A 72,089-nucleotide genomic window follows, 5' to 3' on the forward strand; every position below is an offset into this window, starting at 1 on the left:
GTGGCACACCTCATCACTAAGGGCATTTCATCCAGAAAAAAGGAGGTCATTGTCCCACTGTACTCATCCCTCATTAGACCCATTATAGAGTAGAATGCCCCATTTGGTATGTACCTCACAAGACATACGCAACAGCTGTAAAGGCTGCAGAAATACCTCACTAAAAGAAACACTGGCCTAAAGCAGATGCCCTATACTGACCGTCTAAAAAAACTCCAGCTATACTCTGTGGCATATCGTCTACTCAGAGGTGATCTCTGCTTAACAAACAAGGCCATGTCAAACCCTGAGCTGTTGGACATGCTCCACTTAAAGAAATCCCAGTCCCTCAGAGCCACATGCTCCAGGGATCTAAACTTTGTCATCTCAATGAACAAAACATGCTGGAGGGATAGGTTCCTGACCCAGAGACTCCCCATACTCTGGAATAGACTGCCCATACTTGTCAAGCTGAGCGCCTCCTTGGCACTCTTTAAAAGGAACCTTGACAATTGGATGGGAGATAGGAAATTCACCCCAGGGATCCCGTCCGTCACCCTGCTAGACAGGGGTCCAGGGAAGTAAATACTGTGGGATGAAATATCCAGGGAATTGTTATGGCTAGGCTTGTATAGGCCCTAGGGCCGAAATTCTAGTGCCAACCTATACATTTATGAACTCCACCTCCTCTTGCTTTGCTGCCCACAGTTTGGGGTCTGAGTGTATGATAGGATGAGTAACCTGGTATGGCTGGGGTACTCTCCACACTTTTGAACCAGGTTTCTGTGACTGCACAAATATCAGCATCTTCCAGGGTTAAGAATGTTTGCAATGTGTGCAGTTTCATGTTTAGACTCCTAGCGTTTAGCAGCATGACCTTTAATTTGCATTTTGATGAAATTTTCATGTTGGCAGTTTTGACCTCATGGCATTGCCTAAAAAAGCCACTATGGGGAAGGCAAGAGCCTTTGCCAGAAGCCTGAACCCTAAGGGAGACAGATGCAGGCCATCTCTAGCAAAGCATCGTGGTCTGTCAATCATGTCTTTCCAGGCTCTCAGGTACTGGATCCCCTCCTTGGAATGACACCAGAAACTAAGCCAATTGTTAAAGTCAGTCATTTTCTATTTGTATTAAGGCATCATTCTGGGTGATGGGAAAATGCTGCTTAAGGCTAGGAACATACTTGGCTGGGACACATACTCAGTGAGCTCTATCATGTCTCTCTTCTTATAGTCCATGGAGGTGCATCTCAAGTCATTCACACCAACACAGACTATGACAGAGTCATAATAGTACCTGTTGTTGAGAGATTACAGTGCATGGGTGATACGGCAGATTCTGGCACCTGACAACTAACTATCATCATTGTTTTACTTGTATTCTGCTTTTAACCGCATACTAAAACTTGAAAAGAGACCACAGCTCTGTCTCTTGTGAGTCTAAAATTAGAAGAGTTCAGTTAAGGAGTCACACATAAGTTACAACATGTCAGCTAAGGTTAATCATCTGTGAACTGAGGGGGTTGAGCTAGGAACTAAACCTTATATTTAAGGGGTAAAATAAAACATTTCAGAGCTTTACTGGAAAGGCTCACCCACTGTCTTTCTAGTTGCCTGCCCCTTATGTTAATTTGACCATATATCTAACTTTCCTCTCTGCTTTTACTGGCTGTTGTGAGTAAACACAAAATTATCATTTTGTGAAATCAGTCCCCTTTAACTATTTAAATGTATTGGCCATCCTACTGTATTCCATAGTACCTGAATACAAAAGTGGCCACCCCTTTCAATCTATCTTGCTGTTTTTAAAATAGTGACTCTCCACTAAAACAACTTTTAGACAGGCAAAACGTAAGTTACCTACTTTCATATCTAACTCTGCTAGTGCTCACTGCAGTGTTTAGGTTAAACCATTTTTTTCATCTTACCTTTAAACATCTATTGCAAGACCACCAGTTATTGAAGAGCCTACATTCTGCCTCTCAGTAGTCATCTTGGGATTAGTGCTTCTGTTTTCTCCTTGTGAGAGAAGGAGTGCAGTTACATTATTTCCTGGAAACTGCTGATCGCCAGAAAGCTTAATAACTGCTTTATAGGTGACAGCTTAGAATCTGTGCTTATATTCTGATCCTGGTGAGAGTAGGAGCAGAGTGCATTGATTCCTGACACTTTCTGGTTGGAGAGTGAGTGTCTGTGCTTAACATACCTGATTGGTCTGGTTGCTATTCGAGGCATCTACCAGAAAAAGGCTACAAGCCTGCAGACCCTTGCATCACCTGGGACAAGACTGTGGGTCACCAAACCGGTCATGGCCTGCTTCTCTTCTTGAGATTGGTGCTAAAACTAGCAAGTTTTAGCTAGAACTAGCCAGTTTTTTAGTTTCAGCACTCAAAACTGTTTCCTTGTGCTCAGCACTTGCTCAGAACTCATTGTAAGCACTAAATAAACTACAAATTACTACAGCACTTGACTTTCCTCACTTGTCAAGAGGAAAACAGTTCTTAGTACTTAAATTAATAAGCACCTATCCAGGCATGTCCATGGATCAGCTCCCGGTGTTTTCTCCTCTTCACCTGATGAATCTGGGCATCTTGGGGCAATGTAGCAATTGCCTTATGTACACTGACAACCCTCTCCTCCTACCACCCAACACTACAATCTGTGAGAGATGCAATTATATAGCCAAACTGGAAACCAAGCTCTCTCCAGCCAAGACTGGACTAGACAGTCAAGAGGAGAAGGTTAACACCTGCACCACACCACACTCAACACATAGTCCTTCAAAGCCCACACTACCCAAACCCAAACATATAAATATAAAGCACACACCCACATTCATGGAGGGTCTCAATAAAAATCTGCCCAAGCAACAGAGACCGCCCAAGCTGAAACGCAGGTAACCACCCCCCCCCCAACACTACCCAAATGAACATATACCACAAAATCAGTGTGCCACTCAACCTCAGCCCATAAGGCAAAACAATGTACCAAACACACTAGTCATAGGTGACTCTATAGTTAGGCACACTGATGTCCCACTCATCAGGCTAAACAAGGAGAAAGTTACTGTCGGCTGCCTGTCAGGTGCCAGGATCTGCCACATAACAAACACACTCCGGTCACTCCACAACAAGTACAAATACAACTCTGTCATTGTCCATGTTGGTGTGAATGACCTGAGATGTACCTCCCTGGACTATATGAAAAGAGACATGGAGGAGCTCTCGGATCTTGTAGCCCAGTCAAGTGTGACCCTAGCCCTGAGCAGCATCCTGCCATCACCCAGTACAAGGACAAAATGATTGACTTCAACAATTGGCTAAGCTTCTGGTGTCATTCTAAGGGGATCCGGTATCTGTCTGCCTGGGACGACATGGTCGATATACCAAGATGCTTTGCCAGAGATGGCCTGCACCTGTAACCCCTGGGATTCCGGTTACTGGGTATGGCTCTTGCTACTCCTATAGTGCCTTTTTTAGGCAAGATTCAAATGCTAAATTCACCACTGTAACAGGTACAAGCAGGTAACATGAAGTTGGCTTTGGATTGGCTTTGGAGTAGTTTTTGATGGTGGTTTTCTTAATGGGGGGTGGGAGTGGGATATGGATATCTAGGGTGATTAGCTTGTGGTTGGATCGGAACAGCGAGGAGTTGACCTATTTTGTGTGTAACACTGGTTACCCATATTGGTAATGACCAGGTCCAGGATATTGCTGCCCCTGGTGGGGATGTGGACAAGCTGATCCAAGGCATTGGAATTTATAAATTCCAGAAAACATTGAGCAAATTAATTGGTGCATTAGTAGTTTTCCCAGTTGATGGTGGGGTAGTTGAAATCACCCATAATTAAGGTATTGGGTTGTACCTTAATATTTTCCAGTATCTTAAGAAATAGTATATTCTGGATTCTTTAGTTAAATGCATTCATTTTTGTCAGTACCTCACAATTTTTCAATATATTGTGCAATAAGTTATACCTAATGATCCAGCATTCACTACCACTTAAATGAGATGCTGAACATTATGCATTTCTGCAAGATAACATGGTGGATGAGCCTTCTAAAGAAGGACATAGTTATTATAACAATCCCCAACAGTTTCTTTTTATTATTACATCCTTAGTCTTTTTCTAGTAAGTTACTTTATTTGGTCAACTTTCATTCTCCAGTTGCCATTATTCTGGTAATGACCCAGTGCAGAGTGCACTTCATGTCCAGTAAAGAGCTAACAGGATTGCAAACATTTCATGTTTATTTTGTTTTTGCATGACAGGACATGCCCTCAATGACAGATTTCTACCAGACTGTCAGTATTGTTTATTAACATTTTTATTTAAGGACTCATTCAGTTTTGCAGAGCAAGGTTGTAATGTAAAGCTTTGGATATAGGCAAAATGCAGCTAATGAAAAAAAAAAACAAGATTTACACCTTCCTACCTATGAACAGTGAACACTGTCAGCCTGTGGTCCACACCAGCCCACAACACAAAGGGTTATCCTGTTTACTGTCACTGAAACTTTAAATCTAAGTTTCTTTCCTATACAGAAAGAACATACTGGGTGTTACCTAGGACAATACAGTGTAGAAGTTTAACAAAAATCTGTTCATTGCTTTATTTCTGCAAGCAGGAACTTCAAGAAAAACTTCCTAGATAAAAACTAGAACTTCCACTGATTGACCTCCCAAACCTCTTGTATCAGAGGCACATGGGATATATGCAAATGAACCTTATGAGCATCAGGTGTTTCAGCTCAATGGCAATTCTGAATGCTCATGGCTTGTTTTGTCATTTTAATGGACAATTTCACGCCAATAAAGCCAAACCCCACTAGCTGTGGATATGCATATTTCGGCCTTGTTATGACTTCGTCAGCACAGCACAAACACTCTATGCTTGTGCTGTGCTGATGAGGTCATAACAAGGCCAAAATATGCATATCCACAGCTAGTGGGATTTGGCTTTATTGGCCTGAAATTGTCCATTAAAACGATGAAACAAGTCATGGGCATTAAGAATTGCCATTGAGCTGAAACACCTGATGTTCATAAGGTTCATTTGCATATATCCCATGTGCCTCTGATACAAGATGTTTGGGAGGTCACTCAGTGGAAGTTCTCGCTTTGTTGGAGTTTTTATTTTTGTTTTTACAGGAACTTCAAAACAGTTTCACATTTTTTTTTACATCTGGGAGGGGACCTAGAGACAAGAAAAGAACGGACAGCAATCTGTGTAAATGAGAACACAGACTCTAACATGTGTTTTAGCATGGGCAACTTTAATTTTAAATTAGGTTATGCCTGTTGGTGCAGTAGCCAATTTAGAGCAAATGTACCTATCTGAAGGGTTAAACTTCATTTGCTAAGAACACACACATTGCTTTGTATGTTTGTTCTAAGTTAATAAGGAATGGGGTGTTCTAAAATGTATTTAATGGGTGGCACAGTGGTGAAGATGATAGCACTGTCATTTCACAGCAAGAGGTTCACTAGTTCGATTCTCGGCTTTGGTGTCTTTTGCACTGAGTCTGCATATCCTACTTGTGTTTGCATGTATTTCCTCCAGGAGTTCTGGGTTCCTCCCACATTCCAATGACATGCAGTAGGTAGATTGGACACTTTAAAGTGGCAATAGTTGTGACTGTGCATGTGAAAGTGTGGTATGAACCAATAGTCACAGCAAGGCTAGCCACCCTTCAGTGAGAACCCTGGCTCTAAATAATTGTCACTGTTGGAGTGACACCCCAACTCCACATGAAAAAGTGGGAAAAGATGATGTGGATGGATGGATGGATAGTAAAAAGTATTGAAAAATGTGAAAAAAGTTCAAAGGAGATGAGAAAAAACAATTATATAAAAGATCAGCCTGTCAAACATTAGTGTGCACATGTAAGACAAAAGTTGGAAAGTCGTGTATAATAAACAGGAACAATGGCTTTATATCATAATGTCTACTCTACACACAGTATCTTAGAATGTGAATGACCTTACAAGTATAGGCAAAGAGAAATGAGTATTGAGTTATATTAAGAAAAGCAGAGTGCAGATAGCAATGCTGCAGGAGATTCATTTGGAAAGAAATGAGCACATGAATTTGATAAAAAAAGGATTTCAAGAAGTATATTCAGCAAAATATCAGTGACAAAGGAAAGGTGGTAACAATATTGATTGCTACAGGGCCTCCAATAGTGATAGAAGAGGAAAAAAGCCAATAATGGGTTATTTTAGTGGAAGCAAGGTCACTGGCAAGGGAGGAGGCTTATATTGGAATGTGTTTTTATGCTACCAAAACCTGCTATTTAAGAGCTTAAGAAAATGTTGGGAGAAATAATAAGCTTTCAACAGGGAATATTGCTTATAGGTATGGATTGGAACTTGATTTGCAATAGTGAGGATATATCAAGGGGGCATAGAAGGGGAAATATAACAAAAAGGGTAGATTTCTAGAGAAATTTATGAATATATTTGGTATAGAAGATGTAAATTCAGTAGTAGGAACTTGGACAGAATTTACATATTATTCCCCAAAGTACAATAACTAGGCTAGACTGGATAGAAATTATATTTCACAGGAACAGGTGCATTTAGTTGAAAGCTTTGACACACATCCAATAAATATTTCAGATCATGCACCAATAAAAACTAAGATAAAAATGCAGGGTAATGAAGTAAAAATGAGGCACAGGCATTTCCCCACCTATCTGTTAAAACAGACAAATTTAATGAATGGGTAGAGGAATTATTTGAGAGTTATTATGGAAGATAGAAATTTCTTCAGAAGGAATAGCTAGTGAGTGGAATAAAATGAAAACTGAGTTTAAAATAGGGTAGAAATAAAAGCGAAAAATATATGGTTAAGAAGTACTAGGAATTAGTGGGGCTGAGAAAGGTTACATTATTGCATAGTAAGGGGAATCTCACAGAACAAGAAGAGGAGCAACTGCAGAGTGCTAAAGAGAAAATAAGGGAACATTTGAATATTATTCATGAGTTTAGAAAGATTGCTGTTAAGCAGCTGTTTTCTGGTAACAACTTCAGTGCATGATAACTTATGCAACAGAAAAAAGAAAGTGTTGTCACCAGAATCGGGGAGCCTGTGACAATAAAAATAACCAGAGATATTAGACATATTTTGGAAATTTTATGAAAATTTCTATAAAGCATAGGAATGTGGAAACCAAGAAAGAGCACAAATGGAAATATTCATGGAAGACTTAATTATGCCAAGATTAGGGGAAGACGAGGCTTAGCATTTTATAGCTAATATAGGAAGAGATAAGCTAAAAATGGTGATATATAATCAGTCTACACAGAAGTCTCTTGGAGCAGATAGTATTCCTGTGGAAGTTTGGAGGTCAGGAGAGAGGAAAGTGATAATATCTGGAAGATTTTGTTTGATAGCATTTTAAAAGGAGGGGAAACACCAGTATCTTGTAAGAAAGCTGTGGTGGCTGTATTACCCAAGGAGGGCAATGCCTCATATAGACCCATTTCTGTTTTATGCTATGATTATCAAGGGCTTTTGTCTATACTAGCTAAAGGAATGGCAAAGGTGTTGCCAAAATTGATATATAAGCAACAATGTGGTTTTGTGTGTGTGTGTGTGGGGAGGGGGGGGGTGGCAAACATTTGACAACATTAATAATACAATGATTATCCAGAAAGAAGCAGAATGTAAGAATATATGTCTGTTGTTGGAGGGTCTTGATACAGAAAAAGCATTTGATAGGGTAAGCTGGGATTTTATGAGTAGGATAATAGAAGTATTTGTATTCCCTGATACAGTAATAAAGATAATTAGGAGGATATATGAAGGATTAGAGGCAAGAATTAAAGTGGGCGTCTACTGCTCTGATAAGTTGTGTTTGAACAAAAGAACCAAGCAGGGGTATTCCCTTTCATCTTTATCATTTGCTTTATATGTAGAGCCACTGGCATAGAAAATAAGGTATTCAGAAATTCAAGGATGTCATTGAATTGGTAAGGTAATCAAGAAAAGATGGCTTAATTTGCATATAATATTTTCAACTATTCTAAAGCCAGAAAAGGACTTCTCGTTGATGGGGAACATTTTGAGAAAGTTTCAGGTTATTGAAGATAAAACAAAGGCTATACCCATAAATTATGTACCCACACATGACTTGATCCAGTAATACCCATATTTATAGGGACATGATAACATGAAATATTTAAGAGTATGGATTAAAAAAAGCTACTGTAATGGCAATTACTAATATGGGAGAAGAGACTCAACAAAAAATAATACAAACTGAAGCAGTGGAAGTTATTTATGGATCTGGATAGTAAGATGCAATCTGTGCAAATGTTGTTAGCCCCGGTAGTTTTATATACAGGTCAGGTATATTTTATCAATCAGAGGAGATGTTGTGGACAATAATCAAGAAAAGTTGCCTTTATTTACAGATTATATTATTTTGGACTTGATATAACCAGAAAAGGACATCTCATTGTTGTGGAACATTTTCAGACAGTTTCAAATCTTTTCAGGATATAAAATTAATGAAGATAAAACAAAGCCTATAACTACAAAGTATGCAATTTTACATACATTGGTTCAGCAGTACCCATATTTATGTGGACAAGATAAAATAAATTATTTAGTAGTGTGGATTAAAAAGGATTTTGTTGTGGCAGCTAAGGATATGTGGAAATAGACTAAAAAGATAATACAAAAACTAAGAAACAGGAAGCTTTTGTTTATCAATATGGATAGCAAGATACAAACAGTGAAAATGTTTTTAGTCTCTTTAGTTTTATTTGCAAATCAGACATAGTTTAATCAACCAGAGGAGATGTTCTTGACAATAATTAGCAAAGAGTTGAAGGAATTTATCTGGAAGGGGAAGAGAACAAGGGTCAAGTGGGATACGCTGATCCTTCCAATAGAACTAGGTGGTTTAGGAGTCCCTGAATTGAATTGATATTTTAAAGCTACACAGTTAAGGTTCATATACATAATGCAAGCAGAAGGTTATAATTCAAAGTGAAAAGTGATGATGATGAAGCCAGGGGGAATTCAATAACTAAGAAGAGAGTGGAATTTTGGATGTAGATCCTTAAGGAGAATAAGAACAAAGTAATCATACAGAATATTATAAAGCTGCATAAAGAATTCTACAAACTAAGTCAACACATGAATGGGGAAAGGAAATTTTACCACTGGGGATGAGTACAAGTTGGGATACAGAAAATAGGCAAGAGGGGGCAGAAATTTACTGTTGAAGATGAGCAAAGGAATCAAGGCATTGGAGCAAATAACTAGAGAGGGAAAGGTAATAGAGTGGGATGAGGCCATGATGATGTTTGGACTGCAGGTTAGCGACTGCCTTCCCTATTAGGGATTGATATCAGAGTATAGTTAAAGAAAAAGGGACTGGGGAGTCCAAAGTGAAAAACCTGCTGTGGTAGAATTTTTAGTTGAGTCTAGAACAGACACTGTTGTTAAAAAGAGGATAATTAGTAGCAATATAAAATATTGCATGATAACTATAAGAATCAATCTGAAGAGGTTAGAAAAAACTGGGAAGAAATAGACTAGAAAAGCAATTTACAAGGGAATGGTGGGAAGACATATGTATGGCTCCCAAGTATGCAACAAAGTCTGGAAGGTTTAGGATTTTTGCATGGGTATCTTTATTGTCCAAGCAGACATCAAAGAATTTTTTTTCAGTAGATAGGAAATGTTGGAGGTGTAATGTGGGAGAAAGAGGTAACTGGGAATGTGTTTTTTGGGAGTGTAATGAATTGGCATATTTAAACAATTCTGTAGAGGACTGTGTTAGAAATATTGGGGGATCAAATGGCTGTACCTAAGGAAAATATTCTTTTGAGCTGGGACACAGGATCTGAATTGCCTAGACATAGAACAGTCTTATTCTATTTGTTGCCAAAAAACAATTACTAAAATATGAAAATCAACATATAAACCAAATCTATTTGAAGCTTTGAATATTATGGAAAGAGATGTAAGAAATAGAAGGGGATCTTTAGAAAAGGGTATGAACAAATTACATAGAAATAAATGGAATATGTGGGAAAATATATGCAGAATAATGTTCAAGAGGAACTGCGCAATTTATGTAATGTTGCAATGAAAAACAGTTGTTATGAAGAAAGAAAATATGAACTGTACAATACATTGCAAGTGGCAAAAAATGGTTTCCTTTCTTTTTCATGTCTTAAGTGACACTTTAATAAAGGTGTTTAAAAACACAGTGTCACATTCAAACTATGATCAGTTTGCTGAGCAGTGTGTAGCATGGTACTGTATACCCACATATTATATTAACATGTAACTATGGCAACAAACAAACATATACACAGTGCCCCAACACACACATCACACATGCACACACACACACACACACACACACACACACACACACACACACACACACACACACACACACACACACACACACACACACACACACACACACACACACACACACACACTCATGCACAGAAACACACGCACATACAAATATACCATTTCATTTAAAAAAATGCATACTAACTGGTTTTGTTGTATTTTCCAACATCTGCCTCTGTCAGCTTATCTTATCTTCTATTAATCTCCCAGTCCATAATCAATGAGTGTTATCTGTGCCAATACCTGGAGTAGTCAGGTAAAATACATGCAATGAGAGGATGCAAGCACACGTATTACAATGTTTACCAAGTAAGGTCATGCATGTCATGAGAGGTACCAAACAAGTATGTTATCAAATATGCTGTATCCACCACTTCTACCATACAGACATCCATATGGGCACACATCACTAACCACCACTTCTACAAAACACACATCCATATGGGCACACATCACTAACCATCACTTCTACCAAATACACATCCATATGGGCACACAACACTAACCATCACATCTACCAAACACAAATCGATTTGGGCACGTATCACTAACTACCACTTCTACCAAACACACATCCATATGTGCACATATCACTAACCACCACTTCTACCAAACACACATCCATATGGGCACACATCACTAACCATCTATCCCCACTCTTAAATAAGCTTACCCAAAACACCTTCTTCTCTACTGAGCAGTAGATGCTAGACAACCATCTGGGTCTTAATGCAACCAAAGCTAAACTTATGTTATTCACCTCCTCCAAAACCTCCTCCCTAGATAAACACTCATTCATAATCACCAGCAAAAACAATACTCCCCTAGAAATAGTCTCTGACACTAAACTGCTAGGAGTGCTCATAGATGATCAACTAAAATTCGACAAACATTTACAAGTAAATATAAAAAAAAACCCACAAAAAAACTTGGTATGCTATACTGCCATAATCATTATATCTCTCCTTCCACCAGGCTCATACTAGCCAATACTTATCTCATCCCATCCCTCCTGTATGGTGCATCTATCCTCACCAACCTGTAATCCTGCCTCAAAAAAAAAACCTCTCCTCTTGCTATAACAAAATATCAAACTTTGTGACAGTCATATAGCCGTTTATCACCACTGTAATTCTCTTCACCAACTAAATGGGCTTGAGTTACCTAACCTCCTCACGTATACCCAACTCATCCAAGCACACAAACTTATTTACAACCCCTCTCTTTGTCCCTCCCTAGCTACTACTTTTGAAATGCATGAAACAGCATGACTCTTAAGATCTAATTCCCAAAAAACTAATTAAATTGCACAAACCCACACATCCAGCTGGGAATCATCTAATGTCTTTTCTCTTGCACACCTCTGGAAATCTCTACCATATCCTATCCACATCACCAGTAGTTTCTCCGCATTCAAAACCTTGTTGCACTCACACCTAAGTTCACAATGGAAGTGCTCCTGTTCCCATCCTACCTAATCCTTCTAATACCACTTCCTACTCTCCTATAACCAAATATGTCATCGCTGCCTTCTATAGTTCCCCAGCTCTATTGAACTATTTGACCAACTACTTAATAGTTACCCTATGCTGCTACTTTTGTAAAAAAAAAAGTGTTTTTTATTGCTGTTTAATGAACTATACTGATGTATTCTATAGGTTCATAGGCTGGTACTAGGCTATCGGCCCTAGGGCCTGTACAAGACTAGCCATAACAATTCCCTGGCTATTTCTTCCCACAGTATTTACTTCCCTGGATCCCTGTCTATCATGGTTAACATTTTCTTATCATATTTACTTTGTATTCCTATGAGATAATCTGTAATGTATATGTGCAGTGTGTACTATGTATTTGTATTTTTCTGGAGCTTTTCTCCCCAAGACTCCATTGAAAATGGGCTCTTTGTGGCCCAATGGACTATCCTGGCAAACAAACTGCAAATAAATAAATAAAATATCTAAATAAATAAATAAATAATAAATCACATCTACCAAACACAAATCCATATGGGCACATATCACTAACCATCACTTCTACCAAGCACACATCCATATGGGCACATATCACTAACTACCACTTCTACAAAGCACACATCCATATGGGCACACATCACTAACCATCACTTCTACCAAACACACATCCATATGGGCACACATCACTAACCGCCACTTCTATCAAACATATATCCATATGGACACACATCACTAACCACCATTTCTACCAAACACGCATCCATATGGGCACACATCACTTAGCTTTTCTGAAGGTCATGTTATTAAGGACTTTTTCCCCATTAACCATGAACAAATTGTATGACACATGCCTAATCTCCACATGCCTTCTAGTCTACCAATAAGTTTGGTGATCTGGCCTTCATCCTAAACCCATTTTCCTAGCACAGAATAATATGAGGTAATACTACATATTTTAGAAGCTGAGCACATCTGAGTACATTTAAATCTGATACTAGATTTAAAATCTCCTATTACATTTATAAAATGCTTTTACCATATTCTTAAACAACTTACTTCTCCATCGCTTCTGTTGCCTGCTTACAAAGCAGGCAGTTTTTCAGTCTTATCTTAAAGATAATTTATTCCAATACACTTGGAGATTTCATCCTTTTTTCTCAATTTTTTTTTATTTTTCAAATACATTTGAATGAATGCCATAGTATTTATAGATAACATCTTAAATAACTATGTACACTATTTACATTAGCCTGGCACTATATATATATATATATATATATATATATATATATATATATATATATATATATATATATATGTATACATACTGTATACAGTCACTTTATAAGTATGTCCAATCCATTATCAGAATGTCTGATCAGTTATTGTATAGTGTCAATCAATAAGACTTTTCCCCAAGGGTTGTTGATAAATGGCTCCGGATAAATTTTGAGTTCTTTAATTTTAATTTCCAATAATGCTGTGGTCTTCAGTAGGCTGTAGAAGTCTTCCAAAGTTGGTGTTGTATTTGTATTCCATCTTCTTGTTACACACTTCCTTGAAATTGCAACTATAGTCCATACTAGATGCATGTTTGACCTAATCAAATGAGGACCTTCATTCACATTTAATAATACAAGAGCTTTAGTTAAATACAATGATTCATTAAATAAAGTTTGTAGAAAGTTATTAATATCATTCCAAAATGGCTTAATTTTAACACAATAAAAGAAAATGTGGTTCCAAGCTGCATTGTGTATATGCTCACATCTCCAACATTAAGAATTAATTTTACTGATTCTGTCTGGGGTTAAGAATGCTCTGTGCAAGCATTTCCAAATAAAAAACTTTCCAGTATTTTGTAAAGGATGTATATTTTATCGATAATAAGATATTTGTTTTAATCTCTTTAGTTAACTATATTGAGTATCCTTTTGTTATATATTTCCAATATGAGATTTTGGGTGTTGTTTTATAGTTTATCAATATTTTGTAAAATTTTGAAATACTGTTTCCCATGTCAAAGTCATTATATATGATTTCATATATGTATTTCGGAAATTTAACTATTTCTTTAAATGAAGAATTGTTAATTATTCTACTTAAATCTTGCGAATATGACAGAATACTCTGTAAAGTTAGCCAGTCCTGTTGTGAAATTTTGTTTGTTGTTTTTATTACTTGCATAGCTAAAACGTTTAGTTCTTTGATACAATGGAGCTAACAAACAAATCATTTCTGTTCCCAGGAATTAATAATTTCGATATATATTTTATGTGGAAAGTTCTTTGTGACTATAAATGGTGTTAAAAGATCAAACCAGATTTTTAAATCTATATTTGCATTAATAATTTTCCTAAATTTGTCAATGTAATAATTAATAATCGAGTTTTAGTGAGTTTAGTTATGCTATATTGCATACTAATACATAATATGTGCCATGGCAAATTGTTTTTATCTGTTATTTGAATTTTTTTTGTGAATCAAATTAATTTATTGATATTACAGTTAATATTTTTTTCCAGTTTGCAGAGTAATTTGGACTTGTCCAGTCTGAGATTGTTTTAGATATTGATGCTTTTATATATGTTTCTATATCAGGAAAGTTTAATCCTCCCTGTTTCCAAGGTCTGATATGATGTATTAAAGCTATTCTGTTTCTTTTGGGAAACCAGAAAAAATTTATTAGGCATGGATTTTGTTTCTTTAAGTATATTCCTTTCTGGTAACAGTTGTATTGCCAAGGGTATATACAGGATCTTGGGCAGTAAACCCATTTTTATTAACTGTAGTCTATCTTCAAATGTTAATATTATTGTGTTCTATTTTTCCACAGAGATTTTACTTGTATTAATGATATTATTGTAATTTTTGAGTCTAATTAATTATTATCCTTGCTTAACTCAGTTCCTAGATATTTTAAGGTAGATTCTTGTTTCTGTATGATGCGATCCCCCTTAGTCTGCAGTTCTTTTTTTGTATTTAAAAATAAAAATTTTGATTTTGATTTATTGAAATAGAGTCCTGAAGTCATGTGAAATTTGTCAATTAATATATCTAATTCTTCTAATGTCTCTTTTGTATTAGATACTATTAGTAATATGTCATCAGCAAATAGCATTACTTTAGAATTGTATTGTTCATAAACATCTATTCCTTTGATTTTTATATTGTTACAAATTGAATCTGCCAATATTTCAATAGCCAGAGCAAATAGAATCGGTGACATGGGACATTCTTGTTTAGTGCCTTTTGTTATATGTATAGATTCAGAGGTAAAATCTTGACATATGCTAAATTATTTGTATATATATTCTTTAGGAGATGAACAAAGGATGCAGGAAATTCAAATAGCATTAGGATTTTGAATAAATAGACCCAATTTAGGGAATCAAAGGCTTATTCTATATCTAAGCCAATTATGACTGTTTCTTTATTTTCTTTATTAACATAATTTATAAGAGAAATTATCCTTTTAATATTGTCATGTGTGTGTCTTTGACATATAAATCCATTCTGATAATTATATATTGTTTTGAACAGTGGTATTTTCATTCTGTTAGTTAATATTATCCTAAATAACTTAGAGTTATTATTTAATAATGATATAGGTCTTTATGAGGTACAGAGGTTTGGGGATTTGTTTTCCTTTAGGATGTGTATATTTAAGGAATATCTCCAAGAGGGTGGTATTAAAGCTTGTGACTGAATTTCTAATAGAGTTTTATGGAAGAGGGATAGTATCTTTGAAGGAAAAAGTTTATATATTTCCATAACTATGCCATCTATACCTGGAGCTTTATTATTTTTACCCTCTTTTATTGTATCCACAGTTTCTTTGTAGGATATGGGTGCTTGCAGATCTAGTTTTAATTTTTCTGTTTTTTTATATTAGAACATTTTTCATCTAGATTTAATTGATTAATATGTATATTTTCTTTCTGGAAATGTTCCATATAGTGATTTCCATAGGCATCAAGAATGTCACCTATATCAGAGACATTTTTCCCTTTCTTTTCATGGAAGATGCTTTTAATGTTAGCATCTTTAGATTGTATTTTGATTCTTGTGGATAAATTATGTAGATATTTGGGAGAAGTGGCCAAGTATTAATTTTTAGTTTTTCTAAAGCTAAACTAATTTTATGTGTTAGAATTTCATTGTATTTATTGCTTAATACTTATACTTTCTTTTTCATCTCCATATGATTTAGATTTTTTTCAGCTTTTACTGACAAACCTTTGCATTGTAGATCTAATAATTCAGAATCCCATTCTCTGATTTTTTATACCAATTTAGTGTTTTACCATATATATAAGCTTTTAAAGAGCCCTATATCATTATTTTATTTATCTCTGATGTAATTAATATCTAAGAAGAACTGTAATTCAGATAATAACCACGGTTTAAAATATTTAATTTAAGTTATATATGCTGGAATTCTGGAGTTAAAGAGTAATGGTCGGTATCCATTTCGAAGTTTTAGTATTAATGAATTGTGGTCTGAAAAGGGGCAGGGGGTGATTGAGAAATTAATGATTTTAGAGTTTAAGTCATGGGCAGCAAATATTTTACCTATTCTAGTTTGAGTACCAAATCTGTGATCTTGATGGGAAAACAACAAAGATTTATCTTCTTTAAATTTGAAAGTATCTACAAGATGAAATGATTCTACCCACTTGTTTAAAGCTTTCAATACAGCACATGTACACTGTGGTCTTTTATTTGTAGTTTCAGAAATATCAAATATAAAACAGTTAAAATCTTCTCCTAATATTAAGTTACCTTTATAATTACTGGAAATGAAATCTAAGTGTTTTTTAACAGTTCCTGTTCCAATGCCTGGGAACCAGTATAGATTGGCTAGGGTCCATATTCTGTTATTATATTTAACTATTACTAATGCCATAAGGCCTTCTTTATCTTCATACTTATAAATGATTTCTGGGTTAATCACATTTGTTTTCCATAAAATTGTTTCCCCTTTTGTCTTTGTCTTATAAGTGGATTGCACCAATATCATATATTCCTTAGGATTCCATTTGTAATTGTCATTTGTTTTGAAACAAGTTTCTTGAAGGAAGAGGATTTGTGCTTTGCTCAGTTTTAAATATTTCAGTAGATTTGATCTCTTGCTAGGATTGTTTAAGCCATTGGTATTTAAAAATAAAGTTACATCCATCTTAGGTTAGACTATGTATTTTTTGTTTTAGTGTGACTATTAAACATTTTCCTCTAATAACTATAAAGTATATTTTTGAGCTTTTGAAGGAAATTATCAGTTTTATACTTTGAGTGTTTACCAATAAAGTAATGTTTTGGTCAGACATATTAAAATGTTTTTGTGAAATAAATTTAAATTAATAAATGTTAACAAAACTAAGTTCGGCACTAGCCATGGGATGAAAATCACTCCTAATCTGATGGATAAACCTAAGTCCATAAGATTATCACTCAAACCTTGAAAATCCAGAACGTCTGAGCCCCATAAATTGAATTATCATATGGAGAATATTTGTAATAGGAATAAGCAATATTTATATTATTTTGAACAGATACAGTACTATTGTAGATTAGACAGAATTCTAATACAATATAAATGTCTACATATTGTATAAGCAATTAATAGTTACATGAAAGATACATGACAAGCAATTCAATCGTAGTAAAGTAGGATGTATCATATATAAAACCTCAGTAAAAGATTATAGCACACAGTTATTTAACATATTCACCCTTATTGATAAAGTCTTTCAAAACATATTACTTATTATAAATAGATGGTAATAATATTTATACCTAATGTTTATAATACAATGTATTTTACTGGATATATCAGCAGTTATATTTCATTGTTTGCCAGCATTTAAGTAATCACTTTGTTTGTTGCTGACTTACTTAAAGCATTGTTTGTTTTATGTGGACATTGATGAAAGTTAGTGCATTTTAATTACCAGTGCATCTCTCTTCCCCCCCCCCCATTTCCTACACATAAGGATTTTCATATCTGTCATTTCTTATTATAAAATGAGTGAAATTATAAGTTAAAAACAACAAATTCATGTATTATGATTTATGATTACAAGTTCCCTTTCCATATTCATAAATTGCCATTTTATGGCATATACTGAAAGTTTTTAGATTTAAATGACAACATTCTATTTTGTATAATCAGCAAAGGTTAAAATGAGTGATTAGTGTCAATTTAATACTATTTGTTAAGAATGAAATTGTTACATTCTGTGACATTCCTAGTTCAGGCTGCTGTTGTTTCCCTTGAACAACTTTGTCCATTTTATGTCATGTATAAAACATTAGTTACCTTGGTAACAGCTTAAGTATTATGTATGGTCAAGATGGGTTACAACCACAATTCAAGTTAAAGCAATTATATGACTTGTTATGCACATTTACTTATATGAGAAAATCATCATGCTTCCCATTGATGTTCAATATAGTGTATGTCATTTATGACAAGTTAAAACAGTAGTGTTATTTATACACAAGCCCATGTTATTAAACTGAGTGTCTATTGTCAATTTAATACTATTTGTTCAGAATATGATTGTTACATTCTGTGAGATTTCAGGTTCAGGCTTCTGCTGTTTCTCTTGAACAATTTTGTCAGTTTGATATCATGTATAAAACATAGATTACCTTGGTAACCACTTAGGTATTATATATGGTCAAGATGGGTTACAAAAACTACAATTCAAGCTAAAGCAATTACATGACTTGTTATGCATATTTACTTATATGAGAAAATCATCATGCTTCCCCTTGATGTTCAATATAATGTATGTCATTTATGACAAGTTAAGACAGTAGTGTTACACACAAGCCCATATTATTAAATCATGTCTTTAATATCTAAATTCAGCAGACTGCTTCATCTTATATGACGGTTATATATTTTATATCTAGATTTACAAAAATCATACATTACATAACTAATGTGTTTTTTTTTTTTATTTAGCTGTTGCTTAGTTATTTGAGAGACCACAAGCTGTAATGCTTATTCTTATTATTAGCTCCTTCCAAGCATGTTTATACAGTCCATAGACTTAAAATTATGAGACCTTTCTGGTTTCTTATTTGTTATATTTCCATCCTTACATACACACATATCAGTACTTCAAGCACAGACAACAATGCCCATCCAGTTTTGCCAGAATACCATTCACTAGTTCATGTGGTGTGTTTCCAGGCTGTTCTTAAAATATGCAAACCAATATTTGTCCTTTTACATTTTACCACCCTGTTCCATGCAGTGGCCACTCTGCTAGTGAACCACTCAACACACCTTCCATTACCACAGATATTTCCATGAAGGAAATCTGATGACTCTCTAGCACTTCCTGGCAACCCTAAACACCCCTAGAATCAACTATCCTCATATGCCCAACACGTCCGAGTAAGCTCACCTCCCAGACCACTGCTAAGGTACTGCACAAGGCCAAGTGCTCTTACTCTTTCACAATAACTCAAGACTTCCACTTATGTAAGTCCTTAATGTGTTTGGACCAAAATACATTTTAAATATAAAATTGCACTTATTTTTATTTTTTTTAATCAAGAATCAAGAATCGAAGTCTTGGGAGACCATCAATACGTGTACATGTGGTTTAAAACAGCCTATATATATATATATATATATTTTTTTTTTTTTAAAAACCAAAAACTTCATTCCCGAGAATCATCTCGGAGGCTCCTCAGAGCCATTAAGCATTATTGTCACTCTGTCTCCGTTACCATAGCAACCTGGGAGTGTCTGTTTCTGTTAGTGTGTCTGTCTCCAGCATACCAGAGGCTCGAGATGCACTTGAAGTAAAGCTTCACTTCACTGCAGCTTCAACCCTAAATTCCCTCCCTTTCAGCGAGGCAGCAGCCAGGAAAAGATCGGAGAGCAAACTGATAAAAAAAAAAAAAAACCCTCCCAACAAGCCGCCACAACAAGAGATAACATAGTCTTCCAGCCTTCCCACCTCTCACTCAGCAGATGTATAAACAAACTATTCTCTGCCAAAATATCCCAAATCACAGTTTTATCCACCACCTTCCCCTGGATCCAGGCTAAAACAACAAATGTCTCTTCCTAATACACAAACATCAGTAAACCTCGATCACAAGCTGAAACCACAGCTTCCCGGCAAAAAAACGACAACATACAACAGCTGCCAGTCACAGCTGCATCCACACACACCATGTCAGGCTTAATCAAACAGCACTCAATGCTATGATACCTGCCATAATTAATATTAACTATGTTTAGACAGAATAATAATGACATTTGTATTAGCTGCCAGACACGGCTGCATCCACACACACCATATCAGGATTGATCAAACAATACTCAAAGCTGTGATACCTGCCATAACTGATATTAACTATGTTTAGACAGTCTACTAATGACATTTGTACTAGCTGCCAGACACAGCTGCATCCACGCACACCATATCAGGATTGATCAAACAGCACTCATAGCTGTGATACCTGCCATAATTGATATTAACTATGTTTAGATCGAATAATGACAACATTTGTACTAAGAGCTTGCTACTATTATTTAACCAGGGTATACATGACATTTCTAAATCATACTTTAACTGAAGAAGGCATTAGTCTCCATGACAGCATTTTTTTCCAAAATACTCTACTGTTACTACTATTATATATGATGTTAATTTCTTACATTTGAGTCTGAACTCTGATGAATGGTACCTTGTTGAATTAATTAATTAATTACTTAAATTATTATAAGTAAAATCAATAAAAATGAACAAGATAAGTATTCATTGAGTTCAAGTAGGGGAATAGAAACTTCTATGTTTGTATTATATGTTGCTTTGTTTGGCTTATATATAATGTAAATAGTAACCCATCTTGACCTACCTTTGTTTGTGAAGAATTATTGGACTCTTTGAACATTCTGAATAAATCATTACTGTTTCTCAGTTGTTTAAGATACCCTCCTTTTTTAAATAAAAACAGATGACAAATGATGTACCATATCAGTTGATACTTTGAGAGATGTAGTTGTAAGAGTTATTTTTTGGGACAGCTATCTTGGAATCAGTTTTTTGTTTCTTCTTTAAAGCATCAGTCCAAGGATTTGTTTCTTTTATTCTTTTAAGAGTAGGGGCCATCCATTCCATTTCTTCTGGGATAGACACTATGTTGTTGTTTTTGATGAATATAGTAGCTTGGTAGCCACAGTGGTGCAGCGGTTAGCATTGTCGGCTCACAGCAAGAGGTTCTCTGCTTCGATCCTTGGCTGGGGTGCCTTCTGTGCGGAGTCTGCATGTCCTCCCTGTGGTTGTGTGGGTTTCCTCCGGGTGCTCTGTTTTCCTCCCATATCCCAAAGACATGCTGTAGGTGGATTGGACACTCAAAATTGGCCCTAGGAGTGAGTGCATGCATGTGTATGCCTTCTGTGGAAAGTTGGGCACTGGGCTGGCAACTCGACACCGTAAAACTCTACTGCCAGTCATGAGGGGACAGGTGATCTGCTGTGGCGAGCCCTAACTGGGAAAAGCCGAAAGAAGAAGAAGAAGTAGCTTCTTCTAAGTCATTAAAGGTTCTCATCTCATTGGCAAAAAGTATTTTTGTCTTGGCTGGAAAGGCCAGCTGTGCTTTAATGTTGTTTTGTTTCAACAGTTTTATCATTGGTCAGACTTTTTTCCTTTGTTCTAGTATTCTGGAAGAATAATCATTGTCAAACCTTATCAGGCTTTGATTATATTTTAAGAGTGATTTTCTCCAAGCAGATTTTAATATTAGTTCCTTGCCCAGAAATGAAAGAAATTTTATAACTATGGATCTAGGTGGAATATTTGTTGAGTTAGAAGCAGGTTTCCTCAGTGCTCTATGTGCCCTTTGAATTCCAAATGAAAGTCCCTCTTTCAAGTTTAAAAATTCAGGAATCCAGGTTGTTAAGAATTAAATAATTTCTTCTCCTTCAGTGTTTTCAGATCAAAGATCCTTATGTTGTTTCTCCTTTCCCTGTTTTCTAAGTCATTTATTATGTTAAGCAGCCATGTATTCTGTTTTAAGCAGGAATTCTTTTTGGAATTCTTCCTCTTTGAGTCTCCCTTCAGTGTCATTTAGAGAAGTCTATATTTGTCATTTTGTATGGTGTTCTTGTAATAGTTCCTTAAGAGTATCAGTCTGTTTTTGAGATTTTAATTTGAGGTTTTCTAAGTCATTTTTTAAAGCCATCCATCTTCTAAGATAGTTCCTGTAAGGTAGATGTCATCAATTGCAGTTCTTTTTTCAAAGCAGCATCTAGATGAAAATTCCTTGAGTTGTTCATATTCAGTGACTCAATATATCTCCAAGTTACTTGGACTGGAAAGGTTTTGTATATCTCCACCAAAATTGATATTTATGTAGTTTAGTAGTTTATTTATAGATTTGTGATGTTTTAAAAGTGAAAATAATAAAATTTTCCTATATTATTATACTAGTTTATGGAGCTCTCAAAATTCACTGCTCTCAGTTGGCCATCTAGGCTCCGCCCCCAGATGTCATCCTTTTAAATGAATTGGATCATTCTTTTATCCAGAACACTTAACATATTTGGCTGTTCTTATAAAAGACTACTAAAATTTTTTTGTCTCTGTAATACATGTTAATACTTGTGTACATGGAATAGTAAAACCATGCCCCTATTGCAGATGACTTTTAATAAATTTAATACATACATACATATACATGGAACAGTAAGAACATGTTTCTATTACCAACATATTTTAATAAATTTAATACATGTGTACACAGATAATCCCCCTTTCGCACACACACACACACACACACACACACACACACACACACACACACACACACACACACATACACGCACGTATGCACGTGCGCGCACACACACACAAACACACACACACACGCACACACACACACACACACACACACACACACACACACACACACACACACCCCACCACCACTGTCTGCTAAACTCTTCAGCACTTATCTTTTATGGGATTTCTCTAATTGAAAGTAGTGAGTAAATGAAAACGTGTGGCCATGTTAATAGCTGGCTGTAGTGATTTACACAGCTGACCAGTTCTATGAATCACTTGGCTGCATAAGTCTCTTACCACAGACATTTCCAAGTGAAAGCATATGATTCATTATCATATGCCACTCTCCCAGAATATTTCATTTACATTTACGGTAAGCCAGAGGGACAGTCCACCATGGTGCTGCACCTAATTTTGTAAACGCACTGCAATAGGGCTCTCTCTAAATCAGAAATGGCTACTATTAGCAGAAAATAGGGCTTCCCACTGACAGTAACATTTTAATCCCAAGGCTAGTTCAAAAAAAAAAATCTTACCTTGTCTATAGCTGTCTGCAGGTTAATACATATCTGCAATCCACTGGAAAAATACAGCTTTTGTATAGCAGAAAAGTTAAGAAGTACTTAAGCTTTTTATGATGGAACTCTTTAATAATGCCAGTAAGCTGTGACCTTTGTATAAGGGTGCTCTCAGAAAAAAATCATGATCGTCATATACTGCTGTGCTTCCATGGTACATGTTTGCCTGGTTACCATATCTGCAGAAGCATTTGTTCCTTTTCAAACAAAACACAAACTCTACCAGGATTTGAATCCACAACAGAAAAGGTTAATACACCTTTTCAATACCTAATGACCTTTAAAATATAATGATCTCGTCCATTGTTTTGTCTTTTACAAAGTCAAGGCAATCCATTCTTCCTTCCCCTACTGTATCTCCAATTACTGTCAAATTTCATAAGAGACTTTAACCTCTAAGCTCACTAGCATCTCCTCAAAATACATTATCTGCCCATGGGCTTCATCTGATGTATCCATAATTTCATGGCTTCACTGTTGCATACACACAATGCCAACATAGTGCTCTTGGCCAAATTCATAGTCATTGTTTTTCTCTTCACCCTTCTTCCAGCGGGCTGGTGTACAGAGTAAACTTTGTGTAAAGCTGTTACAGTTCATGCAGAATAACATCCAGTATAATTTCTACATCTTTAAACCAAGTTTTCAAAACATCTCCCATTCAGCTGATATTGAGGCCAGTAAGGCAAACATACTGATGACCTCTTCATCCAAAATTACCATATTCACAGTCATGTTCAAGGGCAACTGTGCTATTGACCATTTCATCCAAAATTATCTTATCCTCAATCATTTCTGCCATGCCATAGCTAATATAAATGAAATAGACTTTCTGCAAATATTGTAACTTTAAAGCTACATGATTATCAAATAAATTAACAATAGAACACCTGCAAACCACGCTCTGGTGAAGATAACTAATTTTATGAAATATTATGAGATCTATTGATACTGGTCATAACCCCAATTCTTGATCTCCCCCTAAGTGGTAAAACTGTCTTGTAGTAATCAATAAATGAAAACTGTATTTCTGTAACATCCTTCCATCAGTGGAGCGCAGTGGAATCAGGAAAAAACTGAAGACATTAAAACAAATCAGATTATTATAATACAATACAGATTATTTCTAAATAAACTGTACTTGTCAAGATATCTATAGTCTGTATAAGTCAGCATACTACAAAATTCTTGACATAAAAGGTTCTTCAATTTTTTTAAGCCGGGTATTACTGCATTGTGCTTAAGCTGTCAGAATTCCCCAGGGTAACAGCAAAGGTCATTAATGCTAACTATGTTAATCATCCCCTTGATTTCAGCAGTAGACAGTAACTACCTGTGCAAAGATTTCTTGTGCATGTATAATGCTTCACAAGCTCTTTGGACATAAGAAGGCTTGTGGTTATGAAAGGCCACAAAAGTAAGGTTACAAAGGTAATACATTCATTTGTTGCACTGGTGATCCTTGTAAATCATGCAGAAAAGGTAAAATAAAAATGATCATGATGTCTCTATCAGTAATCTGGCTTCAGCATTTTGAACTAATTGAAATCAATGAAGGCCAACAAATCCTACTGCTATATACTTCATGCAATTTGGATAAACTCATGGGAGACATTACAGTTTTTATGTTACATCTTGGTAGCAGGTTCTTAATTTGGAGAATGTCATTGAAATATAGCTGCAAAGTCTGTACAATCTATATACAGATATTTAAGTGCCAAACTGCTGTCAAGTATGCTCCCTAAATGACAAGCCTTAAGTATGACCCAAATTCCATATTACTCAGTAGGACTGAAAGGAAATATTAAGGGAGCAGCAGATGTTTTAATTGCAGGCAAATTAACCAGGTCACTAGATTTTCTTGGACTGGAATGCATTTAATTTTTAGATGCCCACAGTTGGAACTCAGCTAAATAATTCTGTTTCTCACCCCCCGCATCTAATAACTGTGGATCACAAGTAATGTAGATCTAGGTATCATCAGCCTGCCAGAGCTTCTTCAGACTATATTTCTTAATGATATTCTGTAACAGCAGCATGTACACATAATACAGATTTTGATTTAAGATAACATTTTGTAGCTCCATGTGGCAGATCATGTCTGTCAAAGGTAGTCAGTGGCTACTGCCCTAAATTATCTTCCTAACAGGAAAGATCACAGTCATTTAGAACTGTTCCAAACATAGCTCTAATCTTCTTACCTCCAGCAACAGGGACAAATCCAGAAATAATCTTGGACAGTCAGGGACACTTTAGTACTGCTAACTTGGGAAGTTGACAAATAAGAGAATATGAATTGTCATTCATTTTTGAAGTAAAAGAAGACTATAACTCTGTTTTTTTTTAATTTAATAAGCATCAAAAGGCAGAATTTATTTTTACTTATCAATTCCATGCTCAGTAATATATATTTCACCCATTCCCTCTGCTTATCAGGTTTAGACCATTTCAAACTTACTGTCCTCACCCCATCTGAGGAATGCTTCATCGAAACATTTCCCTTCTGAAATCCTACACTGAGAAGCTCACTTCCACATCAGGATTTTGCAAACTTCCATCAGTTTAGAATTAAAGAATGCCATCTGTTGTTGTGAAAACAAATGATCTAATCTCAATGTTTCTTAATTAAATAAATTTTCTGTCTACTGCTCTAACTTTCACAGAACATATGCACACCATGCACTGTAGTCATTACCAGTCAGACTTGTTCTCACATCTGTTCTACATCTGTCCTGGTATTGTGACCTCAACCTTCTGTTTACCATATACGTGTGTTATCGATGGACTATGCATCACTTTATTTCCCTGTCTTCTGTCTTCTACGTATACTATTGTTAATTACATAGTATTTTAAATCTGATGCCCTGTAATCATCATTTTGCTTTGATCTGTTATGTGAAAGGATTGCAGCAGAAAAGGAACCCCAAGATTCTGCCTTCCTGCCATACATATATAATTATCAAAATAAATAATTAAATGCACTTCTTAACAATCTAATGTTTTTTTTTCTGGCTTTTCACTGAGATCTTTACAGATTTTGATTTTTGATGTTGAGATGCCACAGGTCTGGTTGCTGGACTTTTTTTTTTTTGAGTTTCTAGTTCAGGCTAGCTGAACTACTTTATCAGGAAATCCCTATTCTCCAAAGACCAACATTTAAGCTGATCATTGCTGAAAGACTTTGAACAGTACTACCATTGCAGCTTGAAAATCATTGTCACACATGATACATATAATACTGAGGACCATGCCATGTTCAGGGAAAGTCCAAAGCAACATGTTTGAAGAAAACTTTGCACCTGCTATATAAAAAAGGGATAATGTAAATATATCTGATGCACAGACACGGGATAACGTGTTCTGCAATGAATGCAAAGGTTTCTTCTGCTTATCTCAATTCACTGCATATAGTGCTTCTCTGTAAATAACCTGCTTTCATGACGTAATGTACAGTGTAAATGTGTAATGTCCTATTATAATATTGTTGTTTTTTGTAATGAAAGTGTGATGCTGAATTCAGTGTCAGGTAAATGTGACTATCTCTGAGTCAAGACACGGCTGTAAAGTCTCCATGTGTCAGTCCATTAAGCTGTTTAATAAATCATCAAAATCATCATCAACAATCTCCTTTTTCCCATTTTCTACAAGGGGCTGAGGAGTTGCATCAACTGCCACCATCCATCTTGACTCAATGCCACTCCCCTGCCTTCATCAGCAATCATGCCTGACTGCAAAAGTAGGCCACAGGGAGATTTTAGGGTAAAAAAGTTTGAGTACCAGTTGTTGTTACTGAGATGTTGCTGCATGACAAGATAAATGATAGTGCAGTAAACCTAGAGAACTTTACGCTGTTTCGTGCAGACAGTAAACATACACTGTGTGGAAAGGCCAGAGGAGGTGGAGTCTGCATCTGTGTTAACAAAAGATGGAGCAGCACCTGTGAAATCACACTATCACACTGCTGTGAGAACCAAGAGTTCCTGTCCATTAAATGTAGGCCATTTTAATTGCCCAGGGAGCTGAATGGGGTCAGTAACAGTGGTGTATATCCCACCTAGTGCTAATACCACTGAGGCTCTAAATAAACTATGCAATCACATGGGTGAGCTGCAGAGCAAGTATCCTCACTTTGTACATGTGGTAGCTGGTGACTTTAATAAATCAGATTTGAAAGAAGTGCTCCCATGCTACCATCATTATGTAGACGTTCCTGCAAGGGGTGATAATATCCAGGACAAGGTGTACATAAACTTAAAAAAAGCTTATAAGGCAGTGCAACTTCCACAAATGGCAAACTCTGACCATTATACCATCTTGTTATCACCAGCTTACAAACTTGCACTGGTAGAGAAAAACCCACAAAGAAACAAATCAGGGTATGGCCCAAGGGGGCTATGGAGGCCCTCCAAGACTGCTTCGAAAGAACCAACTGGGATATGTTCAAGGAGGCAGCCACAGTGAATCAGTGTCTGAGTATTGATGAATACACTGAGGTAGTGATGGCATACATTTCAAACTGTGTTGATGGGATAACAAATACCAAGAGTATCACTGTTAGAGTTAACCAGAAGCCATGGCTCACCCCTAAAGTGTATGAGCTTCTGAAGGAGAGAAACACAGCTTACAGGGTTAAGGACTAAACAGCCCTAAATGTAGCAAGAGGTAATCTGAGGAGGGGTACAAAGGAGGCTAAGAGGGAGTATGGCAGAAAGGTACAGAGCCACTTTGAAAACATGAAGGATGCAAGGAGACTATGGCAAGGCATACAGGAGATCACTGACTGCAAAATCAGGTCAGCGCAGTGTGAGGATAGCATTGAATTCCTGGACAGTTTGAACATCTTCTTTGGTAGAGTTGAGGAAAGAAACAACAGGTTGGCACTAAAGCTACCCACTGATGAGAAGGATGCAATACTCAGCCTCAGCACAGAGGAGTTAAGAAGAGAGCTAAAGAGAGTGAACCCCAGGAAAGCTGCTGGCACAGACAACATACTGGGCAAGGTCTTAAAAGGCTGTGTTGATCAACTATCCAAAGTGTTCAAGGAGATATTTAATACCTGTCTTGCCATGGCAATAGTACCCTCATGCTGCAAGGAAACTAACATCATCCCACTACCTAGGAAATCCACTCCCTCCAGCCCTAACAACTACAGACCGGTCGCTCTGACATCTACTGTTATGAAATGTTTTGAGCAGTTGATCAAAAAGCATCTTTCATCATGCCTACCTCCTGATTTTGACCCTCTGCAATTTGCGTACAGAGCTGACCAATCCACGGCTGATGCTATGCCAACTGCACATCTCCCTTGAGCATTTAGAGGGCAAAAACAAATATGTGAGGATGCTGTTCATAGATTTCAGCTCTGCATTTAATACAGTGGTACCAATGCAGCTGATAGAAAAACTGGCACATTTAGGAATCAGTAAACATCTCTGTAACTGGATCCTGGACTTCCTGATTGAGAGACTGCAGAGGGTGTGTTCAGGTAAGAACACATCAAAGTGCATCACAATTAACACTGTTATTCACCATCCTGACCAATGACTGCTATGCTAAGCACAAGTCCAACCATATCATCAAGTTTGCTGATCACGCCACAGTTGTGGGGTTCATCACAAAGGAGGATGAAAGGGCATACAGAGAGGAGATGGCATCTCTGATCAGTTGGTGCGAGGGGAACAACCTTGATTAGAATGCAAGCAAGATGAAAGAGATTATCATCAATGTCAGGAAAAGGAAAACAAACAACCCAGTGCTCAGGATCAATGGTGAGAGTGTGGAGAGGGTTAAGAATACAAAATCCCTGGGTTTACACATATCAGAGGATCTCTCATGGTTGGGAAACACCAGCCAAATGGTCAAGAAAGTGCACCAATGCCTCCACTTTTTAAGAAGGCTGAAAATAGCTAAGCTTCCTCCTCATATTCACTTCACCTTCTATAGAGGTGCAATAGAGAGCATCCTCACCTACAATTTCACACTGTAGTTTGGAAGCTGCACAGTTACAGAAAGAAAGGTACTACAAAGAGTGGTGAGGGTTGCAGAGAAGGCTTCCATCAATACAACATCTTTATTCTGCAAGAAGCATCCAAAACTCCACCAGAATAATACAGGACAACACACATCATGCACATGGACTGTTTAAGCATCTAGCATCTGGCAGGAGATATTGCAGCATCTGCTGCAGAACTACAGGATTCAGTAACAGTTTCTACCTTACAGTGATTAGACTTCAGAACTCGGGCACTAGCCCCAGAGATCTGGACACATAATAAGTCAATTTTTTTATTTATTTGTGCAATATATACTTACATATATTGCAAGTTCAATATTTATTTGTTATATCCAAAGTAAGTATTATTTAACTCACTCAGGTGCAATATTAAACAAATAACCTAGGCATTTCAGTCTGTAGTGTGTTTTGTATTACTTTAAATAGGGTAGTTAATTTAACTCAGGGGAGGGTATTCTTTTCGTATACGAGTGTTGGTAAATGTCTCTGCTCTTTGTTGCATGTATTAGGAGTAGCATTGTATTTGTTAGTTATGTTTATTCCTCTACTTGTATGTGTTGTTTCACTTTCCTTTGTAATATCAAGAATTGAGCTGATGCACAAAATTTAATTTAGGCTACACGTGTGTAGTTCTAAATGACAATAAAGTTTACTTTGACTTAAGGCAAGAAATCTTTAGCTGACCACTGCAACCACCAGATATGGAATTTTCAAGCAGCAAGGTATGTATTTAGATACACGCATACACACACACACACACACACACACACACGCACACACACACACACACACACACACACATATATATATATATATATATATATATATATATATATATATATATATAATATACACACACACACACACACACACACATGCACACTTACTTGCATACATATGTGTTGCACCAAATACTGGTCTTATATACGTGTGTGTGTGTGTGTATATGTATATATATATATATATATATATATATATATATATATATATATATATACATATATATATATATACACACACACACACACACACACACACACACACACACACACACACATATCCACATAAGGAAAGAGAGACAGATATACAGGTATAGACAGTCCCAGTAATTCAGAAAGAACCCCACCTCTGACAGTAAGAGCTGTGGCAAAAAGGGATTGTTTACATGTTCCAGGAATTTGAGATTCAGAGATATTTTAGCTGCAGAGAAATAGCTCCTTATTGGCTAATTTGCAATTCACTAAATGGCCCTTAACTACTGCAAGGGCAAATCAATACTTTCCTGTAGTAGTTAACACTGGCAGCCCATGCATCTTATTGTTACAGGCACCTCTCATTCACCCTCTGCCACACATACACACATTTAAACACACACACACCAATATACGGTGAATATAAAAAGTTTACACACCCCTGTTAAAATGTCAGGTTTTTGTGATATAAAAGAGACTACAATAAATCATTTAAAAACTTTTCCCACCTTTAATGACCTATAACCTGTACAATTCAGTTGAAAAACAAACAAATCTGTTAGGGGAAAAAATAGAAACAATAAAAAATTACAATATGCTGGTTGTGTAAGTCTGCACACCATTAAACTAATACTTTGTTGTGTATGCACACCCTTAAACTAATACTTTGTTGAACCACCATTTGCTTTGCAGCATTCAGTCTTTATGGGCAGACACCTGCCATCAATTAAAGAGACGTTGATTAACCCCAAATAAAGCTCAGCTGTCCTAATAGGATTTTCCTGACATTTACTCAGTTACCTGCTACAGCAAAAGCAGTGGTTTGCAGAGAGTTTACAAAGCATCAAAGGGATCTCATTGTTGAATGGTATCAGTCAGGAGAAGTTTACAAAAAAATTTCCACAGCATTGGATATACCATGGAACACAGTCATCAAAAAGTGGAGAAAATATGGGACAACAGTGATGTTGTAAAGACCTGGACGTCCCTCCAAAATTGATGAAAAGACAAGACAAAAACTGGTAAGGGAGGCTGCGAAGAGACCTACAGCAACACTGAAGGAGCTGCAGGAATTTCTGGTAAGTACAGGTTATGTACTACATGTGACAACAATCTCCCATATTTTCCATATGTCTGACCTATGGGGTAGGGTTGCAAGACGGAAGCATTTTCTTACACAGATAAACATCTAGGCCTGACTAAAATTTGCAAAACAATACATCAAGTCTCCCAAAAGCATGTGGGAAAATGTGTTATGGTCTGATGAGGCCATGGCTGAATCTTTTGGCCAAAATCCAAAAGGTACGTTCGGCACCAAAACAATACTTCACATCACCAAAAGAACACCATCCCCATGGTGAAGCATGGTGGTTGCAATATCATGCTTTGTGTTTGTTTTCCTTCAGCTGGAACAGGGGCTTTAGTCAAGCTGGAGGGAATTATGAACAGTTCCAAATACCATTCACTTTTGGCCCAAAACCTTCAGGCATCTGCTAGAAAGCTGAAGATGAAGAGGAATTTCACCTTCCAGCATGACAATGACCCCAAGCATACATCCAAATCAACAAAAGAATGACTTCACCAGAAGAAAATTAAGTTTTGGAATGGCCCAGCCAGAGCCCAGACATAAATCTAATTGAAAATTTGTGGGGTGACCTGAAGAGGGCTGTGCACAAGAGATGCCCTCACAATCTGACAGATTTGGAGCACTTTTCCAAGGAAGAGTGGACAAATATTGCCAATTCAAGATGTGCTATGCTGACAGACTCCTACCCAAGGAGACTGAATGCTGTAATTAAAGCAAAAGGTGCTTCAACAAAGTATTAGTTTAAGGGTGTGCACACTTATGCAACCAGCTTATGGTACGTTCTTTATTTTTATATTTTTTCCACAAAACAGATTTCTTTGTTTTTCAATTGAATTGTACAGGTTATAGGTCACATTAAAGGTGGGAAAAGTTTTGAAATGATTTATTGTGGTCTCATTTTTTTTATATCACAAAAAAGCTGGCATTTTAACAGGGGTGTGTACACTTTTTATATCCACTGTACCTCATCGTTTTACTGAGTTGATTGAATGTCCCCAGTGTTTTTTTGATTTTTGTCCCTGCCCTCATAAACCACAGACACTAACAGTCTTTTAATAATACCAGGTGTTAGAGCCTCAATCTTCTTAGTGTTCATAATGTGCATCTTGATGCTACAACTGTTGCTCTATCTTTTTATTGAGTTCATGTACTCCTTTAAAAATTTTCCATAGTGTCATCTGGTGTTTCAAACAGCTTTGTCTTCTTTCCCTGACATGGACACAAACCCAGCCCTCTTAAATGTCTGTCCCTGATTCTGTAAGATGTTCCTGCTGTTTTATCTCTTTTTTTTTTTTTTTTTTTTTTTTTTTTTTTGCTTTGTTCCTTGTAGCTCACATACTGTTGCAGTCATTGAATAATGCCAGAGATTAGAGTTTCATAGTTCTTATTATGGAACAAAAAAAAAACATTTCTGTGCTAGCTGATCAGTTAGTGTAATGGGTTAAAGATGCTGCTATCTATGTTACTGTTCTAGGGGTGCAGGGTTGGAGACTTTCCCCCCATTTTACTTTACATATTTTTTATAAATGATTTAGGCAATATGTTTCAAAGTATCTCTGGTTTCTAGTTGTGCTGAAGAGAATTACTATCCATGTTGTGAGGCTATAGGGTATGAATCTTTTTTAGTGACTTTATTTCTTTTATTTTTATTTTGTTTTTGTTTTCCTGGGTTTGTCAGACTGGATTTAGTCCAAAAAAAAACTTTTCAGCAGAGACCCAGGGAGGAAGATTTATATCACATACATTTTAAAGCATTTAGTGGTATACATGAACAGACATTAAATAATCCACATTAACAATTACATATGCTAATTATATTACATTCACAAGAAACACCACACCTGTAGCAAAAATCCCACAGCAGCTACAAAACAATTCAGCAGTCCTGTATTCCAATGAAGATAAAATGTTTAATGACAGGCAAAAATCCAAGCAGTAAATAATCCAGTAGGTAGATAAAAAGTTTAAGGACAAGGATTTTTGCTTGTCCTTGCTGTGGGATTTTGGCTTCAGGTGTGGTGTTTGTTTTTCCAGTTGCTTTTGCTCACCACTCTACGCACATTTTGGCTGTTGGACATTCACAAGAAAGTAATAGCAACTATTACAGTATAAAAATACTTGTGCATTAGTTAATGCTGAACACTGAGCATATGAAAAGGTGCATTAGTGGGTTTGTCATATGGATAATAGATCATGTGATTAGTGCACAGACATTCAAAGAAATGTATGTGAGAGAAGGAACTAGGTAAGGCAGAAATTATTAATATTGCCGTCAAGAGACGGGGTGTAAAGGAGGTTCAGAAACAATTGCATGCATGGCTATTATAAGGTTTAATAATTATAGAGGTGGGGTGTGAGTAGTGTCACAAAAATGTGTGCGTGTATACATATATATATATATATATATATATATATATATATATATATATATGGATATACTGTTTTTGGTCAAATTTCATTTGGCCGAAAATGATTTCAGGCAGCCCACTTCACCGAAAATGCATTTCACTGAAAACTCATTTGGTCGAATGTCATTTGGTCGAAAATGAAATATAGCCCCTGCCCCACTGCAGTGTGACTCTGGAGTGAGAATATAAAGTAAGGGGGGGTGTGAGGGGCACAGCCCACCACATTGGGGGGCATAGCCCCCCCCCACGTAATTGCAGTGTATTCACTATTATATAAACGTGTATCCATTAAAAATACATTGAAACATATATCTTCAGTAAAAACTAGTTGCAAAACATGGGGATTTGCTTTTTAGTCTAGAGTAGTTTGGAGGTATGACAGCCCTTCCCCCCGATGCAGTCATTCACACATTCAAGTATACACACACAAACTCACAGCCCCCGATTATACTCATGGACACATAAACCTGTACACCAATATACACACACACAAACTTACCTTACCCTTTAACTACCCCCCCCAGTGACCTCCCTTTAACTACCCCCCCCCACTGACCTCCCAGGTAGACACACACTCACACGTATACTCACACATCCAGAGTTTGGCCGTGTTCATTAATATCAGTGGCTCTGTGACTTTACACAGCCTAGTGATTGTCTGAATTACTCGCCTGCAGAAATGCCTTACAACTGGCATTTCCAGAGGAGAGCACATGCCTAATTAACATATGCCACTCCTTCAGAATGCCTCATTAGCATTAAGCATTGCTGGATTATCAGCCCACAGTGGGGATGTCCGTCTCTGTGATAAAGCACTATGGTAGGGGTCTATATTATAACTTCGAAGATGTAAAAATTCGAAAGTTATAATATTGAACCCACTACATCAAAGGATGAAAATAGCGAAGCCCCAGAACACTGAAATCTTACCTAGGGCAAGATTTCGATGGGCCATTCCATGGCTTCACTATTTCCTCCACTGTGGTGCGAGAGTTACGGTCCTTAGGGTTAGGGTGCGGGTTAAGGTATGTGGATAGTTAGTAATGTATGTATGGTGTAGTGTAGGGTTGGGTTTTGTTAACTGTATGTGTGTGTATTAATTAGTTTGTTTGTGTATAGTTTCATAGGGTATGTGTGTGATAGTTATGGACCTTAGGTTTAGGGTACGGGTTAAGGTAAGTGGATAGTTAGTAATGTATGTATGGTTTAGTGTAGGGTTGGGATTTTTTAACTGTATGTGTGTGGTTTATTTATTTTGGTTTGCTTGTGTTGTGTGTATGTTTCTCGGAACAGCAAATTTTTTGCCTGGGAAAAAATTTGCTATTCTGAGCGTTCGATGTTATCAATATTCAAAATTCCAAGTTCAAACTTATGGTGTTCGATATTTTGGAATTTCAAGTATATGATATAGACCCCTGTGGTAGGGCTGGTCTCAGAACTGGAATTGTTACTGTGAGGTATACAGCCTGTATGCACCTCATGGTAACTTTTCTAAATCCAGGTGTGTGTGTGTGTGTGTGTGTGTGTGTGTGTGTGTGTGTGTGTGTGTGTGTGTGTGTGTGTGTGTTAGATTTAAATATGAATTGTAGTACCCAGACTACAGCAATAAAACTTTTACTTATAGTTCAGTTCTTCAGAGATGAGAATCACATATAATAGTAGGTAACTGCCTAATAACTTATAAAAGAAAGTTTATATTATGATACTTATCATAATTTAATTTATTATTCTTACAAATTTCTTTTGTCATTATGAAGAATGGGGAGCTTTATTCAGTAAGTTACATTTTAACTGTTAAGGAAGCAAGGCATAAAGAACTGTTAACCACAGAGGAAGAGATGTTTTCTTTACATTATTTTGATGTCAAGCATTATCATCTCTCTGTCTTGTGAAGCATTTCTCATCACTCTGTCCTAGTCATCGTTTAATAAAACATCACAGTGCACTGCACAAAATATACAAACACAACTCTCCTCCAAAAGTAAGACTGCCCATGTAAATCAAGCCCATAAAAATGAAATTTAACATTGTTTTATTTTATGTTTTTATTTTAGTATACATTTTTACAAATAATCAGTAATGGAGACAAGACATGCCACTGATGGAATTCTGTGCCTCCCTTAGACTTAATTTTTCTATGTTATTGTTTGCCCCCATGCCTGTAGATCATCAGACTTATCCACAGTTAGACGTGGCCCATTCTTTTATTTACCCAGGAATTTCACCAAGATGAGGGCAATAGCTATCTGGAGGGGGCAATCATTCAGGCAACCATGAGTATGCTTTATACCCTTGCCAGCATCCTAGCAATAGGGACATTTGCAATGGCCTAAAGTCACCTCTAGCAGTGAGACATGTACTCTGCACCACTAAGAAAGGCAACAGTAACTTCTCCATGTGAGTACCAAGTTAAGGACACCTGCATTAATGGCTGACACAAACTGGTGGCTTGATGAGCCTAACACATTTGTATCACCACCACTCTTTAAGAGATAGTGGCAGTGCATGGCTTAATCATCCTAGCCTTCTACCAAAGATGGACACACCCATTCCTTCCTGAAGGGGCTGTTAGGCTCCAGAGCCACTGAGTGAACTTGGGATGCCCAGGCCATAGACAAGACTTTATCCCTCTAGACCACCAGAACTGGCTCTTACCTTGAACATATTTAACTGAATGCTGACAACTTCTTGCTGTGTTAGATCTAGGACTGACTGGCATACAGTAGCAGACCTGGGACCCTACACTGCTACAGCACTTAACACAATTCTTTTCAAGGTACACAGTCATATGTTTTCTCCATGTCAACAAAACACTCATGGACAGCACTGCCAAACTTCAATGAACTCTCCAGTATCTGTGAAAAGACAAAATAGTTGTGCTGATCTATTGTTCCACAACTAGGATAGACACCACATTGATCTTCCTGAATCAGAGGCTCAGCTACTGGATAAAGTCATCTTTGTAGCACCATGTTAAATGTTTTCTAGGGATTGGAATACTCTCTCCTGACCCATTTTGAAAACAGAGACAGGATGCCAATCCAGAAGTACAATCATAGCCATCCACACAATATTGAAAAATGTGCGTCAACTGTGAAACCCAGTATCTTTGGCATTGCTTGTGTGATCACGTTCACTCCTGCAGATTTGCCACAGAACAGCTATTTAATTGCTGACATGACCCTATCTAGTTTTCCATTGGAATACCTGGGAATCTTACAGAAGGAGACAAAAGCTGTCAAAGCAATTGGAAAGCTGGGCCTTCATCTTAGTGGTCCTAGCCAAGAGACATGGTTTAGAAAATGGATAAATGGAAATAAAAGACAAACTGCAACTAACCAACTGGAAAATAGCCTTAACAGCAAAACTGACCCAAATGTAAAAATTTTCCTTAAGATAAAATTAACTAAAATAATAACTAATCTACAAAACTAACATATCTCTATATAACCTGCTCTTAACTACTAAAATACTACCTAGAAATAACTCAGACTATTAAAACAATGCTTAAAACTTTACTTAAGCAAAAATAAATAAATACACAACAAGATAGTCCATTCATAAAAACCTGTATGAACGAACAGCTATGCAGGTACCACATCCCACTACTGAATATCAGTATGTATTGTCTGTATGTGAACTGGTCAAGCTGCTGTTCACTGATATGTGGATCAGCAAACCTCAAGTGATTGATTCACAATGCAGTGAAACTTGGGAACTAACTTTAAAGGTGGTCCTCCAGTGGGCAGTTTCGACACTTTGACACTCTCCTATTCCGATGCTCTTAATTGAGTTTAGCTAGATCAGGAATTCATCAGATCAATATGAAGATTTGTGGTTTGCTGAATAGTGGCTTGACAAAATGCAGTATTCATACATACATGCAATACATAAAATATGTAGAATTTAGTGCGTGCGTGTGTGTGTGTGTGTGTGTCTGTGTGTGTTTGTGTGTGTGTAAGTTTTTTCTGGTTTATTTGTATCGGTTGGTACTCTGATGTGGTGGGTACTTATGTACAAGCGGTGTGACTGGTGATATACAGACATAAAAGGCAGTCTATTATGTTTCTTTTTGCAACGAGTAGTTATTTGGTATTTCAGATTCTCGACAGGTTCCTTTGTTGTCACGTACTTCCAGTCAGTATTTTGTATATGATACGCACACGCACACCACATGAATGTGTGTATGTGTGTATATATATATATATATATATATATATATATATATATATATATGGGTTCACTACATAATCTCGAACTTTTGAAATACCGAATTTCAAAAGCTCAAGACCATGTAGTCAAAACCCTGGAATACTGTAAGACCAAAAGCGCGAAATTCAAAATCCCGATGTTCGGAAATATTGAATTAGCGCTTCTGGTGTTGTGGTTCAGGTAAGTATGTGTGTGTGTAAGTGTGTTTGTGACGGGATTTAGTGTGTGTAAGTGTATGTTGTGACTGAGATATGTGTGTGTGTGTGTGTGTGTGTGTGTGTGTGGGTGTGAGTTTGCCTTGTGTGTCTGTGTGATTTCAGAGTTAGAATATTTAAATAGGGGGGTGTGGGGGGCTTGCTCCCCTTGCTTATCTGTAGTGTAGTGTGATATGTTAGATTGTGGGGGGAAGCTGTGTGTGTGTATGTGTGTGCTGCATGTGTGTTAGAAGTTTGGGATTTTAAATTTTGCGCTTGTGTAGTTTTGGTATTTAGGGGTTTCAGGTTTATAGTTTCGAGCTTTTGAAATTCGGTATTTCAAAAGTTCGGGATTATGTAGTGAACCCATATATAGATATATATATATATATATATATATATATATATATATATATATATGGATTCCCTTCACAAGCTCGAAATTTCAAAACTTCAAACTGCAAATGGTCGAGAAGATAAGATCGAAGTTTTGAAACTTCGAATGTTTGAATGGAGATTGCTATATGGCATATACGTTTTCCTCACTGTAGTGTGATCTCGGAGTTGGTATATTTATTTAGCAGAGGGTATGGGGGGTGCAGGGAGGATCCCCCCCGCAAAAACGTAAAAAAAAAATATATATATTTTTGCTTTTATTTATTTTTTTATTAATTTTCGAAGTTTCAAAACTTTGAGCTTATGGTCTTGACTATTTGCAGTTCAAAGTTTTGAAACTTTGAGCTTGTAAAGTACATCTCTGTATGTGTATGTGTATACATACACATGCATATATATAGAGAGCGATAGATATGGAATGGAAACAGTTCACTTTTTCGAATGCTCATTTGCTCAGCCAAGTGAAACTGGTACTGCTTTTACCAAACATTCATATTGTAAAATTCACATTTAAGGTAAGCTGGTAAGTATTTGGGCAAGATCATGTGCGAGCACATGCATGTGTGTGTGCGTGTATGTTTGCTGGTTGGGGCTAAAGTAAGGGCTATGTTAGGGGATAGATTTAGCTGTGAGCCTAAATGGATTTGTGTGTTTAGTGTCTGTGATTGTTTGTGCAGTGATACTGTAAGGAAAAGTGTTTTTCGTAAGGTAAGCTAAATGGTTAGTGTAAGGGCTAGGAACAGAATTAGAGATAGCACACATCAGTAAAGTGATATGCTGGGGGGGGTACTAAACTATCAAAATTACTTGTAGTCAGCCAGTGCTAATCTTAAACTTATTTTGGTCACTATATATAAATATATATATGTGTGTGTATATATATATATATATATATATATATATATATATATATATATATATATATATATATGTACATATACTCACACACACACACACACACACACACACACACACACACACACACACACACACACACACACACACACACAGACACACACACATCCTGGCTTACTTAGGGTTAATAGAGATGAGCTGCCTAATAAGCTACACCTGACTCTTTTCTGATGACTCTGATAATAGAAAACAAGCAGATGAGCTCTGTGTGACCTCAAAGAAGCATAAACAGAGGAAAGGCTCTGTGGAATGTCTTTGTTGTCTTAGCTCATGGGAAGACAGGTAAACTACCTCCTATGTGCTCTTTAAAAAACTTTTAATTCAAAAAGGCTGAAATGTATCTGTATTTTTAACGTTGTAGAATGTGATAAGTCTGAAGAAGCTGAAACATTATGAATTAATTCATGAACTGGCAAAATCAGCAATTTCAAAAATAATGAAGCATTTTGGGTTTTGTTTACAACTTCACTCTTCTGAGCAAAAGTAAATCTTAATTTCAATTCTCCTTTTGAGGAAAATTAGATTGCAGAGTTGACACCGAAAATTATTTGACAAAATGTAATTTTGATTAAACCAAAGGCTTATTATAAAATATGTACATATGGAAGATAGAGACATAGGCATATTGCTAGAACTAGTTATTAACTGTATACATTACATACAGACACACTGACATGAATGTATTACGTACATCTCAGTGCTGTTCATTAGCTTATGGAATGATTGCTCATCTGAAGTATTACATTTGCTTTTATTTATTAATTATTTTCTGGTATAATTTAGAGGAAATATGCCTGAGGAACTGAAATACAAATTGAGTTGTACACAGATGCAGCCAAAATAATTGTTCACCTCATACTATGTTTATTCTGTTACTGAAGAAGTTACAGGCAGACGTACTAGGTAGTATCATAACAAATGCATTCATAGTGTGGATAAGCTATAGAATATCCACCATTGCTGTACACAAGTGAATCCAAGAGCTCTTAGAAGTAAATCAACAATGAAATACAGTAGCTACGTCTCTTAGAAATTTTGGTTATCTAACACAAATGCAATAAGGGAGAGCTGATGCTCAATGTCACAGTGGCTGTTGAAGTTCAAAGCAAACAGCACGTAGTGCATTGCTTTCTGTCAGTGCTGTATGCTTAATTGGTTAAAGAGTGCAATGCCCCAGAAACAATTTATATCTAAAAAAAGTTATCTTAACTGCCTCAGTGACCTGCATACCTCTTAACCTCTTAGAACGAGAAATCTGAACAGGGCCATATTTAAAAGTGGGGCAAAGGCCCAAAAATAGAGAAGCACTTACAAACTTAGAAAGTTTATAGAATAACAGATTTTGCATTAATGTGAATTTTCTGAAAGGTATGAAGTCTGAAACTGAAATGTCTGTCATTATTTTCTGACTTCAGTCTTTAATGATTTGCTACTAATTTACCAGAAAACCACAATTTCATGAAAAACAGACCAAAAATATGAGGCAAAAATCTGGACATTCTGCGAAAATCTTAACAGTTGAGAGGTATGGGGACCTGATAACCTTGTGGGCAGCATTGTGCTACTTTTTCACTCAAAATTCATATTTGTTACTGTCAGGCAGTGCTATTAAAATCCCCATCACCTATCAACAACACTGTGCATGGTTGTAATATACCATGGCAGTCACAAATGCTTTTCTGTGCCCCATGAAATCTTGTTGGCTGCTACTCAGGAGTACCACTCTGGATATGCTGTTTCTGACCTTCAGCAACATTTTTCTCTCATACCCCCTGACTATCTAGTCACAGCTGTGATCTTGCCCATTTGTTCTTCATCGCTGTGGAAGATGCTGATCACTGGTAGCTGTTATCCAGGCAGCCATGAGAGGATTTATTCTGTTTTTGGCCCTAAGTATTTCAGCAGTGGCTGAAATGCATGCTCCTATATGTAGGACTCACAATGACTTCTCCAGTAAAAGTGTTTTTCCCCCATACTTTCCTCATAATGACAATAATGTGAGGTCAGCTTGGCAAAGGCAAGCACATGTCCTTGGCAGTATACTGCATGCTTTTATCCTTTCTCAAGTACAGGGCAGCATTTCAGTGGGCTACACCACTTCCTACCCCTAGTATGGGTGAGCCAGTATCCAATGCTCACTCTCAGCCCCTCTACTGCACGGATTACTAGTTAATCTGGGTCATCTGGGTTACAGTCAGGCTTTCAGCCCTGCATGTCACAGAGGTGATTTAACACTTCAGATCCCATGCTAAGCAAGAAGCTGATAGTGAAATTAAAAGGCATGGTTGCTGTGTTACAAAATGGAGAATTGGACAGGCTACACAGCTGACCAGAAGCAGAAGGTGTCATATCAATAGGCACTCCCAGAAAAGACATCACTAATGCTTCAGAGAAGGAACTGCTTTTGTTTAGCATGTTTATATCGGACATTGAAAATGCACTGAAGAGCAACATCACCTTATAAACTGATCATATAAGCTAAGATGCCTGTGTGGTAATGACAGAGAGGTCAGTCTGCATACATTCCTACAAGAGATTGTGAAGCTGACAAGATAGCCACCAGAATTTAAAGTGCAAATGAATGTACTTGGATAAAGTTCTTAGAAGATGTGCAGTGCTTGCTGAGGTGTTCAAAACTAGGGCAGTGGAGGTTAACAATCTAAAAGGAATAAGTACCATTAAGTTATCCTTTTGTGATTAGCTACCTGTCCAATAGGTATCAGTCAGTAAAATGGCACTCCATGCTCTCTCCTTATCTCCCAGCCACCACAGGTGTACCACAAGGCTCTATACTTGGTCCCCTCCTCTTTAACATTTTCACCAGCACCCTCTATACTTCCACACAACAAGCCACCCTAATACAATATGCAGATGATTCTACACTCATTTGCACATCTGACAACATGGTACACCTCCAAAAAATTACTCGGGGAAGCTTTAACAGCCACTGAAACATGGCTTTGTAACTCACAACTCATGCTCAACCCCAAAAAAGACCAAACTACTACTCTCTTTCCCAAACCCTCTCTCATGAAAAAACAAAATTTGAAGTCCTCTCTCTTGATAATACAATGATTGAAGTCACTTCTTTTAGCAAACTTTTAGGGGTGATAGAGGATAATAATCTTGCATTTGACCTGCATATACAAAATTCCATAAGAAAAAGTCATCAAAAACTAGGAATGCTTTACAAAGCCAAAAGCGTTCTCACCTACACAACTAAATCTACACTGTACTTATTTCATCCCCACTCTTCTTTAAGGCACTTCCATCCATACTAACCTTCAGGCTTCACAAACATTTAAACTTGAACAGTGTTATAACAAAGTTACTAAATTTGGAGCACATACCCCTTTTGGAGCCCCCACTGTAGAGCAAAGAAAAGCCTAAATTGGTTAGAACTGCCACATCAATTAACATATACACAACTTCTTGCCTCTTACAAAATTAGGTGGCATCCATCTACCTGTTCAGCACTAAAAAGCATTCAACACAACTATGTTCCCAGTTAGTCATTACTATCCAGTGATCAAAAACTCCTGTCTGCCTACAAACCTAGAACATCTGTTGGGGATTGTCTGTACTCGTACAAGGTTGTAAGGCATGGACGTCCTTACCTGTATCTATCAGGTCTATACCAAAACCACTCTGAAAGACTTCCTAGCTAAAATCTGGCTTTGTTCTTGCTCAAAACCAGGATAAACTCTGTCCCTAAATATGAAAAAGTACCTTTCCCTTCCTAATATCTCCTTACTCTCCGTTCTTCACTTACGCCTTTACTATCTAATTATTTTCCCTGACTCTCTCTAACATATTGCAGTTCCTATTTGTATTAGACTAGCTTACCTTAAAGCCGAAAGACACAACAACAACCTTTAATTTCTCTACAAGCTATCTAAAATGTCTCTAAATATTAAATGATTGTCATATATCTTGTATCAATTCTTAATCATTGTTTTTATATTATGTCTAATTTGTTAGAATTATTTAAACTGCAGATTTTTTTTAGATTGTAAAATTATCGTTCTTAAAATGTTTTGTACTTATTTGGAGGTTTTCCCCCTGGGCCTCCTTTGAAAATGGGCTTCTACCTAGTCGGACTTCCCAGTAATCAAATGTTAATAAATAAATAAATGAATGAATGAATGAATGAATCAATCAATGAATGAATGAATAATGCAGCAGTGTTACTTCCCCAATTCCACCAAAAAAAACCCAAAATATTATTTGATTGATCACCAAGTCCCTAGCACAATTTTTTATTAAATATTATTGTCATTGTAAAGCTGGCGACCAACTTATTTCCTCTTTTGCTCCACCCCTATGTTTAAGTATCATTTGTTCATGTGTCAACTATTTTGCTGATCATCTCAGCTATGGAACATTTGGTGGGTAAAAACATATCAGAGAAGAAAGGAAAAAAGACCTAGACTGAGTGAAGAATTTCTCTGTCTTCTTAGAAATGCTGTCTGCATATGTATGAATGTTAGTGTACCCAGTCTGTCTGAATGCAGTAAGCAAGGCCAGACATGTTCACGCCATTACGGTAAGAGAAATGCTTTACACTAATGTGCCATAATCAGGACCGATTGACCTTTTTTACAAATCCAGCATTTCTTCAAACACTACTTTTACATACTTTAAATTTACTATAAAGTTAATGATGGTGCCTTTCACATGGTAAGTGGTGGACAGCTAAAACAGAGCAGAGAATAAAGCTTATGGAGAAGTCTGAAAAGGTGTGGGGCAGTTCTTAACAAAACTGTAAATGAGGGAACTGTAGTATATTAACAGTCTGTGAAGTAAGAATTGAATCGGACACCAGTAACTTCAAGCACAGAAAAGAAGGGGTCAGAGCAGCATTCTTGCATATGGGGCTGATAAATTTATTGGGATAACAATATGCCAAAGGCCTCCTCTGCCTTTTTTATTGTAATAGTCTTTCTCAAGGGCATCTCCATTTTTCAGTCTAGCGATCTGCCCAAGAACATGATCAGCTTTTAGGCATTTATTGCAAGTAAAGTCTAGCTGTAATATCTTATGTACTTGACATTTTATAAATCATTTTGCCTGTATAATACAAGCCATATGTGGTGCAGAAATTCTGCTTGCTGTAAAACAGCTGTAAGATATCAGATACCAACCCAATAGTTAATTGGAACCTTTTACATTTCATAAATAATAAATTGAACGGCTATCATGTTCAGATGCATAATTCTTTGTCATACTTATGGTGCGGCAATTTCAAAGAATTACTTTGTACACTAATTAGTTTTCTTGTACAGGCTGCATTTTTAAGCTGACAAATATATTTGATCACTTTCATGAGTCAGACTGACACAGAACCCCGTAAAATATTTTTTTAAATTTGGAGGGCATGATAATAATTTGGTACTCCAACTACATTTCTAAAATGTGCTGCTGAAGATAAACTTTCCCATAAGAGAACCACACAGGTATAGCTATTACTTGGCAAAATGCCCAGACTGCCCACTTATTTTGCCAACTAACAAGAAACTTAATTTCACCATTCTCTGCATTCCCACAAGCTAATGAAATCAGAATCCATTAACACAGGACTTCAAGATCTGAAAGTCATAAGGCAGAGACAGAAGGCATGCTTGAGTGGATGACAAAACATAGCTGCATATTAAAACTGAGCCAGAAATAAGTAAATATGGTAAATGATTTGCTATTCACTTTTTACAGGAAGGGAAATGACTTACAATTTTGAAAATAACTTCTAGTGGGCATCAACTCAGAATCAGCTCTGGGCTATTTCTTCAAACTTTAGTGGTTTCTTTAAAAACTGTTTTGTGTTCTGCTACCTCATCTCAGGTTTCCCTGAGGACTGTCCCATTGTATGTGCACCATAACATTCTCCTTTAAAGAAGAGATCTGGGGTGGTGGTGCTACCAGTGATATCTTATCTGAAATGGAGCTGTGATTTATAATGCCCTGACAATTCTTTTCTTGTTGCTCGATACAAGTGGAATAAAGGTAGCTGTTGCAAGTATGTGTTTCTTAAAGCTTGAATACCTCATCTGTGCCCTTTTAAAACTGTCTGGGCCAACTAAGTTTACTGCACTGGTATTGCGATGGGTGGACTTGGCAAGGTGGGCCTCTTCTACTCTTCTGCTGGTAAATGTTAGCTGGCCATTAGTCACTTCCTCACCAGCACCAAATATTCTCTTACACCAAGGCTAATACTTAAACCAGGATTGCTGGTACAGTAGACAAGAAGTGGAATTTAAGAAGAATACCAAGCAGCTCTGAATTATCTTTTGCATATGTGTCTGGCAATGCCAGTTTGTGATTAAGAAACAAAGGTCAAAACAGATCATGTATGAAAAATTAAGCAGGGACCTTGGCACACTCTGTGCAGTTGTCTCTCACTCAGTATGCCATTGCCCTTGCAACAGTAAGTATCTTGACTTGCTGATGATAAACCACTAGATTTACAGTCAGTCAATAATGTCTGTCATTTAAGTGTCATTGTTCTTATTGTTCAGAAAATATATGCCCATATAGTACCTGTTTTAACTTTTTAAGTAAATTTAGAGTTGTCTGACACCTTCAGATGTTAACAAACTGCGTCCTGTAGTCAAAATGCAAGGTTTGAATGCTTCCACCTCTATTTACCTACTGTGTGATTTTAAGCAAGTCACTCAACCAGACAGTGCACACAGGTTGCCCCTAAAAGGGAACACTTTGTCCAGTGGTTTACCTGGTTAACAAATAGATAAAATAAAATTAATATTTAAAAATAACCACTCATTATTTTTGTCTTTGCCCAAAATTATTGTGCAAAGAAGTTGTACGTTATGTTGATCTTCTCCTTGTAAAACTTGTAGCTTTCATGTAATTTGTTGTGGATTGCAGCCACTAAATGACAGGCATTTGAATTTCAGACTTTATCCTTCAGAAATGATTACTTATTTAAAGCTTGTTATTCTAGAATTGTTTTAAGCTTGTAAGAGAAATATTTAAAATCTGTTCTTGAATTTGGGTTTTTGTCTCTGATTCTTCAGTTAAAACATTTATAGGGCAGAGGGATGTTGCGATGGGTTGCACTGTGCAGATCTGAGATTAATTTATGGGTCATTATTTATGACTTTACTCATTCAGTGGATCTCTAGCAAATACCTGATGTATACATTCACATAAGTGCCAGTAGCTGATGATTGTGTGTGTGTGTGTGTGTGTGTGTGTGTGTGTGTGTGTGTGTGTGTGTGTGTATACATGAGTATATGTCAGTGCATATGCATGTGTCTGTCTAGGGCTATCTGGATAGTATATGATTTTATGGGTAAGTTGGTTTAGTGTTAACAGGTTGGGGAGTTCTAACCAGTTGAGTTGAAGAAGAGCAGAACAATGGTGGGCTTTATGGGATAGATTGGTGGCAAAATTAGTAATTTTGTTATAGCAAGTTTTTAGATTATGAAGATCAGTCTTGTGTAAGTTGGTGAAGATGTGAGAACAATAGAGATGTGAAGAGAGAAGCTGAGATCTAGCTGTGGCTAGCCTGGCTTGGGGTGTTAGGTTAATGCAAAGGCTTATGTACAAACCTCATCAGAATAATGGACAATTGCTGATTAAGCTGCAGCCATTTAAGGATATGATGAGCAATCTGTTGATGCTTCCTCCAATGCTTCTCTGCAATGAAATTTCCCATCTTTTTGTAGGTCTACCCTAGTTAAAAGATGCAGCCAGAACAGGAGAGAGGGAAGTACCTACTTAGGTGAGGTAGACTGCTGAGCATTTTATGAAAAGGAAACATTAGCTTTATGGACTCTACCTAATTTTTGATTATTTTTGGCCACTACATTGCCTCTACCACTCCTTGTGTACAAATTCTACCTTTCTTAAACTTGTCCTATTCTTCATTCCCTCTCACCTTCCTGCTCATCTTCCCACCTGCTTTTTTCTGTACTTCACTTCTGCCTAACTACTTTTTTAGACATCTAATGATTACTTCACAAAACAGCCAGAATACCTCCTCAAATACATACTTTTTCTGCAGTTCCTAAAACTCCTTATAACAACCTGCCACTTCACCTCCCATTTCTTCCACTTTTCTGTCAGCCTTACCTCTTTCGTCTTCTACTCCCAGACCTTTTTGTGTCACTGCCCCTTTTTACCTTTCATACTGAGGACACATAATGGACATTACAAACACTGTTCCCCCACAGCCTTCTTTTGACAGTTTTGAGTGTCTCTTTCTAACCCTACATAAACTCTCCAAGCATCTGTATCTCCCATTTTATATTTAATTTGTTTCAGACCATTATTTTCCAACTCTCTTAGGCATTGGAGTATTCCTTGTTGCCATATATCTTGCAAAATTCAACATCTCCCAATCCCCTTTTTTCCTTAATCATCCTGCCTGCCTTTCACAGTCCTTCCCTTTTCCCCTCCATACCGCTTTATCACACATAACCCGAGTCATTATCAACACCAGTTTCTGAGGTCTGATACCTATAAGCATGCCCATATAAATTACATGAGGAAGAATCATTGCTCTTAGAACTTTGACCTTAGAACTTTCAGCCTTAATGATAGCACTCTGTTGCTCCACCCATATAACTAACCAATCCTTTGTTTTTGCTCCTCGCAGCTAATCTTCCTTATCTCTTCTACTCCCTCATATACCTTCAAGCTTAGATACTATTCCCCTCAGTCAACAAAGGAAAATCTACCTTTACCTTTCCAATTTCAGTATTTTTATTAAGATCTGCTTATTGGACTTTGTGTTCCAATGTATATATCCTTCCAAACTCCTTGAATATTCCTAGCAATCATGACAACTGATTTTGGGCATATTCCAGCAAGAGTATCCAATCATCTGTGAAGCAGTGAATGTTATTTCTCTTGACTTGTCTTTGTCCTTCCTGTAAGACCTTCATTACCTCCTGTGCAAGTACTTCAATCCCCAGTAGGAAAAAACTAGTGACAGGGAGGAAACTTGTCTTATACCTCTTTTCAAATCTACCTCCGCTGACCTATCTTCATTAGCAAGTATCCTAATTCATGGACTTCAGTATAATGCCTTCATTCTCTTGATCCATCTAACATCTCCAATAACTTCCTCCAAAACCTTAAATAATTCTGCCCTATACTATGAAATGCTTTTTGCACATCTATCAAGACCACCCTAGAATTTCCCTTCGGCTTTATCTCAACTCATTCAATGAAATTAGGACACGCAATGGACTGTAGTAGAGCTTCCCTTCCAAAATCTACATTCCCCTGCCCAACTAACTCTGGTAACAACTCTTCTTTTCTCCTTGTTAGAATTTTTGCAAATATCTTGTCTTTAGCATTACACAATGAACTTACCCAACAGTTCTTTATATCATCCTTATCACCCTTTCCTTCATATTGCACCATTACTGCCATATCATACTTCAGATATGGCAGGTATTCCTTATCCTCCTACCTTTCTACTCTTCCTTAATTCTATCCATTCTTTACTGCCCACCCCTACTATCATTGACATTTTCCAACAAAACTTGCTATGTCATTACATGCAACCACCTAATTTAATGACCTTGCATCCAGTGCCCCAAATTCCATCTCCAAGGTCATTCCAGTGCCCCAAATTCCATCTCCAAGGTCATTCCAGTGCCCCAGATTCCATCTCCAAGGTCATTACCATGCCCATCTCCAAGGTTGTTATCGTTCTGTGTCCAACTCACCAGCCAATGATAAATGAACTATGATCCAGTAACTCCCAGTCCTCATTATCATCCTCTTTACTTCACCTGCCTTTACTCTGTGTAACAAAAATCTAACCTACTACCCTGATGTACTTTCTGTATTGAAAATGTGTGCTCTCTTCTAATCCTTCCTACATCTATGTGAGACACAGCTACTAATTTCTCCCTTAAGGGCCTTATGAACACCTCTGTGGAATTCCTGATTCCCACCACAAGGACCTTTTAAGCCTAGCCATGCATCCCAAATCTGACAAGTTCTTGTACCCTTGATAAGTGTAAGCAGGGGCCTGGGAGATGAACTCTTTACAGGCTACCGTGTCCATTTGAGACATAGGTGGCCAAATGCCAAACCGGGGATGAATTTCCTGTTCCCCATCCAATTGTCCAAGTTACACTTAAATTGGGTTAGGAAGAAACTCTGCTTCTTTCATGAAAGATATTCTCACTTCATTTCTACTCTCATTTAGTAAATTAAAAAAATACCTTCAACACCGCCTTACTTTTTTTCTCCTGTCGTACCTGATGTACCATACTATCTAACTTCTTTCACTTGTGGCTTTCTGTTTTCTCTCCTCAACATGCACTTTTCTCTCCCCACTTAAACCCCCTTCTCTTCATCTTTAATCTCTTTCCTTATCTTCAATTCCTGCAGCATAACAATATCCAGTCTTTCTCACTATCCCAAACAGCTTCCCTCCTCTTTTTATGGGACCCCCCCACATTTCATAAAGGTTAGGTCCAAAGGATGCATGGCATAGAACACCTCCATGCCTCTTTACCCCTGCTGGAAGAACACTTGGTACTGCTTGTCCTTTCCACTGCGGCACACCTGAATTACCATCCCCCATCACTGTGATCTGCAATTACACCTTACATCCTAGCAGCTCCTCCTTCCAACATCAACCTATCTTCTCTCAACCCATACTCTTTGACTATCAACAACTCTACACTAATGTCCTAATACCTAATGTTCCTCCTTCTCTATACATACCCCACTCTTATCTCCACCTATCCCCCTTCTGCTCTCCTCTCCTATCTCATTCCTGTCCTACATGGCTATCCCTGAATATTCATTTTGTGAGATTCTGAGGGTGGGTTTCACAGTACATTCACATACGTAAGAGTCCTTACAGTTATGAACTTTCCCGGCAAACTAATCTCCATGAATTTTCCTATTCTTTCCTCACCTGTTGCTTCTTGTCCTTTTTCAACATCCATATCCCATTGGCATAGTTCTGTCAATTGACTGCTTAGAGCTGTACTATTGGCTGCCTTAGTGTGCATGATTGAACCCTGTACCTGTGCCTGTAGCCACCATCTCCATTTTTCCTACCACCACTTTCTCATATATAGCATCTCCCCGATTAGATGCCTGATAATTTTGACCCTTTTTGTAACTCTTAAACCTATGGGATAATTTATTCGTAAAGCAGCCTCCACATTCCATAGTGATGGGGTTCACACTTTTCTCCTCGCATACACAGCAAGGGGGAATTTTTCCTATATCTTAATCTGAATCCCTGCAATCCATAAACTCTTTTGTGGTGCACCCTCCTTCAACAGCCAGTCTCTGCACCTATAGCCATGCAGCTTTATTATGATGTGTCAAAGTCTGTCCGTACAAACTCGGTGTCCCATTTTATGAATGTTAAGTCTATGAATATGGCCCACCTGATTTTCAGTGTAAAGAACTTCAGCCGAAGTTTCTCTCTGCCACATCTCCACAATTCCCACTGGGTCCTCCCCATTCACTCCTTCCACCAGCCCTTTTAATCTGACCTTTTTCCCTGTGACTCTGGTTCTTCAGGTCTTCACACTTGACTAATAAAATATGTGATACTTGTTTCCAGCCCTGGACTTCTGACTGAAGGTTTATCATTATCTGTTCCAGTGATTTGACTTGCTTGATAACCACTATGGCCATCACCTGTGATGCAGCCACCTCCTCCCTCACTTCCCCTATCTTTACACAAATTATTCCAATTTCCTCTGTTAGGCCATGCAAGTGCTTAAATGTTTGGTTACAATTTCCTTCTGTCCTGGTGGCTACATACTGACTTTTTATCCCTTCAAAGGACTTCATAATAATAATAATACATCTTCTCCACCTCATCACTGCCTTTACTTAAGATGCCATTCAGAAAAGCAATAGGATTCTTGCCAAGGATGGAGAAGGAGCACTTGCCTCAAGTAACCATCTTCTCTGTGAGTCAGTAATGACCCTTTTATAATGTATTTAATCTCAATCCTATGTATTTAATCTCAATCCTATCTATCACACATTTCTCCACTATGACACCCCACACAGGTCAAAATCCCAGCAAACATAGTGAGGTCAGAAAAGACATACAAGACGTACATTGAAAGAGAGACAGATGTGGTCAAAAGAAATAATGACTTGTTAGGTACATTGCAAACAAGGAAGAAAAGGATCTGGCCGTACTAAGCAAAGATGGAAGAGAGATCACAGGAGAGTGGGAACATGCAGAAGTACTAGGCTGATTCTTTGATCTGGTGTTCAAAAAGGAAAGCAAGAAGACAAAGGAAAGCAAGAAGGGGGTATCTGTGCCTGACATCACACACACTGACCCTGCAGAAATTGCAAACCTGCTAGCAGATAGGTGTGTTGAAAATTTCAAACCCCTATCTTCCCCGAGCATACCACAAACCGTGTCTTCCTCATCTCCTCCACTCTGCATCTCCAAAGAGCAAGTCATCAATGCTGTCTCCAAGGCTAAGAACACAGTCTCCATAGGACCAAATGGCATTCTGGGCTGCGTTCTTAATGTTCTAAAACAAGAGGTAGCTACTCCATAGGCACTCTGTTCAACCACAGCCTGAGTACTGGTTTTGTCCCCACTGAATGGAAAACAGCGACTGCACTCCCCATCCACAAGGGTGGCTCAGCAACAGACTGGGTAACTGTAGATCCATAAGTTTAACCAGCCTCATCTGTAAGGCAATGGAACGAATCATCATGAATGTCATAAATAAAGATATAGGTGACCTCCAAACCCTGGATCCATCCCAGTTTTGTTTTGTCAAGGGCACATCATGCCTGCTAAGCCTGGTGGACTTCTTAGAGAATGAGACCAGAGCCATAGACAATGGCAAAGCCATACCCACAGCCTATCTTAACTTGGCAAAGGCCTTTGACACTATCCCACATTTGGTCATTGACAAACTAACCCAGTTGAATATCAGCCCCTATGTTGTCGGGTAGGTTGCAAACTGACTCACAGATCGACAACACTCAGTCAAAGTGGGAGATTTTACTTCTACCAGCAGACCTGTCACCAGTGGGGTCCCAGAAGGGTCAGTGCTGGGCCCCCCCTCTTGTTTGGCATATACTTCACAGAAGTCCAGGCCAAAACAGAGGGGCTGTGGCTAACCAGGTTTGTAGATGACTACAAATTAGTTGCTATCATTGAATTCCCTAGTGATGTCAGCGTATTTCAAAAGGGGCTTACACAAACCAATGAATGGTGTCAAAGCCATGGTCTTAAACTAAATGGTAAAACATGCATCATCATTCCCTTTGGTAAAAACAATGCCCCTGTTGATTATAAAATAAACAATAATACCTAGTACCAATTCAGTAATGATGGACCTGGGAACATAAGTTGACTGTGACCTCAACTTTGACCATCATGTGTCTACTGGGGTGAGGAAGGCATTCTACGTCATTCACCTGATTAGCAAAGGCATCACCTCAAGAGCAAAGGAGGTTATAACTCCCCTGTAGTTGTCCCTCATTATGCCTATTATTGAATATGATGCTGTTTTTGTTATGTACCATACCAGACACCTGCAGCAACTTGAGAGACCTCAGAGATTTCCAACTAAGAAAATTCAAGGTCTCTAGCACATGTCTTATAGAGACAGACTGAAATCACAGTCACTGTACTCAGTAGTGTATAGACTACTTAGAGGTGACTTATGTCTGTTTTACAGGGATATACCTGACCCAATCTAATGAAAATGCTGCACATCCATAAGTCAAATGGGATTAGAGTCACCCATTCCAAGGACCTCAGTCTAACCTGTGACATAAAGAGGACCTGCTGGTGAAACAGATACATCTCTCAGAGGCTGCAACTCCTCTGGAATAGGCTTAGAATCCATATCAAGCAGAGCATCTCCATGACCCTGTTTAAGTGCAACCTGGATGACTGGATGGGAAACTGGCTTCTCTCCTGGACATGGGTAGTCCTTGCTAGAAAAACCTTGGGCATAGACAATATCTCTCATCTAGTATTATATTGGGATTTAATGGCTAGGCTTGCAAAGATGCTTGGATCAATAGCCTAGTAACATCCTATGAACTTATGAACCTGTAAGTCATAAACAAGGAGTTAGGAGATCTTAGTTAGCAAAATTAATGCTGCAGTCTTCATTTTTTCAGTGGTTGTTCTATGATTGTTACAATAATATTGCTTTTTAATGAAAGAAAGTATAAAAATTCTGTGAATTTGTTGTTCAAGGAAACAGGTCCTTGACTTCCTAGTCTCCCAAGCACTCATTTCTCTTTGCAATAAAGGACATTATTATTTTCTGTGGAACGGTGTCCTGCTGTGCCATATGAATGTTATTGGGTACCTTAACAGTGTAATGCCATGTTTACTTGGATTTCTGAGCTGTTTGTGTGCTGCTGCATTAGAAATTGCCTCTAGGTCCAAAAAGCAACAGGCTTTCTGTCAGACAAGCTTCTGGTGTATCAATACATAATTCTACATATATAAGCGGACTTTAAAGCCCCTCCAGGTAATCTTGACTAAAACATTCCTCATTAGTTTTGATTGTGTGCAAGCCGGTAAATTTTATGCATCTGGGAAATTGAATGCATGTGTAAGCAGCCATACTAAAAGCATTAAGTTATTTAATTATGTGCTAGAGGTGTCTAATCAACTATACAAGGAGTGAGTATCCTTGTCAGAAGGACTGATTATCCTTTCCATAAGGACAGAGTATCCTACTCAACAGTGAGAGCTGGTTCTAATAAAATATAAAGAGAAGGAACAGATATGATTCCTTCATTAAGAACATGAGCAAATCTAATTATAGGTACATTGGGTGGTGCAGTGGTGAAGCAGTTAGCATTGTCACCTCTCAACAAGAGGTTCTCCAGTTCAATTCTCAGCTGGGGTACCTTCAGTACAGAGCCTGCATGTCCTCCCTGCTTTTGCCTAGGTTTCCTCTGTGTGCTGCAGTTTCCTCCCGCACTCCACAAAGACATGCATCTGGAGCATTTCTCCCTAGGCCACCGCTGAAAATGGCCTCTGTCCCAGTTCCCAGTAAACAAATGTTAAATAGATAAAAATATCTATCTTGATATGAGAATGGCTTTTTATAATGGGCACCAGTACATGTGGTTCAAAAGAGCCGGTGTATTGGACTTCAGGCAGGTATATGTTTAATAAATATTGAATAGACAGATGTAGTTATTTGGTAAATTGTTTGAGCTAACTAAAAGTGATAGTGCTTTACAGTTTGGAAAAAGGCTACTTTTGATAAGAAAATTTTAGAAAATCTGAAAAATCAATCGAAACAGAAGGGTAACAAGATACCAGCCTCTTGTTGGATAGCTTTTAGTGACTAGCAAGAAGAATCTAAAAATAAGGAAAAGGAGTTAAAGTTTAACTCAGCTAGATGAAAGTCACAGCTGCAGGTGGCTAATAGAGCAGTAAATATATTACAAAAAATGCACAGATAAGAAATCCCATTCCTGGGGTATGCATCCTTTAAGACAGTTAGAAAAGTTCCAAATGTTCAAACAAATCAAACTGGAGCAACAAAGCCACCTCATAAATTATGTGTTCTTAACATGTTTATTAAAATAATAAAAACAATAAAAAATTCTGTTATGCGCTTTCGTTCTATACCAAGAACTTCTTCAGAACTAAATATCAATCACTTCAAAACTACATATATACCATTCACCCACCCCTTTAATGACATGCTTTTAATTAACCAAATTATCATAAGGAAGCTATGAACTCACAATTCATAATGCTTTAATCTTAAAACAGGAGCCAGAGATGTATCCTCATTTATACCTGGAAAACTAGTTGCATATAATTTGATTTGCCATTTTAACTATTTTACATGTTCATCCATTATATGTCTCTGAGGGTCCCTTCTGGTAAAATCAATCACCTTAAAGCAAATTTATGTGCTGGAAAATTCAACACGTTTGTATAAGGCATTTGTGGGCTTGCCCTTTTTAATTTCCAACAGGTGTTCATATACCCTGTCCCTCAACTTCCTTGAGGTTTTTCTCACATAAAAGACCAAGCATAACAAACATTGGGCTAAATAAATTGTATCACATGACACACAGTTAAAGTGTCCTTTAACCTCTATCATATACCTACATTGAGGGCAGGTGCCACATTTATAGCTCCCCTCCCTCCCTGTTGGTTGAGCAGTGGAGTTTTTATTTTCCAATAGAAATTTAAATGATTTATCCTTTTTATAAACAATACTAGGGTAATTACCCATTTTTGTCAGTAACAGGGGGTTCACCAAAAATATTTTCCAATTACTTTTAACACATTCTGTTATAGCTGAATCATCCAAAGCAAAATTTTTATCTCCCTGACTGCCTACCATCATCACAAGGTGCACCTTGTTTAAATGCTTGCTTTAATTGTGGTTAAATTGGGCATTGGTGAAATGAATGTCCCATATCTGGACAACAAGCAAGTTCACCAAATGTTCAAATACCACAGCTGATTGAAAGAAACCCACCTGTGTGGAATACTGCTTGGCAGCTATCAGTATGGCAGCCATAAGCATGAGCCAGTTATTTCCCTTGGTACTGATTGACCAGGATGGTCGTTTTGTCAATTCTTCACTGCAAAATACATCTATTCCATTTCTCTTTACTGCAGGAGCTAATAGATTTCTGATTACTACAGCAAATGCTGAACACCTTCTACTTCCCAAATGCACGATTTGGGCTGTGGGCATGTGCAGAGTTCCCTCAGACTGTCTAGAAACTAAACCTGTTCCTATTCTAAATGGTCTGCTAAAATATCAGCATGTTTGTATTGTATAAAATGTTCCCCTCTAAATTTACTACATAGAGATCTGTAATATAAACTTAAATGTAAAGTTTATTACACGCCTGAGGGTATATTACTAGATGTTCCTAATAAATCTTTAGGATTATATTCAATTGCTGTCTGTGCAGATAAAGACACCTTTTTTCTTTGTTACAACAAGGTATCATTGCCTCAACTCTCAGATCTTGTACCTGTTAAGATACCAGCGAAAAAGTACATATAGATTTGTACAAGATACATGTGCAGTGAATGCTATGGTAGTAGCAACATTTCTTGCCATTCCTAATCCTGAAACAATACTTAGTTGTATTGCTTCAGATGCCACAACTTTCTCAGGGATAGATATTCATCTTTCTTCTTTTCTATCCCAATACATCCAAATAGTCAATATTGGTTTGTATTTACTTATCGAGGACATCAGTAGACTTAGATTACATTACCGCCAGGGTATATATGCCCACCTTTTTCTCTAGAGAAATGAAGAAACAGTTAGACAAGATTGTTTCCTTGTGGGTCTACATTAATTCAATGTGTAGATTATTTGCTTCTAGCCTCAAAAACTTTGCATGACTGTAAGCAAGAGACTATTTTTCTTTTGACTCATTTAGCAGCATTAGGGTTCAAAGTTAATAGTGACAAATTGCAGTTATGGAAATCTCATGTTTAGTATTTGGGGCATCTTATTTCAGAAGGTGCTTGACAGATACTGCCATAATACAAATTGCACAATGCTCTACTATATTAAAACAATTGAGAGCTTTCCTGGAATTAACAGGTTACCATTGACAATGGATGTCTTATTATGCAGAAGTAGTGAACCCTCTCATCATTATTGAAGAAAGATACCCGTGAACCTTCTCACTTGCAGGATTATCATGAACTAGCTTTTATACAATTGGAAAATTACTTTTAAATCCTCCTGCACTTGGGTTGACAGATTATTTTTAGAGATTTAGAGATTTTTTTCTTATTTTATTATGAAAAAATAAATTGACATTTGGATTATTAGCACAATGAAGAAATGATGGTCTTTGACCTATTGCATATTTTAATAAGAATCTTGATCCTGTAGCTGCAGCCTTCTTCCACTGCCTTAGGGAGGTGACCACAATGACTCACTTAGTAGATATGGTGGCTCCTGGGCACGAAACATATGTGGCAGATTCACATTCTTTACTCAATAACCATTTTTTTGATATCCATCACTTAACACTGCTTTTTAATCCCAACATGGACAAAGGAGAACCCCATGATTGTTTAGTTGTTACTAACACTGTGCTTCCTCGTGGATTAGATTTGAAAGAGGTTTCAATACAGAATGCAGATTCAGTTCTCTTTGTGGATGACTCCAGTGTTCGAAGAGATGATAGTGAACTCGTAGCAGCCTTTCCTAGTTGCACACAAGACAGAATTTTGTTAACTGGACAAGTAAATGAAAATGTCTGCTCAAGCAGCTGAGATTGTAGCTATTACTAAAGCTGGTAACAATGGCAAAGATCAGCCAGAAATAATTTTTACAGACTCTTTTTATGCTTATGGAGTAGTACATGATTTTTGAATCCTTTGTAAAGAGAGAAGTTATTTAACATCAGCAGGAACAGTTATTAAAAATGTTGGTTTTGTTAATGATTTGCTAGATGCCTTATTATTACCAAGGGAGATAGCTTTAGTAAAATGTGCAGCACATAAGAATGGTAATTCTTTTGTGACAAAAGATAATATTTTTGCAAATATGGTGGCAAGACAGGCTGCATTTTCTTATCCTGCTCAGGCTAAATTTTTGCAGCAATTGAATGAACATAATTTTTCTGTAAATGCATTATTGCCTTTTCAGGATGAGACTGAGTAGCACATGAGGTGGATAAGTGATGGCTGCAGTCCCTGTCTGGACCTTTTTATGGCAGTCAAATAGTAGCCCTACAATATTTCTTAAATCTTTTTGATAAAGGCTACCATTCTACCTTTTCAGTTCAGCAAAAAAATCATTAATAAAACAGATTTACAGTTACTGGTATTCCCCTAATTTCACAGAAGTCACTCAATACTATAAATTCTTGTGAGGTTTGTTTAGAGCATAATGTGTCTAAGTCAGTACCTGCACATATTCAATCTTTGAAGAAGCCTTGGGGCCATTCAATTATTCTGTCATCCTGCTTTTTGCAGTGGGATTTTATTGAACTTCCTCAAGTGCTGAATTTATCTATATATTGGTGTTAGATCAAGGTTTTTCATTGTACAGGAGTTATAAGACATTAGACAGGCCAAAAAAATAAAATAAGCCTAGAAATGGTGTTTCATTATGCATACATTTTGGATAAGCAGAAACAAAGAATCTTTCACTGAATGTTGACCTTGCTGGCTAGGAAATGGTTTCATTTATGCATACATTTTAGAAAAGCAGAAACAAAAGAATCTTCCACTGAATGTTAACCTTGCTGAAATAACAGTTTTTCAAGGGAAGATTGCAGACAGTTCTAGTTATGTTCCTTTCTCAAGGAAAAGATAAAACCTTATAGAATGTTCTTTGCACATACAAGGCAAAGCCTGAGACCAAGGTTAGAAAAAGTAAATTTACTGGAGCGAAGCAATATAATATGTTGTGTTCAGGACACGAGGGCAGTTAAGGTTAGTAAGTTCGTATGACCTGTTACTTCAGAGAAGATGACAAACACTTGAGCAGTACAGAAAACAGGTCATCTAGAGACTATATCAGTTTATATTGTTCAGGACAATCAGAATGATGTGCAGCAATTTGAACTGTTTATCAGTAGTGTTAATGAAGACAGTATTCAGATATTGTGAACATTTAATAAAACATTATTAAAGAACTACAGTGTTTGGAGAATTCATTCTGAATGCACAAGACTTGTTCCATAAGGGAGAGACTGACCTCTATTCAGCACGAGCTTGGGTAATTAAGATTTTCCTTTCTCAGTCTCATTGTATAAGTGTTTCCAGCTAATTATGGTACAGTACAGCATTATCATATCTTACAATTAGCTATGGTTGATGTTCTCAGTGGATGGGTAGAGGCATGTGTGTGTGAAAAATGATGCACACACAATTGCAGAGAAATTCTTAACCAAATTAATTCCCAGTTTTGGTGTTCCTTTTTGCATACAGTATGACTAGGTAGGTAATACAGCAACTCTGTAAAATCTTGAATGTTAAATTGCAGTTTCATTGTCTCTACCGACCACAGGCTTCAAGGATAGTGGAAAGGGCCAATCAAACATTAAAGGCTAGGTTAGCTAAAGTTTGTTAGGAAACTGGTCTTGGGTGGCCAGAAGCTTTGTCTGTAGTTTTATTTAGTAATAGACATGCAGTTACTAGTACAAGAAAATTGTCACCTCATAAAATTCTTATGGGTAGACTCATGAGAATGCCTGCTACACCACTCCTCAGTAATTTAGAACTGAAAGATGATGATGAATCCCTACTTTTGTGTTGCAAATCTCTCTGTTCTATCTTGTAGAAATTCTACAGTATTGTTCTGCATGCAGATCAACGACCCAGAAAGCATAACCATCATGACCTGCAATCCATAGACTTTGTCTACTTTAAAGTACATCTCTGAAGAAACTTATTTAGCCCTAGATAGAAAGAGTCATACTTGGTTTTGCTCACAACTGCTAGTGCCATCCATTGTGAGGGCCTCCCCCTGCATCCATGTGTTGCATGTCAAGAAAATCTTCCCTTTTGACAAGTACAACTGACATCCCATCAATGTTACACCACACGAACTAGCAGAAACAGATGAAAAAACAGGGTCATCACTGCATCCGGTAATGACAGCCAGTTATGTTTTGACATCCAAACCAAATTTGGAAGCAAGTGTGAATTTTTTACTAACTTCATTCCACATCCAGCATCCAGATTGCATCCAAAACTGGATACGTTTCCCCTTTTATGAGATGCTACTTCATCCCGGTCTGATCTTCTTCAGCATCAACAACATTTTGTCTTGCTTCTGCATTCCACATCACAGATTCATCACACCTTTTGGACACTGGCATAGGTGTTCATTTGCCCAGTTGATATTCCTTTCTGAAGTCATCTGCAATTAAAGCCTTTGATTGGAGATTATTTAGTAAATGGTTTCATATGAGCCATGGACAGCCAACTGAACATCCTTGTTTACAGTTTCTTCAAACCCTCTCCAGCCCCAACATGCTTGTTTTTCCTATGGAACTGTCATTGGGACCGGGACTGTGATTTTTCATCAAAATTTTATTTTGTTTGATTTTGCCATCTAGAATCGTAAGTGCATCATCATCATCATCTGTAACTACTGGAACTGTAAGTATTGATTCATTTCTTAATAAACATATACACTTTGCTAAAAATAAAGACAGGCATTTAGTTAAAGTTGAATTGAAAGCACCTGAATGGAATCGTAGATTTAATACTTTTTTCTTCTGCCTTGAATACTTACACACAGACCCTCAGCGTTAGTAGCTGCTATGTTTGCACATATTCCTACTGCACACGATGAGGGAAATCCATTAATTTCTATGCCAGTGAATGACTTAGAGCTTCATGCTGCATTTTATTCTTATTTTTATTTATTTATTTTTTATAAAGATCAGAAGAATAAACACATTTCCACCCCTTTATAGTAATGCTGCTTCAACTATCAATGACAGTTAAAAAATATGTTTGCTATCACAAAAATGGAACCCTTTTTGTTGGAATTAGTACTTGCAATTTCACCTGGAGAATTTATGATGGGGGTGGAAGTCAGGGCGTGACAGCATTATATGAATACTACTTCATTTGTGGAAATCAAGCTAATTCCTGGTTATTTACAGACTGGTCTTGTTGTTGTTACATAGGTCATGTTATTCCAGCTATATGACATAACAGCTGTTTTACCAAAAGGAAATATCCAAAAGCTTGTTATACAAGAGATACTAAAAACATTCCTAAACCAGTTGGAATGATGAATGCTTCCAGGGTTTATCATAATGCTATGCAAAAAGCTGATTTTTAAGGACTTGCAGATATGCATCTTGGTGATGTGGTCATTTCTGGAGCAGGTATTGTACCTGCTTATGGGTGAGTGAAATCTATCTGGGAACTTGGTAAGCTGTCTAGGTTCCTGGAAATTTTGAGAGCAATTCTCATTTTGAGATCTTTAGTTTAGTTTAATTGACTACAACCCTGAACTGCATGGCACTTGATTTCACCCATGCTTATGAAGGGGGTATGTGTGTGTTCATGTAAAGAGCGTGCTACTCATTTATTCCTGATAACATTAGTGCCATCCATAGTCACCTAAAAATAATTCAAAAAGTTGTAAGCTTTCATGTGCTAAACAAAGTGATACTTGCCAGTGGGCATGGTTAACCAACCTTTTTCTTTGGGTGAGGAGGAGGAATTTTAAAGTCTTTCATGCTTATATCTGTTTTAAGGCTTACTCTTTATATCATAAAAATGCACATTTTAAAATTATTAGAATCCAGAGTGTAACACATAAATGCAAAACTTAAATCAATACCACTGACTAATAAGAATCATAGCATAGTAAAATAAGAAAATAAAGTGTTGCAAGATTTTAGTTAAATGTTGAAGTGACCCCCCCCCCTTCCGATCCTATGTGCAAAAATGGGAAAAAGGGATTGTGGACGGATGGATATAATAATACATACAAGGGATCAGGAATGTGAAAAATATATAACAGAGATTGCATTAGTAATGATTATTTACAATATTCAGACAGTATTTTTATTCCATCAAGATGTAGGCATCTTTTCATTGCTAATAAGACTATATTTTTGAAATGATTATGTATATTTTGCTTTTGTCATGGACAGAAAGAAACAGCATGTGAAGCATGTCTGATAGGAAGTGAAAAAGTGTCCATTCATCTGAGGATTTGTAGTCATTGTCCAGATACAGAAAAGCATCATGGGTTGAGTGATTTTTACAGCAACAGATGGGGGGAATGTGAAGGGTCATGTGTACAGGCAAATAAAAATGTTAATGTGTGCATTTCATTTCTAATATGCTTTCATAAAAAGATGGATTCCTGAAAGTTTTTCAGTATGCATCTGAGTATTTAGTTCCTGCCTAATATTAGTAAGTATTAACAGGGTAAAAATGTAAAAAGTTTTGTTCTCTGTAAAGTCTAATTATGGAATTTGAAACACATACCTAATATGGAAAGTCGTAAACATGGAGTCAGGAGATCTTAGTTAACAAAATTGAGGCTGCAATGTTTATCTTTAATTGGTCAGTGGTTGTTTTAAGATTGTTATAGTAATGTTGCTTTTTAATGAAATAAAAAAGGGCAAACTTCCGACTGCTGGCCGACTGCTTCCTTTCCCTTGGAAAATTCTTGGTGTTGTGTGTTGTTCAAGGAGACAGGACCTTGATTTCCTAGTCTCCCAAGTAGGTGTTTCTCTTTGCAGTAAAGACGATTAGTATTCTCTGCTGTACTGTGTTGTGTGAAAGTTACTGGATATCTTAACATAGGTGAAATGAAAAACAGAATGCCCTCAGTTTAGAAAAAACAAAAAAAAACCCTTGTCAGAGTCATACTGTTGCAACTACTTTACTGACAAATGAAAAAAAAAATCAGTTTCACTAGAAGAAAACTCCTGTCAATCAAAAGTTGCTCTACATATTCTATGATAACTGTAATATTCATTTATGTTGTACTGAGTCCCACTATCAGTTTATCAAAACTGTATATATAAAAATATATGTAAATACAAAGAGTGTCTAATGCTCAGCCTCTATACCAAATCTCATCACTTGGTGTACGATATATTCTTTTTATAATGACTGTATAACTTTAATCTAAATTTAATTTTCCTCTTCATGGGGTCTACTTCAGGTAATCAAAATACTATTTACCTGACTTTTAAATCATCGAGATGAAAGCACTGAAAATCCACTTAAACAAACACTGACACCATTGACAAAAAACTACAGGTAAGTAATCACTTGTCTACCATGGTGAACGTTGCCCCTTTTCCCCATTGTAGTGCGATCATGGAGTTGGTATATGTAGTTAGGAGGGTGTGGGGGGTGCAGCCCTCACATGGGGGAGTGTGGATTTCAAGTGGTTCAATTTTTGTGTTTTGTTGTGGTGTGGCAAAATGGTTACTTACCTGTAGTTTTTTGTCAGTGTTGTCAGTGTTCATTTAAGTGGATGTTTGGTGTTTTCGTCTCGGCGATTTAAAAGTCGGGTAAGTGGTATTTCGATTATCTGAAGTAGACCCAACTTCATGATATTCTTCTCTGTCTCACTAAGGCAATCACATTCTCTCTCTCTCTCTCTGTGTGTGTGTGTGTGTGTGTGTATATATATATATATATATATATATATATATATATATATATATATATATATATATATATATATACATATATGTGAGTGTGATTCAAACATTGACATATGCAAATGTTGAATGGCTAATGATCAGTCCCAAAAGATTGAAAGCCGAAACAATGAAAAAACAAAACAAAAAAAAACAGTTATGTTTTTGCAGTGGGACACACCCCTTGTAATCCCCATGTGGGGGAGTGCACATCCCCTGATAATTAAATATAAAAACTACAAGAGGTCAAATTCCCTGATGCCCACAATGCACAATCTGGCACAGACTTAACACTGGAAGAAACAATCAATTGACTTTCTGTCACTTCTGCTGGTGTTAAACCTGTCAAAATTATAAACATTCAATCATGGAGAGTACTCCTATAATTATTTATATATATATATATATATATATATATATATATATATATATATATATATATATATATATATAATTTCGTATGGCCGAGACCATCTGATCAAATTTTTAAAACTTCGAACGTTCTAAACTGAGATCTCCATACAGCTCAGAACAGGAAATTTTCCCTTTTCCTCACTGTAGTGCGATCTCAGAGTTGGTATATTTAAATAGCAGGGGGAGTAGGGGGTGCAGGGGGCTTGCCCCCCTTAAAAACATCCAGAAATTTTTTTTTTGTTTTTGTTTTCTTTCAGGTATTTGAAGTTTCAAAACTTTGATCATATGAAGTAGACCCATGTATGTATGTGTATATATAGTATATATATTTAAAAGATAATTATATATAAAGTCAAAAATAATACAGAGAATGTAATTAAAAGTACAAGTGTACAAGTTTAATGTTTGTTCTAACAATAATGTTAGTGATCAGAGGTGACAGTAGATGAAATGGAAGGGAGGTTTGAAAGAGATGCCTGTGTAATTTAGGTGGGAAGGGAGCAGGAACAGTCCCAGTTTGAGGTAAGGTAAGAATGGGGGAGAGATTTGAAATTAGAGTGGTTGTGAGTACAGCAGAGGGAGGGGTGGATAGAATTCCTAGTTTAGCTAAGGAGTGTGATAGAAGTAATTGACCAGGAGAGCATAGGGGTTTATAGATTTTAAGGAGGTTTTGGTTTTTAGATCTAAGAGTATGACTGGGGAGGTAAGGGGTTGAGATAGAGGAAAGAGGGGGGCAGATAGATGGTAGGAATATGTGTTTGTGAGCAGTGGTGATGTGAGTTTCAGGTAATTAGGAAGTTCAAGCCACTTTATAGAGTGTAGGGAATGGCAGTGATGGGTGGAGTATTTGGACCCTGTAGCAAATTTACAGACTTTGTTATAGCAAGCTTCCAGTTTTTTTTTAAGGCTAGGCTAGAGATGAGTAAGTAGAGGGACACCATACATAAGACAGGAGCAGGGAGGTAAATTTCCGTTTTGATATTAATGGAGTTTTAAAAAAATTTCTTAACAGTTTTAAGAATGGATTTCATATATGCAGATCTAAAGAGTGAAATGGATTTCCTTCTAAAGTAAATTTTGTTAACCAGATGAAATGATTATTACATATTCCTAATGTTTAATATTTAATAAACCTTTAAGAATTTAGTATACTATGCTTCTGTTTTTTCTTGGATTAGTGTAAGCTGAGTCTATCCACTGTATAATAGAGTTGAAAGAGAGAGAGATTACTTTGTCAAGTAATAAAGCTATTGAATGATATATATATATATATATATATATATATATATATATATATATATATATATATATATATATATATATATATATAATCTTTGATAGGTTAGTACTTATTAAAATGATACTATCCTCAAAAAAATTCATTTTAATTTTAATAAGAAGTAACACTACTTCAATGACTCTCTACTTTTTCAAAATTATTATTAATAATCTTACTCACATTTTGATAAATTTCTATTCCTAAATGTTTTAGTTCTTTTACTTGCCAATTATATTTGTTTATCTTTAAACTTAATATCTAGTAATTGATTTAACACTAAAGTTTCAGTTTTATGGTTATCAAATTTCAGCAGCAGTACTTCTTGAAACTTTTCAATTTCCTCATATATTTCCTCAATTGAATAATTTAAATCTCCTATATTTAGCCAAATATTATCTGCAAAACCTTTATTTTAGATCGACAATTTATGTTAATTGAGCATCCATCAGTTTTTATTGCTTTTTATGCTGTTAGCTAAGGGTTTGACAACTAATGCAAATAGTAGAGGTGACAAGGGACACCCTTGCTTTGTGCATTTGTTTAATGTGAATCCTTGAGAAAAGTAAGATTCAATTGTTATCATGTGCTTTGGTTCCCTATACAGATTTTTTAATATTCCAATAAACTTTTCTGGAAATGCAAATGCTTCTAAAGTTTTAAACAAGTAGATCTAATATACAGATTCAAAAGCTTTCTCAAGATCTAAGCTAATTAAGTGCAATTTCTTTTTCATTCCTTTTGCTAAATTTAAGATAGTTAATACCCTGCTTGTATTATTGTACATGAATCTATTGACTATAAATCCTGTTTGGACATTATTAATTAATTAATCTACTATATCTCTTAATCTTGTAGTGAAAATGGAGGTAAATATTTTGTAGTCTACATTTAATAATGAAATGATGGGTGGCACAGTGGCACAGCAGATAGTGTTGTCATCTCACAGCAAGAGGTTTTCTTGTTCAATTCTCAGCTGGGGTACCTTCTGTATAGAATCTGCACATCCTCTGCATGTCCTCCTTGTGTTTGTGGGGTTTTCCTCCAGGTGCTGTGGCTTCCTCTCACATTCCAAAGATATGCAATAGGTGGATTGTCTCTCTAAATTGTCCATAAGTGTGAGTGTGCATGAGAGTGTATAGTATGGAAGATGTACTGTGACTGGGCTAGCCACTGGCAGTGTAAACCTTGGCTGTAGATAATTGTTAGTGACACCCCTACCCCATCTGCCAAAATGGGAAAAGGGGGTTCTGGATGGATGGATGGATTTATTAATGAAATAGGTCTATATGAAGAAACTAACTCATTATCCTTTCCTTGTTTAAGTATAGGTGAGATTACAGAAAATGTCCATGAAGGGGGAATTATTTTGTCACTGAATTATTCTGAAAATGTCACTCTGTAATTCTGATTTTTTTTAAAGAAGCAGACTATATAATTCCATACTAAATCCATCTAACCATATAACTTTACCTTTTTTAAAAGGCTCTTTAACTTCTATCAGGTTAATAGGCTTATTCAAGAGAGATATTTGTTTGTCATTACATTTATTAGTAACATTTTTCTTTAAATAATTGTCATTTTTGTAACCAAGACTATTATTTTTGTCTTTATTAAGATCCTCATGATTTTTTTAAAAATATTAAGCATTTCCTGTATGTCTGAAGTGAGCTTATTAGTGTGAGGATTTTGGATATTATTGATTTGGTCCTTTTTGCTTAGCATCTTACTTCTGTTAGCTAATCTGTGTAGATATTTTGAAGTCATCACATAACTGCACAATTTTACCTTCTCTAAAGCTATATCCATGTTATGTGCTAAAACTGTTTGATAATTCTGAAGTCATTAAAAATTTATAAAAAAAATATCTAATTTCTTTGTTTGTAGTTAAAACCTCCCTTTGTGTATTTCTTCTTGTATTTCTAGCAACTCTTTATCCCATTATTTAATTTTATTACTAGCCCATCTTCCCAATTATATTTTAGCATGCATTTTTAAGGAGTCCCATAGTATGACTTCACTAACCTGACCATTATCATTCAAAGATAAAAAAAATCTCGATTTGTTCCTCAAGGTAACTCTTAAATAATTTTAATTTCATCATATATATTGAGATTCCATAAATAATATGACATTTTGTTATATCCATTACTATATTAACACTTAGTGCACTATGATCAGATAAAGTATAAGGGATAGTTTTAAAATAGATCACTTTTTCAAGTAAATCATAGAGGCATAAATCCTTCCAATTCTAGTTTGCATCCCATGTGCATAAGAATGATAAGTGAAGGAGAATGATGTCTCTCCTGCTTTTACTAGTAAATCAATTAAACTATTATTACTAATCCATCTATTTAGTACTTCAGCTGATACCAGTATTTTAACTTTTTTATGCTTACTTGTATCTTCTATACTAGATATGCAGTTAAAATCCCCTACTAAAATTAAACTACCCTTCAAATGACTTTGTATTAAATGTAAGTGATCTTTAGCTACACTTGCATCTATTCCATGGATCCAGTAAAAATAGGTAGTATATAGAGTTTACCATTATATTTAATTATTACAAATGTATATATTCCTCTGAGATCATTAATGGATTCCTTGACCTTGGGCATTACAGTAGATTTTCTGCAAAGTATAGCATCTACTCTCGTATTTTGTTAAAAGAAGCAGATGATAACATTTCATAACCTAAGTAATTTAAATATTATATATCTTTATCAATCAAGTGAGTCTCTTGCAAGAATATAATGTCTCTTCTGTTTAATTTTAGATATCTTGTTAATGATTTCCTTTGTTGCCATTATTTAATATATTTGCATTAACAGATAATATATTAAAGCTATCTTTAGTGTATTTAAAAAGATTTATTTTAAAAGATATGATGCATTTATCCACCATATTAATTGAATCATATATAAGACTCTAAAGCATTGCTCCACCACAATCTTAACAGTTCACATTTGTTTGAATTCTTCCTTTCTACAAACTACACTACTAAAACTCATAAATAAAAACAAAGACAAGGATACAGCTATAACTGCATATATTGACAATAAAACACAACTTACCATGTCTACCAAAGTTCCTAGTATGCCTATCAAATAGAGTACTGTACTATTGCTCTACCTACCAACACCTAAAATTCATCAAAAAACTAGCCAAAAGCTACCATAACTTACAAATAATCAATGTAATATTACATATGTCAAAAACAATAAGTGATTGTTAATTTAGCTGTAGCTTACCATTTGAAACTATTCCCCCATTACTACATAAAAGTTTAATGACCCTCTTCTATTAATCACAAATGTTAAATAATCCAACAAATATTATATTATATACCTATTTATGTCATAGTAGTATAAATTAAATTATTCACTCATTCAACATTATAACTAGATCTCTAAATAAATAAGTATAACAGAGTGGGTCCTGAAGACATAAAGACATTTGTAAACTTACAGGTGGCAGGTAATCTTATCATACTAAACTATAATATAAAAGAAAATTCATTGCACATATATGCCATACTAAAAGAGACACACATATTTTACAGATTTAACAAAAGCTCTGAAGTAAATTTTAAAGAGCAAGTATCTAGATCTCAGAATTGTGTAATACTCTTAACGTGACAAATATCAAAATAGTTAGAAATCCTTTAGCCTATTATACTACTATATATATATATATATATATATATATATATATATATATATATATATAATTAGTGAGGTCAAAGAGAATGTCTTATTATTTCTATGGTGTCAAAAACATACATTTGCAGCATATATTGTATTTAGTAGTTACAATATGTTGAATTCAAATCCCATTCCCCCCACCTCGTATTCAAACATATTGAAAAATCTACTTTTCTTTCTATCAAAATGGATGTACTACTTCAGTAATAAAATGCTGCTATTTCAGCTTTGACTTATGAAATGAGTTATTTCAGGTAGTCTTAGTGAATCTATTAACATACCACATGTAAAAAGCTTCAAAGTTCACATGATCAAGCTTCAAATTTCAGCTTTCAGATTATGTTCAAATATTTTTATATGATTTTCTATGTAAATTATATGACAGCTTGTACATTCACATTTCTGCCAAATGCAGGTGTATGTAACAGACATCTTTCTTAAAAGCAGTTTATTAAAAAAAATAAATAAATAAATTATATATATATATATATATATATATATATATGTCTTATTTTTCCACTAGTATTCTACCCTATTCTGTATATCTTTTCTACCATTTCTAAATGTATTAAAGATTATAGTATGTGTACATATTATTTAATTTTAACAATACTGCTTTTTTATTAGTCTTACATATTAAATATTTAATTTTTGCGCATTTGCATATTATTCATAAGATGTTTACTCTTCTTAATTTTAGTATTACAACCTTGACTATATGTAAAAGAATTTCTGCTTGTTTAATTTGAATGTGTGTTTTTTACCACTGTGAACTGTTGCTTTTATCTAAGCTTCACATACTGACATTAGAACTTGACTACAACATGTGAAAATGACAACTCACAGCACAAAGCAGGTGTTAATTTTCTCTGTAAGTTTCTAATTCATCTTAATTCCTTTAAGCTGTTCTAATCAATAACAAATATCTGGCTTTACTTCTTTCAATTTATATGTACAATTAATATGTATAGTTAAAGTCAACACTATAGCATAAGCTATTAACATGCAAAATGTAAGGAAAATTATATGTTAACAACATCTCAGTCTAAAACATTGTTATAGCTTTTGTCTTACCAATTCGGTACTTCTAAGAAAAGAAGAGAAGTGTTATTTTTGAGTAGATTTCTCAAATATATACTTAAAAAAGAAAGAAAAGCAAAGTTCTTTTCTTTTTCCCAGACATCATCAATGAACATTGACCTAGATTTTCTTCAGGACAGCTCAAGGTGGGAAAAATCTAACATTCTGACAGAAATGTAACATTCTTTTATTCTCAAGCTTTCTCTAAGTTTTACTTGCTTCATAAATGACCTGTGAAAGGAATGCATTATACAGGAACAAAAAGAAAAAAAATCACCAGCACTTTAACAATTCTAATTAACATTTTACTTAGATCTGACATGAAATTAACCAGCAATACACATACTAAGCAAAGTTGAGAAAATAAAATTCTTAACTTGTATAGTCTTAAAGTTACCAATTATATTGCTTATAATTTAAAGACATTCACTTACAAAAAGTGTTTGTTTATTGTTGAGAAATACACAGGTTTAGTTAAATAGAACTTACTAAGCATTTCACTGTAAATATACTAAAACAGTCCTCATCATGAAAAATGTTTAGCTTAAATATAAATGCATACTTACATATGCTTTGAAGCTTAAAGTCCAGTACAAACATCTTACTTAAAGGGCAAATTTATTGTTTCGGAAAATAAAAGTCCTACAATCAAGAAATGAAAGTCACTTGCTTTTAGGCCTTTTAATTTTAGAAGTAGTTTTCTAAGAATTCAACTCACTCTGTCTCTTCAGGGATATACTATTCCACTTCATTTCTTCAGTATTATTAAGGATTTTATTGTTGTTAACAAAAGTTGGATGCCTTTTCCAGCTTGTTAAATATTTTGGTTTCTTCAAAAAGAAATAATTTGATCTTTGCAGGAAATACCAAAGCAGCTTTAATATTATTCTTTTTAAGTCCCTTGAACAGGGGTTAACAGGATTTTCTTTTATTCATTACTTTACTGAAATACTCATTGTCAAATCTGATAACATGTTCACTTTTTTAATTGCTGGGATGGACCATACTGTTTTTAATATTTGATCTTTTTGTAAGCTAGATATAAAGTTAGCAGTAAATGAACATGGTGGTGTCCTTTCACTTCCAAAAGAAAAAGTTTCAGGTAGAGCTAATGTTTTATGTAGCCAGACAGTTAAGACGTTTATTATATTGATTCCCTCACACTATAATATAAATTCTAATGTTATTTCATCTCAGTCAATTTTCTAAATCATTGATTTTTTATATGAGCCAGTTATCTTGTTTTAATAGGAACTCAGTCTGAGACTCACCATCAGTTATTCTTCCTTCATGATCATTTAAAGTGTTTTCTGTACTAATGATTTTTGTACTTTTGTTGTTTCTTAAGACTTTCTAATCTTATTTCTGGTCTTTTCTTTGAAACTTTCTAGTTGGGTATCCAGTCTGTCTGTTTAAGTAATACCTCCTGCATACATTAGTATGGTATAGTTATATATATTATAGTTAGATGGCATAGTTAGATATTAGTGACTGTATGTCTTTTTTTACATAAGAATTCTATGAACCATTTCTTGAGTGACTCATGTAGTTGAAGTCTCTTCTGTCTTAGTACTTGAAATTCTGATAGAAAATGGCAGCTTTTGACAAACTTGAAGATATAAATCTTTTCTCTGACTATTAGTGAATACAATTAGCTAACAAGTGTCTCCAAATTTAAATTTTTTGATTACATTTTCTGTCAGAGAAAAGTTTTCTGTCACAGAAAAGTTTTCTGCCACAGAAAAGTTTTCTGTCACAGAGCTTTCATCAGTTGCTGCTCTGTTAGCCATCTTGTCCATGCCCCCTTCAAGTTTGTTTTAATTGCTGGTGTTCATTTGATATATTGTGTGTTTTAGTCTGTGTTTTGTATTCAATAAGCCTTTACAGCAGTCTATCTTACTTTTTATATTTTATTTGCTTTTGAAGGTAGTTGAGGATAAAAAGGATCTGTGTATTAGCTCTCCTACTTGATTACTAAATAAAGCTGTCCCCTAGGAGATACATCTATTAAACATATACTGCATTACAGTGAAGCACTTACAGCTGTGTGTCTCATTAAACTG

Source organism: Protopterus annectens, chromosome 9.part0 (assembly GCF_019279795.1).
Source record: "Protopterus annectens isolate FY-2018-M chromosome 9.part0, PAN1.0, whole genome shotgun sequence".
In the NCBI taxonomy this organism is placed as follows: Eukaryota; Metazoa; Chordata; order Ceratodontiformes; family Protopteridae; genus Protopterus; species Protopterus annectens.